Source organism: Mustela lutreola, chromosome 15 (assembly GCF_030435805.1).
Source record: "Mustela lutreola isolate mMusLut2 chromosome 15, mMusLut2.pri, whole genome shotgun sequence".
Taxonomy (NCBI): domain Eukaryota; kingdom Metazoa; phylum Chordata; class Mammalia; order Carnivora; family Mustelidae; genus Mustela; species Mustela lutreola.
In genome coordinates this window covers 70,687,212-70,756,281 of record NC_081304.1, presented here as the reverse complement: position 1 = coordinate 70,756,281, position 69,070 = coordinate 70,687,212, and positions in this window count along the sequence as shown.

The window sequence follows — 69,070 nt, the reverse complement described above, 5'->3', positions numbered from 1 at the left end:
CACAGTAGGATAAGGGTTAGTGTTACGGTCAGAGTCAGGGTCAGGGTCAGTGTTAGGGTGACGGTTAGGTTTAGGGTCAGGTTCAGGGTCATGGTCAGTTTTAGGGTCAGGTTCAAGTTTTCATTTGGGGGCAAGGTTCATGTCAGGGTCAGGGTTATGTTTGGGCCAGGTTTAGTGTCAGGATTAGGGTCACGGTCAGTGTTAGGTTCATGGTCATGGTAAGGTCAGCTTTATGTTTAGGTTCTGTTTCATGAGTAGGTTCAGGATCGGGGTTAGCTTTAGGTTTACTAATCTGTTCAGGACCACGGATTGGGTCAGAGTTAGGTTTACAGTCAGGGTTAGGGTCAGTATTAAGGTCAAGGCCAGGGTCAGGTTTAAGGTTAAGTTCTGACATAGGCAAAGTTCAGAGTTAGGGTTATGATCAGGGTCAGGGAGAGGGTCAGGATTATTGTTAAAGTGGGGTTAGGTTTAGGGTTAGAGGTAGGTTGCGGGTTAGGGTTCGACCGGGGTAGGGTCAGTGTCAGGGATAATGTTAGGGGTTAGTTTTAGGGTTAGGTTCAGCATTAGGTTTCGGGTCAGGGCCCGTGTTAGTGTCAGGGTCAGGGTTACGTTTAGGGTTACAGATAGGTTCAGGCTCCCATTCAGTGTCAGGGTTAGAGTTAGGTTCAGGGTCAGGGTCACTGTTAGGGTCAGGGTTAGGTTTCTGGTCTTTGCCTGGGTCTGGGTCAGGGTGAAGTCTAGGGCCAGTGTCAGGTTTACGGTCAGGATCAGGTATTGGTTTAAAGTCCACATTCGGGTCAGGGACAAGGTTATGTAGTGGTCATTGTTAGGGTCATGGTTAGGTTTAGGGTCAGGGCCAGGGTCAGGTTTAGGGTCCGGGTCTGGTATAGGCAAAGTTCAGGGTTAGGGTTATGATCATAGTCAGGTATAGGGTCAGGGTTATTGTTAATGTTTAGGGTTAGTTCTACGTTTAGCGTTAGGTTGACGGTTAGGGAGAGAACTTGTTAGGGTCAGGGTCCGTGGTAGGGTTAGGGCTTAGCGTTAGGGTTAGGTTCAGAGATAGGATTCGGGGGAGGGCCCATGTTAGTGTCAGGGTCAGGGTTACATTTAGGGTCAGAGTTAGGTTCAGTCTCAGAGTCAGGGTCAGGTTTAGTGTTCAGTTGATTGTCGGGGTCACTGTAAGGGTCAGGGTTAGGTTATCGTCATGGTCTGGGTCAGGGTCAGGGTGAAGTTTAGCACCAGTGTCCTTTTTAGGGTCAGGTTCAGGTATTGGTTTAAAGTCCACATTCGGGTCAGGGACAGGGCTCTGTACTGGTCAGAGTTCGTGTCAAGGTTAGGATTAGGTTCAGAGTCAGGGTCAGGTTAAGGTCAGGGCCAGGGTCAGGTTCAGGGTCAGGCTTTGGTATAGGGTCAATGTTCGGTTCAGTGTCACAGTTATGTTTTGGCGGTAGGGTTTGGGATTGGGGTTTGGGTTAGAATTAGAAGTAGGGTTATGGTGAGGGTTAGGGTTAGGGTTAGACAGCGTAAGGTCAGGGTTAGGGTTTGGTTTAGGGTCGGGGTTAGTGTTAGGTTCAGGGTCAGCATGAGGTGTAGGTTCAGGGTCCTTATTAGGGTCATGGTTAGAGTTACCATTAGGTTTAGGGTTAGGGTCAAGCACACTGTCACGGTCAGGGGTGGGGTTAGGGTCCGGGTTAGGTTTGAGTCATGGTTACGGTAATGTCAGAGTTAGGTTTAGGTTCAGGGTCCACATCAGGGTCAGTGTCAGGCTTAGGTTTAGGTTTAGGGTTCAGGTCAGGATCACAGTCAGGGTCAGGTTCAGGGTCAGGGTCAGGGCTTGGGTCAGGTTATGGGGCAGGCTCACAGGCAGTGTCAGGGTCAGGGTCAGGGTTAATGGTTTCTGTTAGGGTTAGCCCCGCTCCTGGGTCATAGACCCATCCGTTCAGGGTCTCAGGATAAACCCTGGGCAGAAGGGTGTAGACCCTACACCCGATCCCACTTAAGCAGCCTTAAACTGAGGTGTGAACATGACTTGCCCACCAGATATCTAAACCCTCATCAGCCTGATCCTGCTTGGGGCATCTCCACCCAAGATGGCATGGCAAGGTCCTCTTTACACACAGTCACACAGACACCCAGAGGCACTCGCACACACACACACACACACACACAGAGACAGGGAGGAGACCTAGGGCTACACAATTGGAAAAGATGTGTGGGACTCTCAGACTCTGAGCCCCCTGGCGTCACCTTTTAATTTTATTAGCCAAAGGGCCTGCGGCATTGGGGAAACCTGATATGACCTGCCAGGGAGGGGACGTGTCTGGCGGGCGAGCTCTCATTTCCCTGCATCCTCTCGGCTTTAGTACAGCAGAGAACATGTCGCTTCCTTTGGGATGTGCCTAGAAATGAGCTGGGCACGGCGGTTTTCTCTGTAATGGGGTGCATGGATACGTGGGTTCCCATTCAGTTGGGCTCTGTCGTCAAGGAAGTGAGGTCACCACTGCCTGGGGGCTCCTTACCGAACTTCCTGCTCCACCGGAGCTCCCTGAGCCGCCGGTCCCCAAGCTGCTCAAGGCTCACACTCCACTCAATGCAGAGCCCATCCAGTGACCCCCATACAGCCTCCCCCCAGGCCCTGGGAGGCCTGGGTGCAGCTGTTGTCCCCGCTGGAGGGAACAGAGCTGGGTTTAGACCAGGTTAGTGTTAGGGTTAGGGTTAAGAATAACTTAGGGTCAGGGTTAGGGTTAGACGTCTTTGGGGTCAGGGTTAGCGTAAGGTTTAGGGTGGGGTCAGGGTTAGGGATAGGTTCATGGTTAGGTTTAGGGTCAGGATCACTGTAGGTTCAGGGTTAGCATTACGGTCAGAGTCAGGCTCAGGGTCAGTGTTAGGCTGATGGTTAGGTTTAGGGTCAGGTTCAGGGTCATGGTCAGTTTTAGGGTCAGGTTCAAGTTTTGGTTTGGGGGCAAGGTCATGTCAGGGTCAGGGTTAGGTTTGGGACAGGTTTAATGTCAGGGTTAGGGTCACGGTCAGTGTTAGGTTCATGGTCATGGTAAGGTCAGCTTTATGTTTAGGTTCTGTTTCATGAGTAGGTTCAGGATCGGGGTTAGCTTTAGGTTTACTAATCTGTTCAGGACCACGGATTGGGTCAGAGTTAGGTTTACAGTCAGGGTTAGGGTCAGTATTAAGGTCAAGGCCAGGGTCAGGTTTAAGGTTAAGTTCTGACATAGGCAAAGTTCAGAGTTAGGGTTAAGATCAGGGTCAGGGAGAGGGTCAGGATTATTGTTAAAGTGGGGTTAGGTTTAGGGTTAGAGGTAGGTTGCGGGTTAGGGTTCGACCGGGGTAGGGTCAGTGTCAGGGATAATGTTAGGGGTTAGTTTTAGGGTTAGGTTCAGCGTTAGGTTTCGGGTCAGGGCCCGTGTTAGTGTCAGGGTCAGGGTTACGTTTAGGGTTAGAGATAGGTTCAGGCTCCCATTCAGTGTCAGGGTTAGTGTTAGGTTCAGGGTCAGGGTCACTGTTAGGGTCAGGGTTAGGTTTCTGGTCTTTGCCTGGGCCTGGGTCAGGGTGAAGTCTAGGGCCAGTGTCAGGCTTACGGTCAGGATCAGGTATTGGTTTAAAGTCCACATTCGGGTCAGGGACAAGGTTATGTAGTGGTCATTGTTAGGGTCATGGTTAGGCTTAGGGTCAGGGCCAGGGTCAGGTTTAGGGTCCGGGTCTGGTATAGGCAAAGTTCAGGGTTAGGGTTATGATCATAGTCAGGTATAGGGTCAGGGTTATTGTTAATGTTTAGGGTTAGTTCTACGTTTAGCGTTAGGTTGACGGTTAGGGTGAGAACTTGTTAGGGTCAGGGTCCGTGGTAGGGTTAGGGCTTAGTGTTAGGGTTAGGTTCAGAGATAGGATTCGGGGGAGGGCCCATGTTAGTGTCAGGGTCAGGGTTACATTTAGGGTCAGAGTTAGGTTCAGTCTCAGAGTCAGGGTCAGGTTTAGTGTTCAGTTGATTGTCGGGGTCACTGTAAGGGTCAGGGTTAGGTTATCGTCATGGTCTGGGTCAGGGTCAGGGTGAAGTTTAGCACCAGTGTCCTTTTTAGGGTCAGGTTCAGGTATTGGTTTAAAGTCCACATTCGGGTCAGGGACAGGGCTATGTACTGGTCAGAGTTCGTGTCAAGGTTAGGATTAGGTTCAGAGTCAGGGTCAGGTAAAGGTCAGGGCCAGGGTCAGGTTCAGGGTCAGGCTTTGGTATAGGGTCAATGTTCGGTTCAGTGTCACAGTTATGTTTTGGCGGTAGGGTTTGGGATTGGGGTTTGGGTTAGAGTTAAAAGTAGGGTTATGGTGAGGGTTAGGGTTAGGGTTAGACAGCGTAAGGTCAGGGTTAGGGTTTGGTTTAGGGTCGGGGTTAGTGTTAGGTTCAGGGTCAGCATGAGGTGTAGGTTCAGGGTCCTTATTAGGGTCATGGTTAGAGTTACCATTAGGTTTAGGGTTAGGGTCAAGCACACTGTCACGGTCAGGGGTGGGGTTAGGGTCCGGGTTAGGTTTGAGTCATGGTTACGGTAATGTCAGAGTTAGGTTTAGGTTCAGGGTCCACATCAGGGTCAGTGTCAGGCTTAGGTTTAGGTTTAGGGTTCAGGTCAGGATCACAGTCAGGGTCAGGTTCAGGGTCAGGGTCATGGTCAGGGCTTGGGTCAGGTTTTGGGGCAGGCTCACAGTCAGTGTCAGGGTCAGGGTCAGGGTTAATGGTTTCTGTTAGGGTTAGCCCCGCTCCTGGGTCATAGACCCATCCGTTCAGGGTCTCAGGATAAACCCTGGGCAGAAGGGTGTAGACCCTACACCCGATCCCACTTAAGCAGCCTTAAACTGGGGTGTGAACATGACTTGCCAACCAGATATCTAAACCCTCATCAGCCTGATCCTGCTTGGGGCATCTCCACCCAAGATGGCATGGCAAGGTCCTCTTTACACACAGTCACACAGACACCCAGAGGCACTCGCACACACACACACACACACACACAGAGACAGGGAGGAGACCTAGGGCTACACAATTGGAAAAGATGTGTGGGACTCTCTGACTCTGAGCCCCCTGGCGTCACCTTTTAATTTTATTAGCCAAAGGGCCTGCGGCATTGAGGAAACCTGATATGACCTGCCAGGGAGGGGACGTGTCTGGCGGGCGAGCTCTCATTTCCCTGCATCCTCTCGGCTTTAGTACAGCAGAGAACATGTCGCTTCCTTTGGGATGTGCCTAGAAATGAGCTGGGCACGGCGGTTTTCTCTGTAATGGGGTGCATGGATACGTGGGTTCCCATCATTTGGGCTCTGTCGTCAAGGAAGTGAGGTCACCACTGCCTGGGGGCTCCTTACCGAACTTCCTGCTCCACCGGAGCTCCCTGAGCCGCCGGTCCCCAAGCTGCTCAAGGCTCACACTCCACTCAATGCAGAGCCCATCCAGTGACCCCCATACAGCCTCCCCCCAGGCCCTGGGAGGCCTGGGTGCAGCTGTTGTCCCCGCTGGAGGGAACAGAGCTGGGTTTAGACCAGGTTAGTGTTAGGGTTAGGGTTAAGAATAACTTAGGGTCAGGGTTAGGGTTAGACGTCTTTGGGGTCAGGGTTAGCGTAAGGTTTAGGGTGGGGTCAGGGTTAGGGATAGGTTCATGGTTAGGTTTAGGGTCAGGATCACTGTAGGTTCAGGGTTAGCATTACGGTCAGAGTCAGGCTCAGGGTCAGTGTTAGGCTGATGGTTAGGTTTAGGGTCAGGTTCAGGGTCATGGTCAGTTTTAGGGTCAGGTTCAAGTTTTGGTTTGGGGGCAAGGTCATGTCAGGGTCAGGGTTAGGTTTGGGACAGGTTTAATGTCAGGGTTAGGGTCATGGTCAGTGTTAGGTTCATGGTCATGGTAAGGTCAGCTTTATGTTTAGGTTCTGTTTCATGAGTAGGTTCAGGATCGGGGTTAGCTTTAGGTTTACTAATCTGTTCAGGACCACGGATTGGGTCAGAGTTAGGTTTACAGTCAGGGTTAGGGTCAGTATTAAGGTCAAGGCCAGGGTCAGGTTTAAGGTTAAGTTCTGACATAGGCAAAGTTCAGAGTTAGGGTTATGATCAGGGTCAGGGAGAGGGTCAGGATTATTGTTAAAGTGGGGTTAGGTTTAGGGTTAGAGGTAGGTTGCGGGTTAGGGTTCGACCGGGGTAGGGTCAGTGTCAGGGATAATGTTAGGGGTTAGTTTTAGGGTTAGGTTCAGCGTTAGGTTTCGGGTCAGGGCCCGTGTTAGTGTCAGGGTCAGGGTTACGTTTAGGGTTAGAGATAGGTTCAGGCTCCCATTCAGTGTCAGGGTTAGTGTTAGGTTCAGGGTCAGGGTCACTGTTAGGGTCAGGGTTAGGTTTCTGGTCTTTGCCTGGGCCTGGGTCAGGGTGAAGTCTAGGGCCAGTGTCAGGCTTACGGTCAGGATCAGGTATTGGTTTAAAGTCCACATTCGGGTCAGGGAAAAGGTTATGTAGTGGTCATTGTTAGGGTCATGTTTAGGTTTAGGGTCAGGGCCAGGGTCAGGTTTAGGGTCCGGGTCTGGTATAGGCAAAGTTCAGGGTTAGGGTTATGATCATAGTCAGGTATAGGGTCAGGGTTATTGTTAATGTTTAGGGTTAGTTCTACGTTTAGCGTTAGGTTGACGGTTAGGGTGAGAACTTGTTAGGGTCAGGGTCCGTGGTAGGGTTAGGGCTTAGTGTTAGGGTTAGGTTCAGAGATAGGATTCGGGGGAGGGCCCATGTTAGTGTCAGGGTCAGGGTTACATTTAGGGTCAGAGTTAGGTTCAGTCTGAGTCAGGGTCAGGTTTAGTGTTCAGTTGATTGTCGGGGTCACTGTAAGGGTCAGGGTTAGGTTATCGTCATGGTCTGGGTCAGGGTCAGGGTGAAGTTTAGCACCAGTGTCCTTTTTAGGGTCAGGTTCAGGTATTGGTTTAAAGTCCACATTCGGGTCAGGGACAGGGCTATGTACTGGTCAGAGTTAGTGTCAAGGTTAGGATTAGGTTCAGAGTCAGGGTCAGGTAAAGATCAGGGCCAGCGTCAGGTTCAGGGTCAGGCTTTGGTATAGGGTCAATGTTCGGTTCAGTGTCACAGTTATGTTTTGGCGGTAGGGTTTGGGATTGGGGTTTGGGTTAGAGTTAGAAGTAGGGTTATGGTGAGGGTTAGGGTTAGGGTTAGACAGCGTAAGGTCAGGGTTAGGGTTTGGTTTAGGGTCGGGGTTAGTGTTAGGTTCAGGGTCAGCATGAGGTGTAGGTTCAGGGTCCTTATTAGGGTCATGGTTAGAGTTACCATTAGGTTTAGGGTTAGGGTCAAGCACACTGTCACGGTCAGGGGTGGGGTTAGGGTCCGGGTTAGGTTTGAGTCATGGTTACGGTAATGTCAGAGTTAGGTTTAGGTTCAGGGTCCACATCAGGGTCAGTGTCAGGCTTAGGTTTAGGTTTAGGGTTCAGGTCAGGATCACAGTCAGGGTCAGGTTCAGGGTCAGGGTCAGGGCTTGGGTCAGGTTTTGGGGCAGGCTCACAGTCAGTGTCAGGGTCAGGGTCAGGGTTAATGGTTTCTGTTAGGGTTAGCCCCGCTCCTGGGTCATAGACCCATCCGTTCAGGGTCTCAGGATAAACCCTGGGCAGAAGGGTGTAGACCCTACACCCGATCCCACTTAAGCAGCCTTAAACTGGGGTGTGAACATGACTTGCCCACCAGATATCTAAACCCTCATCAGCCTGATCCTGCTTGGGGCATCTCCACCCAAGATGGCATGGCAAGGTCCTCTTTACACACAGTCACACAGACACCCAGAGGCACTCGCACACACACACACACACACACACAGAGACAGGGAGGAGACCTAGGGCTACACAATTGGAAAAGATGTGTGGGACTCTCTGACTCTGAGCCCCCTGGCGTCACCTTTTAATTTTATTAGCCAAAGGGCCTGCGGCGTTGGGGAAACCTGATAAGACCTGCCAGGGAGGGGACGTGTCTGGCGGGCGAGCTCTCATTTCCCTGCATCCTCTCGGCTTTAGTACAGCAGAGAACATGTCGCTTCCTTTAGGATGTGCCTAGAAATGAGCTGGGCACGGCGGTTTTCTCTGTAATGGGGTGCATGGATACGTGGGTTCCCATTCAGTTGGGCTCTGTCGTCAAGGAAGTGAGGTCACCACTGCCTGGGGGCTCCTTACCGAACTTCCTGCTCCACCGGAGCTCCCTGAGCCGCCGGTCCCCAAGCTGCTCAAGGCTCACACTCCACTCAATGCAGAGCCCATCTAGTGACCCCCATACAGCCTCCCCCCAGGCCCTGGGAGGCCTGGGTGCAGCTGTTGTCCCCGCTGGAGGGAACAGAGCTGGGTTTAGACCAGGTTAGTGTTAGGGTTAGGGTTAAGAATGACTTAGGGTCAGGGTTAGGGTTAGACGTCTTTGGGGTCAGGGTTAGCGTAAGGTTTAGGGTGGGGTCAGGGTTAGGGATAGGTTCATGGTTAGGTTTAGGGTCAGGATCACTGTAGGTTCAGGGTTAGCATTACGGTCAGAGTCAGGCTCAGGGTCAGTGTTAGGCTGATGGTTAGGTTTAGGGTCAGGTTCAGGGTCATGGTCAGTTTTAGGGTCAGGTCAAGTTTTGGTTTGGGGGCAAGGTCATGTCAGGGTCAGGGTTAGGTTTGGGACAGGTTTAGTGTCAGAGTTAGGGTCACGGTCAGTGTTAGGTTCATGGTCATGGTAAGGTCAGCTTTATGTTTAGGTTCTGTTTCATGAGTAGGTTCAGGATCGGGGTTAGCTTTAGGTTTACTAATCTGTTCAGGACCACGGATTGGGTCAGAGTTAGGTTTACAGTCAGGGTTAGGGTCAGTATTAAGGTCAAGGCCAGGGTCAGGTTTAAGGTTAAGTTCTGACATAGGCAAAGTTCAGAGTTAGGGTTATGATCAGGGTCAGGGAGAGGGTCAGGATTATTGTTAAAGTGGGGGTAGGTTTAGGGTTAGAGGTAGGTTGCGGGTTAGGGTTCGACCGGGGTAGGGTCAGTGTCAGGGATAATGTTAGGGGTTAGTTTTAGGGTTAGGCTCAGCGTTAGGTTTCGGGTCAGTGCCCGTGTTAGTGTCAGGGTCAGGGTTACGTTTAGGGTTAGAGATAGGTTCAGGCTCCCATTCAGTGTCAGGGTTAGTGTTAGGTTCAGGGTCAGGGTCACTGTTAGGGTCAGGGTTAGGTTTCTGGTCTTTGCCTGGGTCTGGGTCAGGGTGAAGTCTAGGGCCAGTGTCAGGTTTACGGTCAGGATCAGGTATTGGTTTAAAGTCCACATTCGGGTCAGGGACAAGGTTATGTAGTGGTCATTGTTAGGGTCATGGTTAGGTTTAGGGTCAGGGACAGGGTCAGGTTTAGGGTCCGGGTCTGGTATAGGCAAAGTTCAGGGTTAGGGTTATGATCATAGTCAGGTATAGGGTCAGGGTTATTGTTAATGTTTAGGGTTAGTTCTACGTTTAGCGTTAGGTTGACGGTTAGGGTGAGAACTTGTTAGGGTCAGGGTCCGTGGTAGGGTTAGGGCTTAGCGTTAGGGTTAGGTTCAGAGATAGGATTCGGGGGAGGGCCCATGTTAGTGTCAGGGTCAGGGTTACATTTAGGGTCAGAGTTAGGTTCAGTCTCAGAGTCAGGGTCAGGTTTAGTGTTCAGTTGATTGTCGGGGTCACTGTAAGGGTCAGGGTTAGGTTATCGTCATGGTCTGGGTCAGGGTCAGAGTGAAGTTTAGCACCAGTGTCCTTTTTAGGGTCAGGTTCAGGTATTGGTTTAAAGTCCACATTCGGGTCAGGGACAGGGCTATGTACTGGTCAGAGTTAGTGTCAAGGTTAGGATTAGGTTCAGAGTCAGGGTCAGGTAAAGGTCAGAGCCAGGGTCAGGTTCAGGGTCAGGCTTTGGTATAGGGTCAATGTTCGGTTCAGTGTCACAGTTATGTTTTGGCGGTAGGGTTTGGGATTGGGGTTTGGGTTAGAGTTAGAAGTAGGGTTATGGTGAAGGTTAGGGTTAGGGTTAGACAGCGTAAGGTCAGGGTTAGGGTTTGGTTTAGGGTCGGGGTTAGTGTTAGGTTCAGGGTCAGCATGAGGTGTAGGTTCAGGGTCCTTATTAGGGTCATGGTTAGAGTTACCATTAGGTTTATGGTTAGGGTCAAGCACACTGTCACGGTCAGGGGTGGGGTTAGGGTCCGGATTAGGTTTGAGTCATGGTTACGGTAATGTCAGAGTTAGGTTTAGGTTCAGGGTCCACATCAGGGTCAGTGTCAGGCTTAGGTTTAGGTTTAGGGTTCAGGTCAGGATCACAGTCAGGGTCAGGTTCAGGGTCAGTGTCAGGGCTTGGGTCAGGTTATGGGGCAGGCTCACAGTCAGTGTCAGGGTCAGGGTCAGGGTGAATGGTTTCTGTTAGGGTTAGCCCCGCTCCTGGGTCATAGACCCATCCGTTCAGGGTCTCAGGATAAACCCTGGGCAGAAGGGTGTAGACCCTACACCCGATCCCACTTAAGCAGCCTTAAACTGGGGTGTGAACATGACTTGCCCACCAGATATCTAAACCCTCATCAGCCTGATCCTGCTTGGGGCATCTCCACCCAAGATGGCATGGCAAGGTCCTCTTTAAACACAGTCACACAGACACCCAGAGGCACTCGCACACACACACACACACACACACACAGACAGGGAGGAGACCTAGGGCTACACAGTTGGAAAAGATGTGTGGGACTCTCTGACTCTGAGCCCCCTGGCATCACCTTTTAATTTAATTAGCCAAAGGGCCTGCGGCGTTGGGGAAACCTGATAAGACCTGCCAGGGAGGGGACGTGTCTGGCGGGCGAGTTCTCTTTTCCCTGCATCCTCTCGGCTTTAGTACAGCAGAGAACATGTCGCTTCCTTTAGGATGTGCCTAGAAATGAGCTGGGCACGGCGGTTTTCTCTGTAATGGGGTGCATGGATACGTGGGTTCCCATCATTTGGGCTCTGTCGTCAAGGAAGTGAGGTCACCACTGCCTGGGGGCTCCTTACCGAACTTCCTGCTCCACCGGAGCTCCCTGAGCCGCTGGTCCCCAAGCTGCTCAAGGCTCACACTCCACTCAATGCAGAGCCCATCCAGTGACCCCCATACAGCCTCCCCCCAGGCCCTGGGAGGCCTGGGTGCAGCTGTTTTCCCCGCTGGAGGGAACAGAGCTGGGTTTAGACCAGGTTAGTGTTAGGGTTAGGGTTAAGAATGACTTAGGGTCAGGGTTAGGGTTAGACGTCTTTGGGGTCAGGGTTAGCGTAAGGTTTAGGGTGGGGTCAGGGTTAGGGATAGGTTCATGGTTAGGTTTAGGGTCAGGATCACTGTAGGTTCAGGGTTAGCATTACGGTCAGAGTCAGGCTCAGGGTCAGTGTTAGGCTGATGGTTAGGTTTAGGGTCAGGTTCAGGGTCATGGTCAGTTTTAGGGTCAGGTTCAAGTTTTGGTTTGGGGGCAAGGTCATGTCAGGGTCAGGGTTAGGTTTGGGACAGGTTTAGTGTCAGGGTTAGGGTCACGGTCAGTGTTAGGTTCATGGTCATGGTAAGGTCAGCTTTATGTTTAGGTTCTGTTTCATGAGTAGGTTCAGGATCGGGGTTAGCTTTAGGTTTACTAATCTGTTCAGGACCACGGATTGGGTCAGAGTTAGGTTTACAGTCAGGGTTAGGGTCAGTATTAAGGTCAAGGCCAGGGTCAGGTTTAAGGTTAAGTTCTGACATAGGCAAAGTTCAGAGTTAGGGTTATGATCAGGGTCAGGGAGAGGGTCAGGATTATTGTTAAAGTGGGGTTAGGTTTAGGGTTAGAGGTAGGTTGCGGGTTAGGGTTCGACCGGGGTAGGGTCAGTGTCAGGGATAATGTTAGGGGTTAGTTTTAGGGTTAGGTTCAGCGTTAGGTTTCGGGTCAGGGCCCGTGTTAGTGTCAGGGTCAGGGTTACGTTTAGGGTTAGAGATAGGTTCAGGCTCCCATTCAGTGTCAGGGTTAGTGTTAGGTTCAGGGTCAGGGTCACTGTTAGGGTCAGGGTTAGGTTTCTGGTCTTTGCCTGGGTCTGGGTCAGGGTGAAGTCCAGGGCCAGTGTCAGGTTTACGGTCAGGATCAGGTATTGGTTTAAAGTCCACATTCGGGTCAGGGACAAGGTTATGTAGTGGTCATTGTTAGGGTCATGGTTAGGTTTAGGGTCAGGGACAGGGTCAGGTTTAGGGTCCGGGTCTGGTATAGGCAAAGTTCAGGGTTAGGGTTATGATCATAGTCAGGTATAGGGTCAGGGTTATTGTTAATGTTTAGGGTTAGTTCTACGTTTAGCGTTAGGTTGACGGTTAGGGTGAGAACTTGTTAGGGTCAGGGTCCGTGGTAGGGTTAGGGCTTAGTGTTAGGGTTAGGTTCAGAGATAGAATTCGGGGGAGGGCTCATGTTAGTGTCAGGGTCAGGGTTACATTTAGGGTCAGAGTTAGGTTCAGTCTCAGAGTCAGGGTCAGGTTTAGTGTTCAGTTGATTGTCGGGGTCACTGTAAGGGTCAGGGTTAGGTTATCGTCATGGTCTGGGTCAGGGTCAGGGTGAAGTTTAGCACCAGTGTCCTTTTTAGGGTCAGGTTCAGGTATTGGTTTAAAGTCCACATTCGGGTCAGGGACAGGGCTATGTACTGGTCAGAGTTAGTGTCAAGGTTAGGATTAGGTTCAGAGTCAGGGTCAGGTAAAGGTCAGGGCCAAGGTCAGGTTCAGGGTCAGGCTTTGGTATAGGGTCAATGTTCGGTTCAGTGTCACAGTTATGTTTTGGCGGTAGGGTTTGGGATTGGGGTTTGGGTTAGAGTTAAAAGTAGGGTTATGGTGAGGGTTAGGGTTAGGGTTAGACAGCGTAAGGTCAGGGTTAGGGTTTGGTTTAGGGTCGGGGTTAGTGTTAGGTTCAGGGTCAGCATGAGGTGTAGGTTCAGGGTCCTTATTAGGGTCATGGTTAGAGTTACCATTAGGTTTAGGGTTAGGGTCAAGCACACTGTCACGGTCAGGGGTGGGGTTAGGGTCCGGGTTAGGTTTGAGTCATGGTTACGGTAATGTCAGAGTTAGGTTTAGGTTCAGGGTCCACATCAGGGTCAGTGTCAGGCTTAGGTTTAGGTTTAGGGTTCAGGTCAGGATCACAGTCAGGGTCAGGTTCAGGGTCAGGGTCAGGGCTTGGGTCAGGTTTTGGGGCAGGCTCACAGTCAGTGTCAGGGTCAGGGTCAGGGTTAATGGTTTCTGTTAGGGTTAGCCCCGCTCCTGGGTCATAGACCCATCCGTTCAGGGTCTCAGGATAAACCCTGGGCAGAAGGGTGTAGACCCTACACCCGATCCCACTTAAGCAGCCTTAAACTGGGGTGTGAACATGACTTGCCCACCAGATATCTAAACCCTCATCAGCCTGATCCTGCTTGGGGCATCTCCACCCAAGATGGCATGGCAAGGTCCTCTTTACACACAGTCACACAGACACCCAGAGGCACTCGCACACACACACACACACACACACACACAGACAGGGAGGAGACCTAGGGCTACACAATTGGAAAAGATGTGTGGGACTCTCTGACTCTGAGCCCCCTGGCGTCACCTTTTAATTTTATTAGCCAAAGGGCCTGCGGCGTTGGGGAAACCTGATAAGACCTGCCAGGGAGGGGACGTGTCTGGCGGGCGATCTCTCTTTCCCTGCATCCTCTCGGCTTTAGTACAGCAGAGAACATGTCGCTTCCTTTAGGATGTGCCTAGAAATGAGCTGGGCACGGCGGTTTTCTCTGTAATGGGGTGCATGGATACGTGGGTTCCCATTCAGTTGGGCTCTGTCGTCAAGGAAGTGAGGTCACCACTGCCTGGGGGCTCCTTACCGAAATTCCTGCTCCACCGGAGCTCCCTGAGCCGCCGGTCCCCAAGCTGCTCAAGGCTCACACTCCACTCAATGCAGAGCCCATCCAGTGACCCCCATACAGCCTCCCCCCAGGACCTGGGAGGCCTGGGTGCAGCTGTTGTCCCCGCTGGAGGGAACAGAGCTGGGTTTAGACCAGGTTAGTGTTAGGGTTAGGGTTAAGAATGACTTAGGGTCAGGGTTAGGGTTAGACGTCTTTGGGGTCAGGGTTAGCGTAAGGTTTAGGGTGGGGTCAGGGTTAGGGATAGGTTCATGGTTAGGTTTAGGGTCAGGATCACTGTAGGTTCAGGGTTAGCATTACGGTCAGAGTCAGGCTAGGGTCAGTGTTAGGCTGATGGTTAGGTTTAGGGTCAGGTTCAGGGTCATGGTCAGTTTTAGGGTCAGGTTCAAGTTTTGGTTTGGGGGCCAGGTCATGTCAGGGTCAGGGTTAGGTTTGGGACAGGTTTAGTGTCAGGGTTAGGGTCACGGTCAGTGTTAGGTTCATGGTCATGGTAAGGTCAGCTTTATGTTTAGGTTCTGTTTCATGAGTAGGTTCAGGATCGGGGTTAGCTTTAGGTTTACTAATCTGTTCAGGACCACGGATTGGGTCAGAGTTAGGTTTACAGTCAGGGTTAGGGTGAGTATTATGGTCAAGGCCAGGGTCAGGTTTAAGGTTAAGTTCTGACATAGGCAAAGTTCAGAGTTAGGGTTATGATCAGGGTCAGGGAGAGGGTCAGGATTATTGTTAAAGTGGGGTTAGGTTTAGGGTTAGAGGTAGGTTGCGGGTTAGGGTTCGACCGGGGTAGGGTCAGTGTCAGGGATAATGTTAGGGGTTAGTTTTAGGGTTAGGTTCAGCATTAGGTTTCGGGTCAGGGCCCGTGTTAGTGTCAGGGTCAGGGTTACGTTTAGGGTTAGAGATAGGTTCAGGCTCCCATTCAGTGTCAGGGTTAGTGTTAGGTTCAGGGTCAGGGTCACTGTTAGGGTCAGGGTTAGGTTTCTGGTCTTTGCCTGGGCCTGGGTCAGGGTGAAGTCTAGGGCCAGTGTCAGGCTTACGGTCAGGATCAGGTATTGGTTTAAAGTCCACATTCGGGTCAGGGACAAGGTTATGTAGTGGTCATTGTTAGGGTCATGGTTAGGTTTAGGGTCAGGGCCAGGGTCAGGTTTAGGGTCAGGGTCTGGTATAGGCAAAGTTCAGGGTTAGGGTTATGATCATAGTCAGGTATAGGGTCAGGGTTATTGTTAATGTTTAGGGTTAGTTCTACGTTTAGCGTTAGGTTGACGGTTAGGGTGAGAACTTGTTAGGGTCAGGGTCCGTGGTAGGGTTAGGGCTTAGTGTTAGGGTTAGGTTCAGAGATAGGATTCGGGGGAGGGCCCATGTTAGTGTCAGGGTCAGGGTTACATTTAGGGTCAGAGTTAGGTTCAGTCTCAGAGTCAGGGTCAGGTTTAGTGTTCAGTTGATTGTCGGGGTCACTGTAAGGGTCAGGGTTAGGTTATCGTCAATGTCTGGGTCAGGGTCAGGGTGAAGTTTAGCACCAGTGTCCTTTTTAGGGTCAGGTTCAGGTATTGGTTTAAAGTCCACATTCGGGTCAGGGACAGGGCTCTGTACTGGTCAGAGTTAGTGTCAAGGTTAGGATTAGGTTCAGAGTCAGGGTCAGGTAAATGTCAGGGCCAGCGTCAGGTTCAGGGTCAGGCTTTGGTATAGGGTCAATGTTCGGTTCAGTGTCACAGTTATGTTTTGGCGGTAGGGTTTGGGATTGGGGTTTGGGTTAGAGTTAGAAGTAGGGTTATGGTGAGGGTTAGGGTTAGGGTTAGACAGCGTAAGGTCAGGGTTAGGGTTTGGTTTAGGGTCGGGGTTAGTGTTAGGTTCAGGGTCAGCATGAGGTGTAGGTTCAGGGTCCTTATTAGGGTCATGGTTAGAGTTACCATTAGGTTTAGGGTTAGGGTCAAGCACACTGTCACAGTCAGGGGTGGGGTTAGGGTCCGGGTTAGGTTTGAGTCATGGTTACGGTAATGTCAGAGTTAGGTTTAGGTTCAGGGTCCACATCAGGGTCAGTGTCAGGCTTAGGTTTAGGTTTAGGGTTCAGGTCAGGATCACAGTCAGGGTCAGGTTCAGGGTCAGGGTCAGGGCTTGGGTCAGGTTTTGGGGCAGGCTCACAGTCAGTGTCAGGGTCAGGGTCAGGGTTAATGGTTTCTGTTAGGGTTAGCCCCGCTCCTGGGTCATAGACCCATCCGTTCAGGGTCTCAGGATAAACCCTGGGCAGAAGGGTGTAGACCCTACACCCGATCCCACTTAAGCAGCCTTAAACTGGGGTGTGAACATGACTTGCCCACCAGATATCTAAACCCTCATCAGCCTGATCCTGCTTGGGGCATCTCCACCCAAGATGGCATGGCAAGGTCCTCTTTACACACAGTCACACAGACACCCAGAGGCACTCGCACACACACACACACACACACACACACACAGAGACAGGGAGGAGACCTAGGGCTACACAATTGGAAAAGATGTGTGGGACTCTCTGACTCTGAGCCCCCTGGCGTCACCTTTTAATTTTATTAGCCAAAGGGCCTGCGGCGTTGGGGAAACCTGATAAGACCTGCCAGGGAGGGGACGTGTCTGGCGGGCGAGCTCTCTTTTCCCTGCATCCTCTCGGCTTTAGTACAGCAGAGAACATGTCGCTTCCTTTAGGATGTGCCTAGAAATGAGCTGGGCACGGCGGTTTTCTCTGTAATGGGGTGCATGGATACGTGGGTTCCCATTCAGTTGGGCTCTGTCGTCAAGGAAGTGAGGTCACCACTGCCTGGGGGCTCCTTACCGAACTTCCTGCTCCACCGGAGCTCCCTGAGCCGCCGGTCCCCAAGCTGCTCAAGGCTCACACTCCACTCAATGCAGAGCCCATCCAGTGACCCCCATACAGCCTCCCCCCAGGCCCTGGGAGGCCTGGGTGCAGCTGTTGTCCCCGCTGGAGGGAACAGAGCTGGGTTTAGACCAGGTTAGTGTTAGGGTTAGGGTTAAGAATGACTTAGGGTCAGGGTTAGGGTTAGACGTCTTTGGGGTCAGGGTTAGCGTAAGGTTTAGGGTGGGGTCAGGGTTAGGGATAGGTTCATGGTTAGGTTTAGGGTCAGGATCACTGTAGGTTCAGGGTTAGCATTACGGTCAGAGTCAGGCTCAGGGTCAGTGTTAGGCTGATGGTTAGGATTAGGGTCAGGTTCAGGGTCATGGTCAGTTTTAGGGTCAGGTTCAAGTTTTGGTTTGGGGGCAAGGTCATGTCAGGGTCAGGGTTAGGTTTGGGACAGGTTTAGTGTCAGGGTTAGGGTCACGGTCAGTGTTAGGTTCATGGTCATGATAAGGTCAGCTTTATGTTTAGGTTCTGTTTCATGAGTAGGTTCAGGATCGGGGTTAGCTTTAGGTTTACTAATCTGTTCAGGACCACGGATTGGGTCAGAGTTAGGTTTACAGTCAGGGTTAGGGTCAGTATTAAGGTCAAGGCCAGGGTCAGGTTTAAGGTTAAGTTCTGACATAGGCAAAGTTCAGAGTTAGGGTTATGATCAGGGTCAGGGAGTGGGTCAGGATTATTGTTAAAGTGGGGTTAGGTTTAGGGTTAGAGGTAGGTTGCGGGTTAGGGTTCGACCGGGGTAGGGTCAGTGTCAGGGATAATGTTAGGGGTTAGTTTTAGGGTTAGGTTCAGCATTAGGTTTCGGGTCAGGGCCCGTGTTAGTGTCAGGGTCAGGGTTACGTTTAGGGTTAGAGATAGGTTCAGGCTCCCATTCAGTGTCAGGGTTAGTGTTAGGTTCAGGGTCAGGGTCACTGTTAGGGTCAGGGTTAGGTTTCTGGTCTTTGCCTGGGTCTGGGTCAGGGTGAAGTCTAGGGCCAGTGTCAGGTTTACGGTCAGGATCAGGTATTGGTTTAAAGTCCACATTCGGGTCAGGGACAAGGTTATGTAGTGGTCATTGTTAGGGTCATGGTTAGGTTTAGGGTCAGGGCCAGGGTCAGGTTTAGGGTCCGGGTCTGGTATAGGCAAAGTTCAGGGTTAGGGTTATGATCATAGTCAGGTATAGGGTCAGGGTTATTGTTAATGTTTAGGGTTAGTTCGACGTTTAGCGTTAGGTTGACGGTTAGGGTGAGAACTTGTTAGGGTCAGGGTCCGTGGTAGGGTTAGGGCTTAGTGTTAGGGTTAGGTTCAGAGATAGGATTCGGGGGAGGGCCCATGTTAGTGTCAGGGTCAGGGTTACATTTAGGGTCAGAGTTAGGTTCAGTCTCACAGTCAGGGTCAGGTTTAGTGTTCAGTTGATTGTCAGGGTCACTGTAAGGGTCAGGGTTAGGTTATCGTCATGGTCTGGGTCAGGGTCAGGGTGAAGTTTAGCACCAGTGTCCTTTTTAGGGTCAGGTTCAGGTATTGGTTTAAAGTCCACATTCGGGTCAGGGACAGGGCTCTGTACTGGTCAGAGTTCGTGTCAAGGTTAGGATTAGGTTCAGAGTCAGGGTCAGGTAAAGGTCAGGGCCAGGGTCAGGTTCAGGGTCAGGCTTTGGTATAGGGTCAATGTTCGGTTCAGTGTCACAGTTATGTTTTGGCGGTAGGGTTTGGGATTGGGGTTTTTGTTAGAGTTAGAAGTAGGGTTATGGTGAGGGTTAGGGTTAGGGTTAGACAGCGTAAGGTCAGGGTTAGGGTTTGGTTTAGGGTCGGGGTTAGTGTTAGGTTCAGGGTCAGCATGAGGTGTAGGTTCAGGGTCCTTATTAGGGTCATGGTTAGAGTTACCATTAGGTTTAGGGTTAGGGTCAAGCACACTGTCACGGTCAGGGGTGGGGTTAGGGTCCGGGTTAGGTTTGAGTCATGGTTACGGTAATGTCAGAGTTAGGTTTAGGTTCAGGGTCCACATCAGGGTCAGTGTCAGGCTTAGGTTTAGGTTTAGGATTCAGGTCAGGATCACAGTCAGGGTCAGGTTCAGGGTCAGGGTCAGGGCTTGGGTCAGGTTTTGGGGCAGGCTCACAGTCAGTGTCAGGGTCAGGGTCAGGGTTAATGGTTTCTGTTAGGGTTAGCCCCGCTCCTGGGTCATAGACCCATCCGTTCAGGGTCTCAGGATAAACCCTGGGCAGAAGGGTGTAGACCCTACACCCGATCCCACTTAAGCAGCCTTAAACTGGGGTGTGAACATGACTTGCCCACCAGATATCTAAACCCTCATCAGCCTGATCCTGCTTGGGGCATCTCCACCCAAGATGGCATGGCAAGGTCCTCTTTACACACAGTCACACAGACACCCAGAGGCACTCGCACACACACACACACACACACACAGAGACAGGGAGGAGACCTAGGGCTACACAATTGGAAAAGATGTGTGGGACTCTCTGACTCTGAGCCCCCTGGCGTCACCTTTTAATTTTATTAGCCAAAGGGCCTGCGGCGTTGGGGAAACCTGATATGACCTGCCAGGGAGGGGACGTGTCTGGCGGGCGAGCTCTCTTTTCCCTGCATCCTCTCGGCTTTAGTACAGCAGAGAACATGTCGCTTCCTTTAGGATGTGCCTAGAAATGAGCTGGGCACGGCGGTTTTCTCTGTAATGGGGTGCATGGATACGTGGGTTCCCATTCAGTTGGGCTCTGTCGTCAAGGAAGTGAGGTCACCACTGCCTGGGGGCTCCTTACCAAACTTCCTGCTCCACCGGAGCTCCCTGAGCCGCCGGTCCCCAAGCTGCTCAAGGCTCACACTCCACTCAATGCAGAGCCCATCCAGTGACCCCCATACAGCCTCCCCCCAGGCCCTGTTGTTCCCGCTGGAGGGAACAGAGCTGGGTTTAGACCAGGTTAGTGTTAGGGTTAGGGTTAAGAATGACTTATGGTCAGGGATGCCTGGGTGGCTCAGTTGGTTAAGAATGACTTAGGGTCAGGGTTTGGGTAAGACGTCTTTGGGGTCAGGGTTAGCGTAAGGTTTAGGGTGGGGTCAGGGTTAGGGATAGGTTCATGGTTAGGTTTAGGGTCAGGATCACTATAGGTTGAGGGTTAGCATTACGGTCAGAGTCATGCTCAGGGTCAGTGTTAGGCTGATGGTTAGGTTTAGGGTCAGGTTCAGGGTCATGGTCAGTTTTAGGGTCAGGTTCAAGTTTTGGTTTGGGGGCAAGGTCATGTCAGGGTCAGGGTTAGGTTTGGGACAGGTTTAATGTCAGGGTTAGGGTCACGGTCAGTGTTAGGTTCATGGTCATGGTAAGGTCAGCTTTATGTTTAGGTTCTGTTTCATGAGTAGGTTCAGGATCGGGGTTAGCTTTAGGTTTACTAATCTGTTCAGGACCACGGATTGGGTCAGAGTTAGGTTTACAGTCAGGGTTAGGGTCAGTATTAAGGTCAAGGCCAGGGTCAGGTTTAAGGTTAAGTTCTGACATAGGCAAAGTTCAGAGTTAGGGTTATGATCAGGGTCAGGGAGTGGGTCAGGATTATTGTTAAAGTGGGGTTAGGTTTAGGGTTAGAGGTAGGTTGCGGGTTAGGGTTCGACCGGGGTAGGGTCAGTGTCAGGGATAATGTTAGGGGTGAGTTTTAGGGTTAGGTTCAGCATTAGGTTTCGGGTCAGGGCCCGTGTTAGTGTCAGGGTCAGGGTTACGTTTAGGGTTAGAGATAGGTTCAGGCTCCCATTCAGTGTCAGGGTTAATGTTAGGTTCAGGGTCAGGGTCATTGTTAGGGTCAGGGTTAGGTTTCTGGTCTTTGCCTGGGTCTGGGTCAGGGTGAAGTCTAGGGCCAGTGTCAGGTTTACGGTCAGGATCAGGTATTGGTTTAAAGTCCACATTCGGGTCAGGGACAAGGTTATGTAGTGGTCATTGTTAGGGTCATGGTTAGGTTTAGGGTCAGGGCCAGGGTCAGGTTTAGGGTCAGGGTCTGGTATAGGCAAAGTTCAGGGTTAGGGTTATGATCATAGTCAGGTATAGGGTCAGGGTTATTGTTAATGTTTAGGGTTAGTTCTACGTTTAGCGTTAGGTTGACGGTTAGGGTGAGAACTTGTTAGGGTCAGGGTCCGTGGTAGGGTTAGGGCTTAGCGTTAGGGTTAGGTTCAGAGATAGGATTCGAGGGAGGGCCCATGTTAGTGTCAGGGTCAGGGTTACATTTAGGGTCAGAGTTAGGTTCATTCTCACAGTCAGGGTCAGGTTTAGTGTTCAGTTGATTGTCGGGGTCACTGTAAGGGTCAGGGTTAGGTTATCGTCATGGTCTGGGTCAGGGTCAGGGTGAAGTTTAGCACCAGTGTCCTTTTTAGGGTCAGGTTCAGGTATTGGTTTAAAGTCCACATTCGGGTCAGGGACAGGGCTCTGTACTGGTCAGAGTTAGTGTCAAGGTTAGGATTAGGTTCAGAGTCAGGGTCAGGTAAAGGTCAGGGCCAGGGTCAGGTTCAGGGTCAGGCTTTGGTATAGGGTCAATGTTCGGTTCAGTGTCACAGTTATGTTTTGGCGGTAGGGTTTGGGATTGGGGTTTTTGTTAGAGTTAGAAGTAGGGTTATGGTGAGGGTTAGGGTTAGGGTTAGACAGCGTAAGGTCAGGGTTAGGGTTTGGTTTAGGGTCGGGGTTAGTGTTAGGTTCAGGGTCAGCATGAGGTGTAGGTTCAGGGTCCTTATTAGGGTCATGGTTAGAGTTACCATTAGGTTTAGGGTTAGGGTCAAGCACACTGTCACGGTCAGGGGTGGGGTTAGGGTCCGGGTTAGGTTTGAGTCATGGTTACGGTAATGTCAGAGTTAGGTTTAGGTTCAGGGTCCACATCAGGGTCAGTGTCAGGCTTAGGTTTAGGTTTAGGGTTCAGGTCAGGATCACAGTCAGGGTCAGGTTCAGGGTCAGGGTCAGGGCTTGGGTCAGGTTTTGGGGCAGGCTCACAGTCAGTGTCAGGGTCAGGGTCAGGGTTAATGGTTTCTGTTAGGGTTAGCCCCGCTCCTGGGTCATAGACCCATCCGTTCAGGGTCTCAGGATAAACCCTGGGCAGAAGGGTGTAGACCCTACACCCGATCCCACTTAAGCAGCCTTAAACTGGGGTGTGAACATGACTTGCCCACCAGATATCTAAACCCTCATCAGCCTGATCCTGCTTGGGGCATCTCCACCCAAGATGGCATGGCAAGGTCCTCTTTACACACAGTCACACAGACACCCAGAGGCACTCGCACACACACACACACACACACACACACAGAGACAGGGAGGAGACCTAGGGCTACACAATTGGAAAAGATGTGTGGGACTCTCTGACTCTGAGCCCCCTGGCGTCACCTTTTAATTTTATTAGCCAAAGGGCCTGCGGCGTTGGGGAAACCTGATATGACCTGCCAGGGAGGGGACGTGTCTGGCGGGCGAGCTCTCTTTTCCCTGCATCCTCTCGGCTTTAGTACAGCAGAGAACATGTCGCTTCCTTTAGGATGTGCCTAGAAATGAGCTGGGCACGGCGGTTTTCTCTGTAATGGGGTGCATGGATACGTGGGTTCCCATTCAGTTGGGCTCTGTCGTCAAGGAAGTGAGGTCACCACTGCCTGGGGGCTCCTTACCAAACTTCCTGCTCCACCGGAGCTCCCTGAGCCGCCGGTCCCCAAGCTGCTCAAGGCTCACACTCCACTCAATGCAGAGCCCATCCAGTGACCCCCATACAGCCTCCCCCCAGGCCCTGTTGTTCCCGCTGGAGGGAACAGAGCTGGGTTTAGACCAGGTTAGTGTTAGGGTTAGGGTTAAGAATGACTTATGATCAGGGATGCCTGGGTGGCTCAGTTGGTTAAGAATGACTTAGGGTCAGGGTTTGGGTAAGACGTCTTTGGGGTCAGGGTTAGCGTAAGGTTTAGGGTGGGGTCAGGGTTAGGGATAGGTTCATGGTTAGGTTTAGGGTCAGGATCACTATAGGTTGAGGGTTAGCATTACGGTCAGAGTCATGCTCAGGGTCAGTGTTAGGCTGATGGTTAGGTTTAGGGTCAGGTTCAGGGTCATGGTCAGTTTTAGGGTCAGGTTCAAGTTTTGGTTTGGGGGCAAGGTCATGTCAGGGTCAGGGTTAGGTTTGGGACAGGTTTAATGTCAGGGTTAGGGTCACGGTCAGTGTTAGGTTCATGGTCATGGTAAGGTCAGCTTTATGTTTAGGTTCTGTTTCATGAGTAGGTTCAGGATCGGGGTTAGCTTTAGGTTTACTAATCTGTTCAGGACCACGGATTGGGTCAGAGTTAGGTTTACAGTCAGGGTTAGGGTCAGTATTAAGGTCAAGGCCAGGGTCAGGTTTAAGGTTAAGTTCTGACATAGGCAAAGTTCAGAGTTAGGGTTATGATCAGGATCAGGGAGTGGGTCAGGATTATTGTTAAAGTGGGGTTAGGTTTAGGGTTAGAGGTAGGTTGCGGGTTAGGGTTCGACCGGGTTGGGTCAGTGTCAGGGATAATGTTAGGGGTTAGTTTTAGGGTTAGGTTCAGCATTAGGTTTCGGGTCAGGGCCCGTGTTAGTGTCAGGGTCAGGGTTACGTTTAGCGTTAGAGATAGGTTCAGGCTCCCATTCAGTGTCAGGGTTAATGTTAGGTTCAGGGTCAGGGTCATTGTTAGGGTCAGGGTTAGGTTTCTGGTCTTTGCCTGGGTCTGGGTCAGGGTGAAGTCTAGGGCCAGTGTCAGGTTTACGGTCAGGATCAGGTATTGGTTTAAAGTCCACATTCGGGTCAGGGACAAGGTTATGTAGTGGTCATTGTTAGGGTCATGGTTAGGTTTAGGGTCAGGGCCAGGGTCAGGTTTAGGGTCAGGGTCTGGTATAGGCAAAGTTCAGGGTTAGGGTTATGATCATAGTCAGGTATAGGGTCAGGGTTATTGTTAATGTTTAGGGTTAGTTCTACGTTTAGCGTTAGGTTGACGGTTAGGGTGAGAACTTGTTAGGGTCAGGGTCCGTGGTAGGGTTAGGGCTTAGCGTTAGGGTTAGGTTCAGAGATAGGATTCGAGGGAGGGCCCATGTTAGTGTCAGGGTCAGGGTTACATTTAGGGTCAGAGTTAGGTTCAGTCTCACAGTCAGGGTCAGGTTTAGTGTTCAGTTGATTGTCGGGGTCACTGTAAGGGTCAGGGTTAGGTTATCGTCATGGTCTGGGTCAGGGTCAGGGTGAAGTTTAGCACCAGTGTCCTTTTTAGGGTCAGGTTCAGGTATTGGTTTAAAGTCCACATTCGGGTCAGGGACAGGGCTCTGTACTGGTCAGAGTTAGTGTCAAGGTTAGGATTAGGTTCAGAGTCAGGGTCAGGTAAAGGTCAGGGCCAGCGTCAGGTTCAGGGTCAGGCTTTGGTATAGGGTCAATGTTCGGTTCAGTGTCACAGTTATGTTTTGGCGGTAGGGTTTGGGATTGGGGTTTGGGTTAGAGTTAGAAGTAGGGTTATGGTGAGGGTTAGGGTTAGGGTTAGACAGCGTAAGGTCAGGGTTAGGGTTTGGTTTAGGGTCGGGGTTAGTGTTAGGTTCAGGGTCAGCATGAGGTGTAGGTTCAGGGTCCTTATTAGGGTCATGGTTAGAGTTACCATTAGGTTTAGGGTTAGGGTCAAGCACACTGTCACGGTCATGGGTGGGGATAGGGTCCGGGTTAGGTTTGAGTCATGGTTACGGTAATGTCAGAGTTAGGTTTAGGTTCAGGGTCCACATCAGGGTCAGTGTCAGGCTTAGGTTTAGGTTTAGGGTTCAGGTCAGGATCACAGTCAGGGTCAGGTTCAGGGTCAGGGTCAGGGCTTGGGTCAGGTTTTGGGGCAGGCTCACAGTCAGTGTCAGGGTCAGGGTCAGGGTTAATGGTTTCTGTTAGGGTTAGCCCCGCTCCTGGGTCATAGACCCATCCGTTCAGGGTCTCAGGATAAACCCTGGGCAGAAGGGTGTAGACCCTACACCCGATCCCACTTAAGCAGCCTTAAACTGGGGTGTGAACATGACTTGCCCACCAGATATCTAAACCCTCATCAGCCTGATCCTGCTTGGGGCATCTCCACCCAAGATGGCATGGCAAGGTCCTCTTTACACACAGTCACACAGACACCCAGAGGCACTCGCACACACACACACACACACACAGAGACAGGGAGGAGACCTAGGGCTACACAATTGGAAAAGATGTGTGGGACTCTCTGACTCTGAGCCCCCTGGCGTCACCTTTTAATTTTATTAGCCAAAGGGCCTGCGGCGTTGGGGAAACCTGATATGACCTGCCAGGGAGGGGACGTGTCTGGCGGGCGAGCTCTCTTTTCCCTGCATCCTCTCGGCTTTAGTACAGCAGAGAACATGTCGCTTCCTTTAGGATGTGCCTAGAAATGAGCTGGGCACGGCGGTTTTCTCTGTAATGGGGTGCATGGATACGTGGGTTCCCATTCAGTTGGGCTCTGTCGTCAAGGAAGTGAGGTCACCACTGCCTGAGGGCTCCTTACCAAACTTCCTGCTCCACCGGAGCTCCCTGAGCCGCCGGTCCCCAAGCTGCTCAAGGCTCACACTCCACTCAATGCAGAGCCCATCCAGTGACCCCCATACAGCCTCCCCCCAAGCCCTGTTGTTCCCGCTGGAGGGAACAGAGCTGGGTTTAGACCAGGTTAGTGTTAGGGTTAGGGTTAAGAATGACTTATGGTCAGGGATGCCTGGGTGGCTCAGTTGGTTAAGAATGACTTAGGGTCAGGGTTTGGGTAAGACGTCTTTGGGGTCAGGGTTAGCGTAAGGTTTAGGGTGGGGTCAGGGTTAGGGATAGGTTCATGGTTAGGTTTAGGGTCAGGATCACTATAGGTTGAGGGTTAGCATTACGGTCAGAGTCATGCTCAGGGTCAGTGTTAGGCTGATGGTTAGGTTTAGGGTCAGGTTCAGGGTCATGGTCAGTTTTAGGGTCAGGTTCAAGTTTTGGTTTGGGGGCAAGGTCATGTCAGGGTCAGGGTTAGGTTTGGGACAGGTTTAATGTCAGAGTTAGGGTCAAGGTCAGTGTTAGGTTCATGGTCATGGTAAGGTCAGCTTTATGTTTAGGTTCTGTTTCATGAGTAGGTTCAGGATCGGGGTTAGCTTTAGGTTTACTAATCTGTTCAGGACCACGGATTGGGTCAGAGTTAGGTTTACAGTCAGGGTTAGGGTCAGTATTAAGGTCAAGGCCAGGGTCAGGTTTAAGGTTAAGTTCTGACATAGGCAAAGTTCAGAGTTAGGGTTATGATCAGGGTCAGGGAGTGGGTCAGGATTATTGTTAAAGTGGGGTTAGGTTTAGGGTTAGAGGTAGGTTGCGGGTTAGGGTTCGACCGGGGTAGGGTCAGTGTCAGGGATAATGTTAGGGGTGAGTTTTAGGGTTAGGTTCAGCATTAGGTTTCGGGTCAGGGCCCGTGTTAGTGTCAGGGTCAGGGTTACGTTTAGGGTTAGAGATAGGTTCAGGCTCCCATTCAGTGTCAGGGTTAATGTTAGGTTCAGGGTCAGGGTCATTGTTAGGGTCAGGGTTAGGTTTCTGGTCTTTGCCTGGGTCTGGGTCAGGGTGAAGTCTAGGGCCAGTGTCAGGTTTACGGTCAGGATCAGGTATTGGTTTAAAGTCCACATTCGGGTCAGGGACAAGGTTATGTAGTGGTCATTGTTAGGGTCATGGTTAGGTTTAGGGTCAGGGCCAGGGTCAGGTTTAGGGTCAGGGTCTGGTATAGGCAAAGTTCAGGGTTAGGGTTATGATCATAGTCAGGTATAGGGTCAGGGTTATTGTTAATGTTTAGGGTTAGTTCTACGTTTAGCGTTAGGTTGACGGTTAGGGTGAGAACTTGTTAGGGTCAGGGTCCGTGGTAGGGTTAGGGCTTAGCGTTAGGGTTAGGTTCAGAGATAGGATTCGAGGGAGGGCCCATGTTAGTGTCAGGGTCAGGGTTACCTTTAGGGTCAGAGTTAGGTTCATTCTCACAGTCAGGGTCAGGTTTAGTGTTCAGTTGATTGTCGGGGTCACTGTAAGGGTCAGGGTTAGGTTATCGTCATGGTCTGGGTCAGGGTCAGGGTGAAGTTTAGCACCAGTGTCCTTTTTAGGGTCAGGTTCAGGTATTGGTTTAAAGTCCACATTCGGGTCAGGGACAGGGCTCTGTACTGGTCAGAGTTCGTGTCAAGGTTAGGATTAGGTTCAGAGTCAGGGTCAGGTAAAGGTCAGGGCCAGGGTCAGGTTCAGGGTCAGGCTTTGGTATAGGGTCAATGTTCGGTTCAGTGTCACAGTTATGTTTTGGCGGTAGGGTTTGGGATTGGGGTTTTTGTTAGAGTTAGAAGTAGGGTTATGGTGAGGGTTAGGGTTAGGGTTAGACAGCGTAAGGTCAGGGTTAGGGTTTGGTTTAGGGTCGGGGTTAGTGTTAGGTTCAGGGTCAGCATGAGGTGTAGGTTCAGGGTCCTTATTAGGGTCATGGTTAGAGTTACCATTAGGTTTAGGGTTAGGGTCAAGCACACTGTCACGGTCAGGGGTGGGGTTAGGGTCCGGGTTAGGTTTGAGTCATGGTTACGGTAATGTCAGAGTTAGGTTTAGGTTCAGGGTCCACATCAGGGTCAGTGTCAGGCTTAGGTTTAGGTTTAGGGTTCAGGTCAGGATCACAGTCAGGGTCAGGTTCAGGGTCAGGGTCAGGGCTTGGGTCAGGTTTTGGGGCAGGCTCACAGTCAGTGTCAGGGTCAGGGTCAGGGTTAATGGTTTCTGTTAGGGTTAGCCCCGCTCCTGGGTCATAGACCCATCCGTTCAGGGTCTCAGGATAAACCCTGGGCAGAAGGGTGTAGACCCTACACCCGATCCCACTTAAGCAGCCTTAAACTGGGGTGTGAACATGACTTGCCCACCAGATATCTAAACCCTCATCAGCCTGATCCTGCTTGGGGCATCTCCACCCACGATGGCATGGCAAGGTCCTCTTTACACACAGTCACACAGACACCCAGAGGCACTCGCACACACACACACACACACACACACAGAGACAGGGAGGAGACCTAGGGCTACACAATTGGAAAAGGTGTGTGGGACTCTCTGACTCTGAGCCCCCTGGCGTCACCTTTTAATTTTATTAGCCAAAGGGCCTGCGGCGTTGGGGAAACCTGATATGACCTGCCAGGGAGGGGACGTGTCTGGCGGGCGAGCTCTCTTTTCCCTGCATCCTCTCGGCTTTAGTACAGCATAGAACATGTTGCTTCCTTTAGGATGTGCCTAGAAATGAGCTGGGCACGGCGGTTTTCTCTGTAATGGGGTGCATGGATACGTGGGTTCCCATTCAGTTGGGCTCTGTCGTCAAGGAAGTGAGGTCACCACTGCCTGGGGGCTCCTTACCAAACTTCCTGCTCCACCGGAGCTCCCTGAGACGCCGGTCCCCAAGCTGCTCAAGGCTCACACTCCACTCAATGCAGAGCCCATCCAGTGACCCCCATACAGCCTCCCCCCAGGCCCTGTTGTTCCCGCTGGAGGGAACAGAGCTGGGTTTAGACGAGGTTAGTGTTAGGGTTAGGGTTAAGAATGACTTATGGTCAGGGATGCCTGGGTGGCTCAGTTGGTTAAGAATGACTTAGGGTCAGGGTTTGGGTAAGACGTCTTTGGGGTCAGGGTTAGCGTAAGGTTTAGGGTGGGGTCAGGGTTAGGGATAGGTTCATGGTTAGGTTTAGGGTCAGGATCACTGTAGGTTCAGGGTTAGCATTACGGTCAGAGTCAGGCTCAGGGTCAGTGTTAGGCTGATGGTTAGGTTTAGGGTCAGGTTCAGGGTCATGGTCAGTTTTAGGGTCAGGTTCAAGTTTTGGTTTGGGGGCAAGGTCATGTCAGGGTCAGGGTTAGGTTTGGGACAGGTTTAATGTCAGGGTTAGGGTCACGGTCAGTGTTAGGTTCATGGTCATGGTAAGGTCAGCTTTATGTTTAGGTTCTGTTTCATGAGTAGGTTCAGGATCGGGGTTAGCTTTAGGTTTACTAATCTGTTCAGGACCACGGATTGGGTCAGAGTTAGGTTTACAGTCAGGGTTAGGGTCAGTATTAAGGTCAAGGCCAGGGTCAGGTTTAAGGTTAAGTTCTGACATAGGCAAAGTTCAGAGTTAGGGTTATGATCAGGATCAGGGAGTGGGTCAGGATTATTGTTAAAGTGGGGTTAGGTTTAGGGTTAGAGGTAGGTTGCGGGTTAGGGTTCGACCGGGTTGGGTCAGTGTCAGGGATAATGTTAGGGGTTAGTTTTAGGGTTAGGTTCAGCATTAGGTTTCGGGTCAGGGCCCGTGTTAGTGTCAGGGTCAGGGTTACGTTTAGCGTTAGAGATAGGTTCAGGCTCCCATTCAGTGTCAGGGTTAATGTTAGGTTCAGGGTCAGGGTCATTGTTAGGGTCAGGGTTAGGTTTCTGGTCTTTGCCTGGGTCTGGGTCAGGGTGAAGTCTAGGGCCAGTGTCAGGTTTACGGTCAGGATCAGGTATTGGTTTAAAGTCCACATTCGGGTCAGGGACAAGGTTATGTAGTGGTCATTGTTAGGGTCATGGTTAGGTTTAGGGTCAGGGCCAGGGTCAGGTTTAGGGTCAGGGTCTGGTATAGGCAAAGTTCAGGGTTAGGGTTATGATCATAGTCAGGTATAGGGTCAGGGTTATTGTTAATGTTTAGGGTTAGTTCTACGTTTAGCGTTAGGTTGACGGTTAGGGTGAGAACTTGTTAGGGTCAGGGTCCGTGGTAGGGTTAGGGCTTAGCGTTAGGGTTAGGTTCAGAGATAGGATTCGAGGGAGGGCCCATGTTAGTGTCAGGGTCAGGGTTACCTTTAGGGTCAGAGTTAGGTTCATTCTCACAGTCAGGGTCAGGTTTAGTGTTCAGTTGATTGTCGGGGTCACTGTAAGGGTCAGGGTTAGGTTATCGTCATGGTCTGGGTCAGGGTCAGGGTGAAGTTTAGCACCAGTGTCCTTTTTAGGGTCAGGTTCAGGTATTGGTTTAAAGTCCACATTCGGGTCAGGGACAGGGCTCTGTACTGGTCAGAGTTCGTGTCAAGGTTAGGATTAGGTTCAGAGTCAGGGTCAGGTAAAGGTCAGGGCCAGGGTCAGGTTCAGGGTCAGGCTTTGGTATAGGGTCAATGTTCGGTTCAGTGTCACAGTTATGTTTTGGCGGTAGGGTTTGGGATTGGGGTTTTTGTTAGAGTTAGAAGTAGGGTTATGGTGAGGGTTAGGGTTAGGGTTAGACAGCGTAAGGTCAGGGTTAGGGTTTGGTTTAGGGTCGGGGTTAGTGTTAGGTTCAGGGTCAGCATGAGGTGTAGGTTCAGGGTCCTTATTAGGGTCATGGTTAGAGTTACCATTAGGTTTAGGGTTAGGGTCAAGCACACTGTCACGGTCAGGGGTGGGGTTAGGGTCCGGGTTAGGTTTGAGTCATGGTTACGAATGTCAGAGTTAGGTTTAGGTTCAGGGTCCACATCAGGGTCAGTGTCAGGCTTAGGTTTAGGTTTAGGGTTCAGGTCAGGATCACAGTCAGGGTCAGGTTCAGGGTCAGGGTCAGGGCTTGGGTCAGGTTTTGGGGCAGGCTCACAGTCAGTGTCAGGGTCAGGGTCAGGGTTAATGGTTTCTGTTAGGGTTAGCCCCGCTCCTGGGTCATAGACCCATCCGTTCAGGGTCTCAGGATAAACCCTGGGCAGAAGGGTGTAGACCCTACACCCGATCCCACTTAAGCAGCCTTAAACTGGGGTGTGAACATGACTTGCCCACCAGATATCTAAACCCTCATCAGCCTGATCCTGCTTGGGGCATCTCCACCCACGATGGCATGGCAAGGTCCTCTTTACACACAGTCACACAGACACCCAGAGGCACTCGCACACACACACACACACACACACACACAGACAGGGAGGAGACCTAGGGCTACACAATTGGAAAAGGTGTGTGGGACTCTCTGACTCTGAGCCCCCTGGCGTCACCTTTTAATTTTATTAGCCAAAGGGCCTGCGGCGTTGGGGAAACCTGATATGACCTGCCAGGGAGGGGACGTGTCTGGCGGGCGAGCTCTCTTTTCCCTGCATCCTCTCGGCTTTAGTACAGCATAGAACATGTTGCTTCCTTTAGGATGTGCCTAGAAATGAGCTGGGCACGGCGGTTTTCTCTGTAATGGGGTGCATGGATACGTGGGTTCCCATTCAGTTGGGCTCTGTCGTCAAGGAAGTGAGGTCACCACTGCCTGGGGGCTCCTTACCGAACTTCCTGCTCCACCGGAGCTCCCTGAGCCGCCGGTCCCCAAGCTGCTCAAGGCTCACACTCCACTCAATGCAGAGCCCATCCAGTGACCCCCATACAGCCTCCCCCCAGGCCCTGTTGTTCCCGCTGGAGGGAACAGAGCTGGGTTTAGACCAGGTTAGTGTTAGGGTTAGGGTTAAGAATGACTTATGGTCAGGGATGCCTGGGTGGCTCAGTTGGTTAAGAATGACTTAGGGTCAGGGTTTGGGTAAGACGTCTTTGGGGTCAGGGTTAGCGTAAGGTTTAGGGTGGGGTCAGGGTTAGGGATAGGTTCATGGTTAGGTTTAGGGTCAGGATCACTGTAGGTTCAGGGTTAGCATTACGGTCAGAGTCAGGCTCAGGGTCAGTGTTAGGCTGATGGTTAGGTTTAGGGTCAGGTTCAGGGTCATGGTCAGTTTTAGGGTCAGGTTCAAGTTTTGGTTTGGGGGCAAGGTCATGTCAGGGTCAGGGTTAGGTTTGGGACAGGTTTAATGTCAGGGTTAGGGTCACGGTCAGTGTTAGGTTCATGGTCATGGTAAGGTCAGCTTTATGTTTAGGTTCTGTTTCATGAGTAGGTTCAGGATCGGGGTTAGCTTTAGGTTTACTAATCTGTTCAGGACCACGGATTGGGTCAGAGTTAGGTTTACAGTCAGGGTTAGGGTCAGTATTAAGGTCAAGGCCAGGGTCAGGTTTAAGGTTAAGTTCTGACATAGGCAAAGTTCAGAGTTAGGGTTATGATCAGGATCAGGGAGAGGGTCAGGATTATTGTTGAAGTGGGGTTAGGTTTAGGGTTAGAGGTAGGTTGCGGGTTAGGGTTCGACCGGGTTGGGTCAGTGTCAGGGATAATGTTAGGGGTTAGTTTTAGGGTTAGGTTCAGCATTAGGTTTCGGGTCAGGGCCCGTGTTAGTGTCAGGGTCAGGGTTACGTTTAGCGTTAGAGATAGGTTCAGGCTCCCATTCAGTGTCAGGGTTAATGTTAGGTTCAGGGTCAGGGTCATTGTTAGGGTCAGGGTTAGGTTTCTGGTCTTTGCCTGGGTCTGGGTCAGGGTGAAGTCTAGGGCCAGTGTCAGGTTTACGGTCAGGATCAGGTATTGGTTTAAAGTCCACATTCGGGTCAGGGACAAGGTTATGTAGTGGTCATTGTTAGGGTCATGGTTAGGTTTAGGGTCAGGGCCAGGGTCAGGTTTAGGGTCAGGGTCTGGTATAGGCAAAGTTCAGGGTTAGGGTTATGATCATAGTCAGGTATAGGGTCAGGGTTATTGTTAATGTTTAGGGTTAGTTCTACGTTTAGCGTTAGGTTGACGGTTAGGGTGAGAACTTGTTAGGGTCAGGGTCCGTGGTAGGGTTAGGGCTTAGCGTTAGGGTTAGGTTCAGAGATAGGATTCGAGGGAGGGCCCATGTTAGTGTCAGGGTCAGGGTTACATTTAGGGTCAGAGTTAGGTTCAGTCTCACAGTCAGGGTCAGGTTTAGTGTTCAGTTGATTGTCGGGGTCACTGTAAGGGTCAGGGTTAGGTTATCGTCATGGTCTGGGTCAGGGTCAGGGTGAAGTTTAGCACCAGTGTCCTTTTTAGGGTCAGGTTCAGGTATTGGTTTAAAGTCCACATTCGGGTCAGGGACAGGGCTCTGTACTGGTCAGAGTTAGTGTCAAGGTTAGGATTAGGTTCAGAGTCAGGGTCAGGTAAAGGTCAGGGCCAGCGTCAGGTTCAGGGTCAGGCTTTGGTATAGGGTCAATGTTCGGTTCAGTGTCACAGTTATGTTTTGGCGGTAGGGTTTGGGATTGGGGTTTGGGTTAGAGTTAGAAGTAGGGTTATGGTGAGGGTTAGGGTTAGGGTTAGACAGCGTAAGTTCAGGGTTAGGGTTTGGTTTAGGGTCGGGGTTAGTGTTAGGTTCAGGGTCAGCATGAGGTGTAGGTTCAGGGTCCTTATTAGGGTCATGGTTAGAGTTACCATTAGGTTTAGGGTTAGGGTCAAGCACACTGTCACGGTCAGGGGTGGGGTTAGGGTCCGGGTTAGGTTTGAGTCATGGTTACGGTAATGTCAGAGTTAGGTTTAGGTTCAGGGTCCACATCAGGGTCAGTGTCAGGCTTAGGTTTAGGTTTAGGGTTCAGGTCAGGATCACAGTCAGGGTCAGGTTCAGGGTCAGGGTCAGGGCTTGGGTCAGGTTTTGGGGCAGGCTCACAGTCAGTGTCAGGGTCAGGGTCAGGGTTAATGGTTTCTGTTAGGGTTAGCCCCGCTCCTGGGTCATAGACCCATCCGTTCAGGGTCTCAGGATAAACCCTGGGCAGAAGGGTGTAGACCCTACACCCGATCCCACTTAAGCAGCCTTAAACTGGGGTGTGAACATGACTTGCCCACCAGATATCTAAACCCTCATCAGCCTGATCCTGCTTGGGGCATCTCCACCCAAGATGGCATGGCAAGGTCCTCTTTACACACAGTCACACAGACACCCAGAGGCACTCGCACACACACACACACACACACAGAGACAGGGAGGAGACCTAGGGATACACAATTGGAAAAGATGTGTGGGACTCTCTGACTCTGAGCCCCCTGGCGTCACCTTTTAATTTTATTAGCCAAAGGGCCTGCGGCGTTGGGGAAACCTGATATGACCTGCCAGGGAGGGGACGTGTCTGGCGGGCGAGCTCTCTTTTCCCTGCATCCTCTCGGCTTTAGTACAGCATAGAACATGTCGCTTCCTTTAGGATGTGCCTAGAAATGAGCTGGGCACGGCGGTTTTCTCTGTAATGGGGTGCATGGATACGTGGGTTCCCATTCAGTTGGGCTCTGTCGTCAAGGAAGTGAGGTCACCACTGCCTGGGGGCTCCTTACCAAACTTCCTGCTCCACCGGAGCTCCCTGAGCCGCCGGTCCCCAAGCTGCTCAAGGCTCACACTCCACTCAATGCAGAGCCCATCCAGTGACCACCATACAGCCTCCCCCCAGGCCCTGTTGTTCCCGCTGGAGGGAACAGGCTGGGTTTAGACCAGGTTAGTGTTAGGGTTAGGGTTAAGAATGACTTAGGGTCAGGGATGCCTGGGTGGCTCAGTTGGTTAAGAATGACTTAGGGTCAGGGTTTGGGTAAGACGTCTTTGGGGTCAGGGTTAGCGTAAGGTTTAGGGTGGGGTCAGGGTTAGGGATAGGTTCATGGTTAGGTTTAGGGTCAGGATCACTATAGGTTGAGGGTTAGCATTACGGTCAGAGTCATGCTCAGGGTCAGTGTTAGGCTGATGGTTAGGTTTAGGGTCAGGTTCAGGGTCATGGTCAGTTTTAGGGTCAGGTTCAAGTTTTGGTTTGGGGGCAAGGTCATGTCAGGGTCAGGGTTAGGTTTGGGACAGGATTAATGTCAGGGTTAGGGTCACGGTCAGTGTTAGGTTCATGGTCATGGTAAGGTCAGCTTTATGTTTAGGTTCTGTTTCATGAGTAGGTTCAGGATCGGGGTTAGCTTTAGGTTTACTAATCTGTTCAGGACCACGGATTGGGTCAGAGTTAGGTTTACAGTCAGGGTTAGGGTCAGTATTAAGGTCAAGGCCAGGGTCAGGTTTAAGGTTAAGTTCTGACATAGGCAAAGTTCAGAGTTAGGGTTATGATCAGGATCAGGGAGAGGGTCAGGATTATTGTTGAAGTGGGGTTAGGTTTAGGGTTAGAGGTAGGTTGCGGGTTAGGGTTCGACCGGGTTGGGTCAGTGTCAGGGATAATGTTAGGGGTTAGTTTTAGGGTTAGGTTCAGCATTAGGTTTCGGGTCAGGGCCCGTGTTAGTGTCAGGGTCAGGGTTACGTTTAGCGTTAGAGATAGGTTCAGGCTCCCATTCAGTGTCAGGGTTAATGTTAGGTTCAGGGTCAGGGTCATTGTTAGGGTCAGAGTTAGGTTTCTGGTCTTTGCCTGGGTCTGGGTCAGGGTGAAGTCTAGGGCCAGTGTCAGGTTTACGGTCAGGATCAGGTATTGGTTTAAAGTCCACATTCGGGTCAGGGACAAGGTTATGTAGTGGTCATTGTTAGGGTCATGGTTAGGTTTAGGGTCAGGGCCAGGGTCAGGTTTAGGGTCAGGGTCTGGTATAGGCAAAGTTCAGGGTTAGGGTTATGATCATAGTCAGGTATAGGGTCAGGGTTATTGTTAATGTTTAGGGTTAGTTCTACGTTTAGCGTTAGGTTGACGGTTAGGGTGAGAACTTGTTAGGGTCAGGGTCCGTGGTAGGGTTAGGGCTTAGCGTTAGGGTTAGGTTCAGAGATAGGATTCGAGGGAGGGCCCATGTTAGTGTCAGGGTCAGGGTTACCTTTAGGGTCAGAGTTAGGTTCAGTCTCACAGTCAGGGTCAGGTTTAGTGTTCAGTTGATTGTCGGGGTCACTGTAAGGGTCAGGGTTAGGTTATCGTCATGGTCTGGGTCAGGGTCAGGGTGAAGTTTAGCACCAGTGTCCTTTTTAGGGTCAGGTTCAGGTATTGGTTTAAAGTCCACATTCGGGTCAGGGACAGGGCTCTGTACTGGTCAGAGTTCGTGTCAAGGTTAGGATTAGGTTCAGAGTCAGGGTCAGGTAAAGGTCAGGGCCAGGGTCAGGTTCAGGGTCAGGCTTTGGTATAGGGTCAATGTTCGGTTCAGTGTCACAGTTATGTTTTGGCGGTAGGGTTTGGGATTGGGGTTTGGGTTAGAGTTAGAAGTAGGGTTATGGTGAGGGTTAGGGTTAGGGTTAGACAGCGTAAGGTCAGGGTTAGGGTTTGGTTTAGGGTCGGGGTTAGTGTTAGGTTCAGGGTCAGCATGAGGTGTAGGTTCAGGGTCCTTATTAGGGTCATGGTTAGAGTTACCATTAGGTTTAGGGTTAGGGTCAAGCACACTGTCACGGTCAGGGGTGGGGTTAGGGTCCGGGTTAGGTTTGAGTCATGGTTACGGTAATGTCAGAGTTAGGTTTAGGTTCAGGGTCCACATCAGGGTCAGTGTCAGGCTTAGGTTTAGGTTTAGGGTTCAGGTCAGGATCACAGTCAGGGTCAGGTTCAGGGTCAGGGTCAGGGCTTGGGTCAGGTTTTGGGGCAGGCTCACAGTCAGTGTCAGGGTCAGGGTCAGGGTTAATGGTTTCTGTTAGGGTTAGCCCCGCTCCTGGGTCATAGACCCATCCGTTCAGGGTCTCAGGATAAACCCTGGGCAGAAGGGTGTAGACCCTACACCCGATCCCACTTAAGCAGCCTTAAACTGGGGTGTGAACATGACTTGCCCACCAGATATCTAAACCCTCATCAGCCTGATCCTGCTTGGGGCATCTCCACCCACGATGGCATGGCAAGGTCCTCTTTACACACAGTCACACAGACACCCAGAGGCACTCGCACACACACACGCACACACAGAGACAGGGAGGAGACCTAGGGCTACACAATTGGAAAAGGTGTGTGTGACTCTCTGACTCTGAGCCCCCTGGCGTCACCTTTTAATTTTATTAGCCAAAGGGCCTGCGGCGTTGGGGAAACCTGATATGACCTGCCAGGGAGGGGACGTGTCTGGCGGGCGAGCTCTCTTTTCCCTGCATCCTCTCGGCTTTAGTACAGCAGAGAACATGTCGCTTCCTTTAGGATGTGCCTAGAAATGAGCTGGGCACGGCGGTTTTCTCTGTAATGGGGTGCATGGATACGTGGGTTCCCATTCAGTTGGGCTCTGTCGTCAAGGAAGTGAGGTCACCACTGCCTGGGGGCTCCTTACCAAACTTCCTGCTCCACCGGAGCTCCCTGAGCCGCCGGTCCCCAAGCTGCTCAAGGCTCACACTCCACTCAATGCAGAGCCCATCCAGTGACCCCCATACAGCCTCCCCCCAGGCCCTGTTGTTCCCGCTGGAGGGAACAGAGCTGGGTTTAGACCAGGTTAGTGTTAGGGTTAGGGTTAAGAATGACTTATGGTCAGGGATGCCTGGGTGGCTCAGTTGGTTAAGAATGACTTAGGGTCAGGGTTTGGGTAAGACGTCTTTGGGGTCAGGGTTAGCGTAAGGTTTAGGGTGGGGTCAGGGTTAGGGATAGGTTCATGGTTAGGTTTAGGGTCAGGATCACTGTAGGTTCAGGGTTAGCATTACGGTCAGAGTCAGGCTCAGGGTCAGTGTTAGGCTGATGGTTAGGTTTAGGGTCAGGTTCAGGGTCATGGTCAGTTTTAGGGTCAGGTTCAAGTTTTGGTTTGGGGGCAAGGTCATGTCAGGGTCAGGGTTAGGTTTGGGACAGGTTTAATGTCAGGGTTAGGGTCACGGTCAGTGTTAGGTTCATGGTCATGGTAAGGTCAGCTTTATGTTTAGGTTCTGTTTCATGAGTAGGTTCAGGATCGGGGTTAGCTTTAGGTTTACTAATCTGTTCAGGACCACGGATTGGGTCAGAGTTAGGTTTACAGTCAGGGTTAGGGTCAGTATTAAGGTCAAGGCCAGGGTCAGGTTTAAGGTTAAGTTCTGACATAGGCAAAGTTCAGAGTTAGGGTTATGATCAGGATCAGGGAGTGGGTCAGGATTATTGTTAAAGTGGGGTTAGGTTTAGGGTTAGAGGTAGGTTGCGGGTTAGGGTTCGACCGGGTTGGGTCAGTGTCAGGGATAATGTTAGGGGTTAGTTTTAGGGTTAGGTTCAGCATTAGGTTTCGGGTCAGGGCCCGTGTTAGTGTCAGGGTCAGGGTTACGTTTAGCGTTAGAGATAGGTTCAGGCTCCCATTCAGTGTCAGGGTTAATGTTAGGTTCAGGGTCAGGGTCATTGTTAGGGTCAGGGTTAGGTTTCTGGTCTTTGCCTGGGTCTGGGTCAGGGTGAAGTCTAGGGCCAGTGTCAGGTTTACGGTCAGGATCAGGTATTGGTTTAAAGTCCACATTCGGGTCAGGGACAAGGTTATGTAGTGGTCATTGTTAGGGTCATGGTTAGGTTTAGGGTCAGGGCCAGGGTCAGGTTTAGGGTCAGGGTCTGGTATAGGCAAAGTTCAGGGTTAGGGTTATGATCATAGTCAGGTATAGGGTCAGGGTTATTGTTAATGTTTAGGGTTAGTTCTACGTTTAGCGTTAGGTTGACGGTTAGGGTGAGAACTTGTTAGGGTCAGGGTCCGTGGTAGGGTTAGGGCTTAGCGTTAGGGTTAGGTTCAGAGATAGGATTCGAGGGAGGGCCCATGTTAGTGTCAGGGTCAGGGTTACATTTAGGGTCAGAGTTAGGTTCAGTCTCACAGTCAGGGTCAGGTTTAGTGTTCAGTTGATTGTCGGGGTCACTGTAAGGGTCAGGGTTAGGTTATCGTCATGGTCTGGGTCAGGGTCAGGGTGAAGTTTAGCACCAGTGTCCTTTTTAGGGTCAGGTTCAGGTATTGGTTTAAAGTCCACATTCGGGTCAGGGACAGGGCTCTGTACTGGTCAGAGTTCGTGTCAAGGTTAGGATTAGGTTCAGAGTCAGGGTCAGGTAAAGGTCAGGGCCAGCGTCAGGTTCAGGGTCAGGCTTTGGTATAGGGTCAATGTTCGGTTCAGTGTCACAGTTATGTTTTGGCGGTAGGGTTTGGGATTGGGGTTTGGGTTAGAGTTAGAAGTAGGGTTATGGTGAGGGTTAGGGTTAGGGTTAGACAGCGTAAGTTCAGGGTTAGGGTTTGGTTTAGGGTCGGGGTTAGTGTTAGGTTCAGGGTCAGCATGAGGTGTAGGTTCAGGGTCCTTATTAGGGTCATGGTTAGAGTTACCATTAGGTTTAGGGTTAGGGTCAAGCACACTGTCACGGTCAGGGGTGGGGTTAGGGTCCGGGTTAGGTTTGAGTCATGGTTACGGTAATGTCAGAGTTAGGTTTAGGTTCAGGGTCCACATCAGGGTCAGTGTCAGGCTTAGGTTTAGGTTTAGGGTTCAGGTCAGGATCACAGTCAGGGTCAGGTTCAGGGTCAGGGTCAGGGCTTGGGTCAGGTTTTGGGGCAGGCTCACAGTCAGTGTCAGGGTCAGGGTCAGGGTTAATGGTTTCTGTTAGGGTTAGCCCCGCTCCTGGGTCATAGACCCATCCGTTCAGGGTCTCAGGATAAACCCTGGGCAGAAGGGTGTAGACCCTACACCCGATCCCACTTAAGCAGCCTTAAACTGGGGTGTGAACATGACTTGCCCACCAGATATCTAAACCCTCATCAGCCTGATCCTGCTTGGGGCATCTCCACCCAAAATGGCATGGCAAGGTCCTCTTTACACACAGTCACACAGACACCCAGAGGCACTCGCACACACACACACACACACACAGAGACAGGGAGGAGACCTAGGGATACACAATTGGAAAAGATGTGTGGGACTCTCTGACTCTGAGCCCCCTGGCGTCACCTTTTAATTTTATTAGCCAAAGGGCCTGCGGCGTTGGGGAAACCTGATATGACCTGCCAGGGAGGGGACGTGTCTGGCGGGCGAGCTCTCTTTTCCCCGCATCCTCTCGGCTTTAGTACAGCATAGAACATGTTGCTTCCTTTAGGATGTGCCTAGAAATGAGCTGGGCACGGCGGTTTTCTCTGTAATGGGGTGCATGGATACGTGGGTTCCCATTCAGTTGGGCTCTGTCGTCAAGGAAGTGAGGTCACCACTGCCTGGGGGCTCCTTACCAAACTTCCTGCTCCACCGGAGCTCCCTGAGCCGCCGGTCCCCAAGCTGCTCAAGGCTCACACTCCACTCAATGCAGAGCCCATCCAGTGACCACCATACAGCCTCCCCCCAGGCCCTGTTGTTCCCGCTGGAGGGAACAGGCTGGGTTTAGACCAGGTTAGTGTTAGGGTTAGGGTTAAGAATGACTTAGGGTCAGGGATGCCTGGGTGGCTCAGTTGGTTAAGAATGACTTAGGGTCAGGGTTTGGGTAAGACGTCTTTGGGGTCAGGGTTAGCGTAAGGTTTAGGGTGGGGTCAGGGTTAGGGATAGGTTCATGGTTAGGTTTAGGGTCAGGATCACTATAGGTTGAGGGTTAGCATTACGGTCAGAGTCATGCTCAGGGTCAGTGTTAGGCTGATGGTTAGGTTTAGGGTCAGGTTCAGGGTCATGGTCAGTTTTAGGGTCAGGTTCAAGTTTTGGTTTGGGGGCAAGGTCATGTCAGGGTCAGGGTTAGGTTTGGGACAGGATTAATGTCAGGGTTAGGGTCACGGTCAGTGTTAGGTTCATGGTCATGGTAAGGTCAGCTTTATGTTTAGGTTCTGTTTCATGAGTAGGTTCAGGATCGGGGTTAGCTTTAGGTTTACTAATCTGTTCAGGACCACGGATTGGGTCAGAGTTAGGTTTACAGTCAGGGTTAGGGTCAGTATTAAGGTCAAGGCCAGGGTCAGGTTTAAGGTTAAGTTCTGACATAGGCAAAGTTCAGAGTTAGGGTTATGATCAGGATCAGGGAGAGGGTCAGGATTATTGTTGAAGTGGGGTTAGGTTTAGGGTTAGAGGTAGGTTGCGGGTTAGGGTTCGACCGGGTTGGGTCAGTGTCAGGGATAATGTTAGGGGTTAGTTTTAGGGTTAGGTTCAGCATTAGGTTTCGGGTCAGGGCCCGTGTTAGTGTCAGGGTCAGGGTTACGTTTAGCGTTAGAGATAGGTTCAGGCTCCCATTCAGTGTCAGGGTTAATGTTAGGTTCAGGGTCAGGGTCATTGTTAGGGTCAGGGTTAGGTTTCTGGTCTTTGCCTGGGTCTGGGTCAGGGTGAAGTCTAGGGCCAGTGTCAGGTTTACGGTCAGGATCAGGTATTGGTTTAAAGTCCACATTCGGGTCAGGGACAAGGTTATGTAGTGGTCATTGTTAGGGTCATGGTTAGGTTTAGGGTCAGGGCCAGGGTCAGGTTTAGGGTCAGGGTCTGGTATAGGCAAAGTTCAGGGTTAGGGTTATGATCATAGTCAGGTATAGGGTCAGGGTTATTGTTAATGTTTAGGGTTAGTTCTACGTTTAGCGTTAGGTTGACGGTTAGGGTGAGAACTTGTTAGGGTCAGGGTCCGTGGTAGGGTTAGGGCTTAGCGTTAGGGTTAGGTTCAGAGATAGGATTCGAGGGAGGGCCCATGTTAGTGTCAGGGTCAGGGTTACATTTAGGGTCAGAGTTAGGTTCAGTCTCACAGTCAGGGTCAGGTTTAGTGTTCAGTTGATTGTCGGGGTCACTGTAAGGGTCAGGGTTAGGTTATCGTCATGGTCTGGGTCAGGGTCAGGGTGAAGTTTAGCACCAGTGTCCTTTTTAGGGTCAGGTTCAGGTATTGGTTTAAAGTCCACATTCGGGTCAGGGACAGGGCTCTGTACTGGTCAGAGTTCGTGTCAAGGTTAGGATTAGGTTCAGAGTCAGGGTCAGGTAAAGGTCAGGGCCAGGGTCAGGTTCAGGGTCAGGCTTTGGTATAGGGTCAATGTTCGGTTCAGTGTCACAGTTATGTTTTGGCGGTAGGGTTTGGGATTGGGGTTTGGGTTAGAGTTAGAAGTAGGGTTATGGTGAGGGTTAGGGTTAGGGTTAGACAGCGTAAGGTCAGGGTTAGGGTTTGGTTTAGGGTCGGGGTTAGTGTTAGGTTCAGGGTCAGCATGAGGTGTAGGTTCAGGGTCCTTATTAGGGTCATGGTTAGAGTTACCATTAGGTTTAGGGTTAGGGTCAAGCACACTGTCACGGTCAGGGGTGGGGTTAGGGTCCGGGTTAGGTTTGAGTCATGGTTACTGTAATGTCAGAGTTAGGTTTAGGTTCAGGGTCCACATCAGGGTCAGTGTCAGGCTTAGGTTTAGGTTTAGGGTTCAGGTCAGGATCACAGTCAGGGTCAGGTTCAGGGTCAGGGTCAGGGCTTGGGTCAGGTTTTGGGGCAGGCTCACAGTCAGTGTCAGGGTCAGGGTCAGGGTTAATGGTTTCTGTTAGGGTTAGCCCCGCTCCTGGGTCATAGACCCATCCGTTCAGGGTCTCAGGATAAACCCTGGGCAGAAGGGTGTAGACCCTACACCCGATCCCACTTAAGCAGCCTTAAACTGGGGTGTGAACATGACTTGCCCACCAGATATCTAAACCCTCATCAGCCTGATCCTGCTTGGGGCATCTCCACCCAAGATGGCATGGCAAGGTCCTCTTTACACACAGTCACACAGACACCCAGAGGCACTCGCACACACACACACACACACACACACACAGACAGGGAGGAGACCTAGGGCTACACAATTGGAAAAGATGTGTGGGACTCTCTGACTCTGAGCCCCCTGGCGTCACCTTTTAATTTTATTAGCCAAAGGGCCTGCGGCGTTGGGGAAACCTGATATGACCTGCCAGGGAGGGGACGTGTCTGGCGGGCGAGCTCTCTTTTCCCTGCATCCTCTCGGCTTTAGTACAGCAGAGAACATGTCGCTTCCTTTAGGATGTGCCTAGAAATGAGCTGGGCACGGCGGTTTTCTCTGTAATGGGGTGCATGGATACGTGGGTTCCCATTCAGTTGGGCTCTGTCGTCAAGGAAGTGAGGTCACCACTGCCTGGGGGCACCTTACCGAACTTCCTGCTCCACCAGAGCTCCCTGAGCCGCCGGTCCCCAAGCTGCTCAAGGCTCACACTCCACTCAATGCAGAGCCCATCCAGTGACCCCCATACAGCCTCCCCCCAGGCCCTGGGAGGCCTGGGTGCAGCTGTTGTCCCCGCTGGAGGGAACAGAGCTGGGTTTAGACCAGGTTAGTGTTAGGGTTAGGGTTAAGAATGACTTAGGGTCAGGGTTAGGGTTAGACGTCTTTGGGGTCAGGGTTAGCGTAAGGTTTAGGGTGGGGTCAGGGTTAGGGAGTTAGGTTTAGGGTCAGGATCACTGTAGGTTCAGGGTTAGCATTACGGTCAGAGTCAGGCTCAGGGTCAGTGTTAGGCTGATGCTTAGGTTTAGGGTCAGTTTCAGGGTCATGGTCAGTTTTAGGGTCAGGTTCAAGTTATGGTTTGGGGGCAAGGTCATGTCAGGGTCAGGGTTAGGTTTGGGACAGGTTTAGTGTCAGGGTTAGGGTCACGGTCAGTGTTAGGTTCATGGTCATGGTAAGGTCAGCTTTATGTTTAGGTTCTGTTTCATGAGTAGGTTCAGGATCGGGGTTAGCTTTAGGTTTACTAATCTGTTCAGGACCACGGATTGGGTCAGAGTTAGGTTTACAGTCAGGGTTAGGGTCAGTATTAAGGTCAAGGCCAGGGTCAGGTTTAAGGTTAAGTTCTGACATAGGCAAAGTTCAGAGTTAGGGTTATGATCAGGGTCAGGGAGAGGGTCAGGATTATTGTTAAAGTGGGGTTAGGTTTAGGGTTAGAGGTAGGTTGCGGGTTAGGGTTCGACCGGGGTAGGGTCAGTGTCAGGGATAATGTTAGGGGTTAGTTTTAGGGTTAGGTTCAGCATTAGGTTTCGGGTCAGGGCCCGTGTTAGTGTCAGGGTCAGGGTTACGTTTAGGGTTAGAGATAGGTTCAGGCTCCCATTCAGTGTCAGGGTTAGTGTTAGGTTCAGGGTCAGGGTCACTGTTAGGGTCAGGGTTAGGTTTCTGGTCTTTGCCTGGGTCTGGGTCAGGGTGAAGTCTAGGGCCAGTGTCAGGTTTACGGTCAGGATCAGGTATTGGTTTAAAGTCCACATTCGGGTCAGGGACAAGGTTATGTAGTGGTCATTGTTAGGGTCATGGTTAGTTTTAGGGTCAGGGCCAGGGTCAGGTTTAGGGTCCGGGTCTGGTATAGGCAAAGTTCAGGGTTAGGGTTATGATCATAGTCAGGTATAGGGTCAGGGTTATTGTTAATGTTTAGGGTTAGTTCTACGTTTAGCGTTAGGTTGACGGTTAGGGTGAGAACTTGTTAGGGTCAGGGTCCGTGGTAGGGTTAGGGCTTAGCGTTAGGGTTAGGTTCAGAGATAGGATTCGGGGGAGGGCCCATGTTAGTGTCAGGGTCAGGGTTACCTTTAGGGTCAGAGTTAGGTTCAGTCTCACAGTCAGGGTCAGGTTTAGTGTTCAGTTGATTGTCGGGGTCACTGTAAGGGTCAGGGTTAGGTTATCGTCATGGTCTGGGTCAGGGTCAGGGTGAAGTTTAGCACCAGTGTCCTTTTTAGGGTCAGGTTCAGGTATTGGTTTAAAGTCCACATTCGGGTCAGGGACAGGGCTCTGTACTGGTCAGAGTTCGTGTCAAGGTTAGGATTAGGTTCAGAGTCAGGGTCAGGTAAAGGTCAGGGCCAGGGTCAGGTTCAGGGTCAGGCTTTGATATAGGGTCAATGTTCGGTTCAGTGTCACAGTTATGTTTTGGCGGTAGGGTTTGGGATTGGGGTTTGGGTTAGAGTTAGAAGTAGGGTTATGGTGAGGGTTAGGGTTAGGGTTAGACAGCGTAAGGTCAGGGTTAGGGTTTGGTTTAGGGTCGGGGTTAGTGTTAGGTTCAGGGTCAGCATGAGGTGTAGGTTCAGGGTCCTTATTAGGGTCATGGTTAGAGTTACCATTAGGTTTAGGGTTAGGGTCAAGCACACTGTCACGGTCAGGGGTGGGGTTAGGGTCCGGGTTAGGTTTGAGTCATGGTTACGGTAATGTCAGAGTTAGGTTTAGGTTCAGGGTCCACATCAGGGTCAGTGTCAGGCTTAGGTTTAGGTTTAGGGTTCAGGTCAGGATCACAGTCAGGGTCAGGTTCAGGGTCAGGGTCAGGGCTTGGGGCAGGCTCACAGTCAGTGTCAGGGTCAGGGTCAGGGTTAATGGTTTCTGTTAGGGTTAGCCCCACTCCTGGGTCATAGACCCATCCGTTCAGGGTCTCAGGATAAACCCTGGGCAGAAGGGTGTAGACCCTACACCCGATCCCACTTAAGCAGCCTTAAACTGGGGTGTGAACATGACTTGCCCACCAGATATCTAAACCCTCATCAGCCTGATCCTGCTTGGGGCATCTCCACCCAAGATGGCATGGCAAGGTCCTCTTTACACACAGTCACACAGACACCCAGAGGCACTCGCACACACACACACACACACACACACACAGAGACAGGGAGGAGACCTAGGGCTACACAATTGGAAAAGATGTGTGGGACTCTCTGACTCTGAGCCCCCTGGCGTCACCTTTTAATTTTATTAGCCAAAGGGCCTGCGGCGTTGGGGAAACCTGATAAGACCTGCCAGGGAGGGGACGTGTCTGGCGGGCGAGCTCTCTTTTCCCTGCATCCTCTCGGCTTTAGTACAGCAGAGAACATGTCGCTTCCTTTAGGATGTGCCTAGAAATGAGCTGGGCACGGCGGTTTTCTCTGTAATGGGGTGCATGGATACGTGGGTTCCCATTCAGTTGGGCTCTGTCGTCAAGGAAGTGAGGTCACCACTGCCTGGGGGCTCCTTACCGAACTTCCTGCTCCACCGGAGCTCCCTGAGCCGCCGGTCCCCAAGCTGCTCAAGGCTCACACTCCACTCAATGCAGAGCCCATCCAGTGACCCCCATACAGCCTCCCCCCAGGCCCTGGGAGGCCTGGGTGCAGCTGTTGTCCCCGCTGGAGGGAACAGAGCTGGGTTTAGACCAGGTTAGTGTTAGGGTTAGGGTTAAGAATGACTTAGGGTCAGGGTTAGGGTTAGACGTCTTTGGGGTCAGGGTTAGCGTAAGGTTTAGGGTGAGGTCAGGGTTAGGGAGTTAGGTTTAGGGTCAGGATCACTGTAGGTTCAGGGTTAGCATTACGGTCAGAGTCAGGCTCAGGGTCAGTGTTAGGCTGATGCTTAGGTTTAGGGTCAGGTTCAGGGTCATGGTCAGTTTTAGGGTCAGGTTCAACTTTTGGTTTGGGGGCAAGGTCATGTCAGGGTCAGGGTTAGGTTTGGGACAGGTTTAGTGTCAGGGTTAGGGTCACGGTCAGTGTTAGGTTCATGGTCATGGTAAGGTCAGCTTTATGTTTAGGTTCTGTTTCATGAGTAGGTTCAGGATCGGGGTTAGCTTTAGGTTTACTAATCTGTTCAGGACCACGGATTGGGTCAGAGTTAGGTTTACAGTCAGGGTTAGGGTCAGTATTAAGGTCAAGGCCAGGGTCAGGTTTAAGGTTAAGTTCTGAAATAGGCAAAGTTCAGAGTTAGGGTTATGATCAGGGTCAGGGAGTGGGTCAGGATTATTGTTAAAGTGGGGTTAGGTTTAGGGTTAGAGGTAGGTTGCGGGTTAGGGTTCGACCGGGGTAGGGTCAGTGTCAGGGATAATGTTAGGGGTTAGTTTTAGGGTTAGGTTCAGCATTAGGTTTCGGGTCAGGGCCCGTGTTAGTGTCAGGGTCAGGGTTACGTTTAGGGTTAGAGATAGGTTCAGGCTCCCATTCAGTGTCAGGGTTAGTGTTAGGTTCAGGGTCAGGGTCACTGTTAGGGTCAGGGTTAGGTTTCTGGTCTTTGCCTGGGTCTGGGTCAGGGTGAAGTCTAGGGCCAGTGTCAGGTTTACGGTCAGGATCAGGTATTGGTTTAAAGTCCACATTCGGGTCAGGGACAAGGTTATGTAGTGGTCATTGTTAGGGTCATGGTTAGGTTTAGGGTCAGGGCCAGGGTCAGGTTTAGGGTCCGGGTCTGGTATAGGCAAAGTTCAGGGTTAGGGTTATGATCATAGTCAGGTATAGGGTCAGGGTTATTGTTAATGTTTAGGGTTAGTTCTACGTTTAGCGTTAGGTTGACGGTTAGGGTGAGAACTTGTTAGGGTCAGGGTCCGTGGTAGGGTTAGGGCTTAGCGTTAGGGTTAGGTTCAGAGATAGGATTCGGGGGAGGGCCCATGTTAGTGTCAGGGTCAGGGTTACATTTAGGGTCAGAGTTAGGTTCAGTCTCACAGTCAGGGTCAGGTTTAGTGTTCAGTTGATTGTCGGGGTCACTGTAAGGGTCAGGGTTAGGTTATCGTCATGGTCTGGGTCAGGGTCAGGGTGAAGTTTAGCACCAGTGTCCTTTTTAGGGTCAGGTTCAGGTATTGGTTTAAAGTCCACATTCGGGTCAGGGACAGGGCTCTGTACTGGTCAGAGTTCGTGTCAAGGTTAGGATTAGGTTCAGAGTCAGGGTCAGGTAAAGGTCAGGGCCAGGGTCAGGTTCAGGGTCAGGCTTTGGTATAGGGTCAATGTTCGGTTCAGTGTCACAGTTATGTTTTGGCGGTAGGGTTTGGGATTGGGGTTTGGGTTAGAGTTAGAAGTAGGGTTATGGTGAGGGTTAGGGTTAGGGTTAGACAGCGTAAGGTCAGGGTTAGGGTTTGGTTTAGGGTCGGGGTTAGTGTTAGGTTCAGGGTCAGCATGAGGTGTAGGTTCAGGGTCCTTATTAGGGTCATGGTTAGAGTTACCATTAGGTTTAGGGTTAGGGTCAAGCACACTGTCACGGTCAGGGGTGGGGTTAGGGTCCGGGTTAGGTTTGAGTCATGGTTACGGTAATGTCAGAGTTAGGTTTAGGTTCAGGGTCCACATCAGGGTCAGTGTCAGGCTTAGGTTTAGGTTTAGGGTTCAGGTCAGGATCACAGTCAGGGTCAGGTTCAGGGTCAGGGTCAGGGCTTGGGGCAGGCTCACAGTCAGTGTCAGGGTCAGGGTCAGGGTTAATGGTTTCTGTTAGGGTTAGCCCCGCTCCTGGGTCATAGACCCATCCGTTCAGGGTCTCAGGATAAACCCTGGGCAGAAGGGTGTAGACCCTACACCCGATCCCACTTAAGCAGCCTTAAACTGGGGTGTGAACATGACTTGCCCACCAGATATCTAAACCCTCATCAGCCTGATCCTGCTTGGGGCATCTCCACCCAAGATGGCATGGCAAGGTCCTCTTTACACACAGTCACACAGACACCCAGAGGCACTCGCACACACACACACACACACACACACACAGAGACAGGGAGGAGACCTAGGGCTACACAATTGGAAAAGATGTGTGGGACTCTCTGACTCTGAGCCCCCTGGCGTCACCTTTTAATTTTATTAGCCAAAGGGCCTGCGGCGTTGGGGAAACCTGATAAGACCTGCCAGGGAGGGGACGTGTCTGGCGGGCGAGCTCTCTTTTCCCTGCATCCTCTCGGCTTTAGTACAGCAGAGAACATGTCGCTTCCTTTAGGATGTGCCTAGAAATGAGCTGGGCACGGCGGTTTTCTCTGTAATGGGGTGCATGGATACGTGGGTTCCCATTCAGTTGGGCTCTGTCGTCAAGGAAGTGAGGTCACCACTGCCTGGGGGCTCCTTACCGAACTTCCTGCTCCACCGGAGCTCCCTGAGCCGCCGGTCCCCAAGCTGCTCAAGGCTCACACTCCACTCAATGCAGAGCCCATCCAGTGACCCCCATACAGCCTCCCCCCAGGCCCTGGGAGGCCTGGGTGCAGCTGTTGTCCCCGCTGGAGGGAACAGAGCTGGGTTTAGACCAGGTTAGTGTTAGGGTTAGGGTTAAGAATGACTTAGGGTCAGGGTTAGGGTTAGACGTCTTTGGGGTCAGGGTTAGCGTAAGGTTTAGGGTGAGGTCAGGGTTAGGGAGTTAGGTTTAGGGTCAGGATCACTGTAGGTTCAGGGTTAGCATTACGGTCAGAGTCAGGCTCAGGGTCAGTGTTAGGCTGATGCTTAGGTTTAGGGTCAGGTTCAGGGTCATGGTCAGTTTTAGGGTCAGGTTCAACTTTTGGTTTGGGGGCAAGGTCATGTCAGGGTCAGGGTTAGGTTTGGGACAGGTTTAGTGTCAGGGTTAGGGTCACGGTCAGTGTTAGGTTCATGGTCATGGTAAGGTCAGCTTTATGTTTAGGTTCTGTTTCATGAGTAGGTTCAGGATCGGGGTTAGCTTTAGGTTTACTAATCTGTTCAGGACCACGGATTGGGTCAGAGTTAGGTTTACAGTCAGGGTTAGGGTCAGTATTAAGGTCAAGGCCAGGGTCAGGTTTAAGGTTAAGTTCTGACATAGGCAAAGTTCAGAGTTAGGGTTATGATCAGGGTCAGGGAGTGGGTCAGGATTATTGTTAAAGTGGGGTTAGGTTTAGGGTTAGAGGTAGGTTGCGGGTTAGGGTTCGACCGGGGTAGGGTCAGTGTCAGGGATAATGTTAGGGGTTAGTTTTAGGGTTAGGTTCAGCATTAGGTTTCGGGTCAGGGCCCGTGTTAGTGTCAGGGTCAGGGTTACGTTTAGGGTTAGAGATAGGTTCAGGCTCCCATTCAGTGTCAGGGTTAGTGTTAGGTTCAGGGTCAGGGTCACTGTTAGGGTCAGGGTTAGGTTTCTGGTCTTTGCCTGGGTCTGGGTCAGGGTGAAGTCTAGGGCCAGTGTCAGGTTTACGGTCAGGATCAGGTATTGGTTTAAAGTCCACATTCGGGTCAGGGACAAGGTTATGTAGTGGTCATTGTTAGGGTCATGGTTAGGTTTAGGGTCAGGGCCAGGGTCAGGTTTAGGGTCCGGGTCTGGTATAGGCAAAGTTCAGGGTTAGGGTTATGATCATAGTCAGGTATAGGGTCAGGGTTATTGTTAATGTTTAGGGTTAGTTCTACGTTTAGCGTTAGGTTGACGGTTAGGGTGAGAACTTGTTAGGGTCAGGGTCCGTGGTAGGGTTAGGGCTTAGCGTTAGGGTTAGGTTCAGAGATAGGATTCGGGGGAGGGCCCATGTTAGTGTCAGGGTCAGGGTTACATTTAGGGTCAGAGTTAGGTTCAGTCTCACAGTCAGGGTCAGGTTTAGTGTTCAGTTGATTGTCGGGGTCACTGTAAGGGTCAGGGTTAGGTTATCGTCATGGTCTGGGTCAGGGTCAGGGTGAAGTTTAGCACCAGTGTCCTTTTTAGGGTCAGGTTCAGGTATTGGTTTAAAGTCCACATTCGGGTCAGGGACAGGGCTCTGTACTGGTCAGAGTTCGTGTCAAGGTTAGGATTAGGTTCAGAGTCAGGGTCAGGTAAAGGTCAGGGCCAGGGTCAGGTTCAGGGTCAGGCTTTGGTATAGGGTCAATGTTCGGTTCAGTGTCACAGTTATGTTTTGGCGGTAGGGTTTGGGATTGGGGTTTGGGTTAGAGTTAGAAGTAGGGTTATGGTGAGGGTTAGGGTTAGGGTTAGACAGCGTAAGGTCAGGGTTAGGGTTTGGTTTAGGGTCGGGGTTAGTGTTAGGTTCAGGGTCAGCATGAGGTGTAGGTTCAGGGTCCTTATTAGGGTCATGGTTAGAGTTACCATTAGGTTTAGGGTTAGGGTCAAGCACACTGTCACGGTCAGGGGTGGGGTTAGGGTCCGGGTTAGGTTTGAGTCATGGTTACGGTAATGTCAGAGTTAGGTTTAGGTTCAGGGTCCACATCAGGGTCAGTGTCAGGCTTAGGTTTAGGTTTAGGGTTCAGGTCAGGATCACAGTCAGGGTCAGGTTCAGGGTCAGGGTCAGGGCTTGGGGCAGGCTCACAGTCAGTGTCAGGGTCAGGGTCAGGGTTAATGGTTTCTGTTAGGGTTAGCCCCGCTCCTGGGTCATAGACCCATCCGTTCAGGGTCTCAGGATAAACCCTGGGCAGAAGGGTGTAGACCCTACACCCGATCCCACTTAAGCAGCCTTAAACTGGGGTGTGAACATGACTTGCCCACCAGATATCTAAACCCTCATCAGCCTGATCCTGCTTGGGGCATCTCCACCCAAGATGGCATGGCAAGGTCCTCTTTACACACAGTCACACAGACACCCAGAGGCACTCGCACACACACACACACACACACACACACACAGACAGGGAGGAGACCTAGGGCTACACAATTGGAAAAGATGTGTGGGACTCTCTGACTCTGAGCCCCCTGGCGTCACCTTTTAATTTTATTAGCCAAAGGGCCTGCGGCGTTGGGGAAACCTGATAAGACCTGCCAGGGAGGGGACGTGTCTGGCGGGCGAGCTCTCTTTTCCCTGCATCCTCTCGGCTTTAGTACAGCAGAGAACATGTCGCTTCCTTTAGGATGTGCCTAGAAATGAGCTGGGCACGGCGGTTTTCTCTGTAATGGGGTGCATGGATACGTGGGTTCCCATTCAGTTGGGCTCTGTCGTCAAGGAAGTGAGGTCACCACTGCCTGGGGGCTCCTTACCGAACTTCCTGCTCCACCGGAGCTCCCTGAGCCGCCGGTCCCCAAGCTGCTCAAGGCTCACACTCCACTCAATGCAGAGCCCATCCAGTGACCCCCATACAGCCTCCCCCCAGGCCCTGGGAGGCCTGGGTGCAGCTGTTGTCCCCGCTGGAGGGAACAGAGCTGGGTTTAGACCAGGTTAGTGTTAGGGTTAGGGTTAAGAATGACTTAGGGTCAGGGTTAGGGTTAGACGTCTTTGGGGTCAGGGTTAGCGTAAGGTTTAGGCTGAGGTCAGGGTTAGGGAGTTAGGTTTAGGGTCAGGATCACTGTAGGTTCAGGGTTAGCATTACGGTCAGAGTCAGGCTCAGGGTCAGTGTTAGGCTGATGCTTAGGTTTAGGGTCAGGTTCAGGGTCATGGTCAGTTTTAGGGTCAGGTTCAAGTTTTGGTTTGGGGGCAAGGTCATGTCAGGGTCAGGGTTAGGTTTGGGACAGGTTTAGTGTCAGGGTTAGGGTCACGGTCAGTGTTAGGTTCATGGTCATGGTAAGGTCAGCTTTATGTTTAGGTTCTGTTTCATGAGTAGGTTCAGGATCGGGGTTAGCTTTAGGTTTACTAATCTGTTCAGGACCACGGATTGGGTCAGAGTTAGGTTTACAGTCAGGGTTAGGGTCAGTATTAAGGTCAAGGCCCGGGTCAGGTTTAAGGTTAAGTTCTGACATAGGCAAAGTTCAGAGTTAGGGTTATGATCAGGGTCAGGGAGTGGGTCAGGATTATTGTTAAAGTGGGGTTAGGTTTAGGGTTAGAGGTAGGTTGCGGGTTAGGGTTCGACCGGGGTAGGGTCAGTGTCAGGGATAATGTTAGGGGTTAGTTTTAGGGTTAGGTTCAGCATTAGGTTTCGGGTCAGGGCCCGTGTTAGTGTCAGGGTCAGGGTTACGTTGAGGGTTAGAGATAGGTTCAGGCTCCCATTCAGTGTCAGGGTTAGTGTTAGGTACAGGGTCAGGGTCACTGTTAGGGTCAGGGTTAGGTTTCTGGTCTTTGCCTGGGTCTGGGTCAGGGTGAAGTCTAGGGCCAGTGTCAGGTTTACGGTCAGGATCAGGTATTGGTTTAAAGTCCACATTCGGGTCAGGGACAAGGTTATGTAGTGGTCATTGTTAGGGTCATGGTTAGGTTTAGGGTCAGGGCCAGGGTCAGGTTTAGGGTCCGGGTCTGGTATAGGCAAAGTTCAGGGTTAGGGTTATGATCATAGTCAGGTATAGGGTCAGGGTTATTGTTAATGTTGAGGGTTAGTTCTACGTTTAGCGTTAGGTTGACGGTTAGGGTGAGAACTTGTTAGGGTCAGGGTCCGTGGTAGGGTTAGGGCTTAGCGTTAGGGTTAGGTTCAGAGATAGGATTCGGGGGAGGGCCCATATTAGTGTCAGGGTCAGGGTTACATTTAGGGTCAGAGTTAGGTTCAGTCTCACAGTCAGGGTCAGGTTTAGTGTTCAGTTGATTGTCGGGGTCACTGTAAGGGTCAGGGTTAGGTTATCGTCATGGTCTGGGTCAGGGTCAGGGTGAAGTTTAGCACCAGTGTCCTTTTTAGGGTCAGGTTAAGGTATTGGTTTAAAGTCCACATTCGGGTCAGGGACAGGGCTCTGTACTGGTCAGAGTTCGTGTCAAGGTTAGGATTAGGTTCAGAGTCAGGGTCAGGTAAAGGTCAGGGCCAGGGTCAGGTTCAGGGTCAGGCTTTGGTATAGGGTCAATGTTCGGTTCAGTGTCACAGTTATGTTTTGGCGGTAGGGTTTGGGATTGGGGTTTGGGTTAGAGTTAGAAGTAGGGTTATGGTGAGGGTTAGGGTTAGGGTTAGACAGCGTAAGGTCAGGGTTAGGGTTTGGTTTAGGGTCGGGGTTAGTGTTAGGTTCAGGGTCAGCATGAGGTGTAGGTTCAGGGTCCTTATTAGGGTCATGGTTAGAGTTACCATTAGGTTTAGGGTTAGGGTCAAGCACACTGTCACGGTCAGGGGTGGGGTTAGGGTCCGGGTTAGGTTTGAGTCATGGTTACGGTAATGTCAGAGTTAGGTTTAGGTTCAGGGTCCACATCAGGGTCAGTGTCAGGCTTAGGTTTAGGTTTAGGGTTCAGGTCAGGATCACAGTCAGGGTCAGGTTCAGGGTCAGGGTCAGGGCTTGGGGCAGGCTCACAGTCAGTGTCAGGGTCAGGGTCAGGGTTAATGGTTTCTGTTAGGGTTAGCCCCGCTCCTGGGTCATAGACCCATCCGTTCAGGGTCTCAGGATAAACCCTGGGCAGAAGGGTGTAGACCCTACACCCGATCCCACTTAAGCAGCCTTAAACTGGGGTGTGAACATGACTTGCCCACCAGATATCTAAACCCTCATCAGCCTGATCCTGCTTGGGGCATCTCCACCCAAGATGGCATGGCAAGGTCCTCTTTACACACAGTCACACAGACACCCAGAGGCACTCGCACACACACACACACACACACACACACACACAGACAGGGAGGAGACCTAGGGCTACACAATTGGAAAAGATGTATGGGACTCTCTGACTCTGAGCCCCCTGGCGTCACCTTTTAATTTTATTAGCCAAAGGGCCTGCGGCGTTGGGGAAACCTGATAAGACCTGCCAGGGAGGGGACGTGTCTGGCGGGCGAGCTCTCTTTTCCCTGCATCCTCTCGGCTTTAGTACAGCAGAGAACATGACGCCTCCTTTAGGATGTGCCTAGAAATGAGCTGGGCACGGCGGTTTTCTCTGTAATGGGGTGCATGGATACGTGGGTTCCCATTCAGTTGGGCTCTGTCGTCAAGGAAGTGAGGTCACCACTGCCTGGGGGCTCCTTACCAAACTTCCTGCTCCACCGGAGCTCCCTGAGCCGCCGGTCCCCAAGCTGCTCAAGGCTCACACTCCACTCAATGCAGAGCCCATCCAGTGACCCCCATACAGCCTCCCCCCAGGCCCTGGGAGGCCTGGGTGCAGCTGTTGTCCCCGCTGGAGGGAACAGAGCTGGGTTTAGACCAGGTTAGTGTTAGGGTTAGGGTTAAGAATGACTTAGGGTCAGGGTTAGGGTTAGACGTCTTTGGGGTCAGGGTTAGCGTAAGGTTTAGGGTGAGGTCAGGGTTAGGGAGTTAGGTTTAGGGTCAGGATCACTGTAGGTTCAGGGTTAGCATTACGGTCAGAGTCAGGCTCAGGGTCAGTGTTAGGCTGATGCTTAGGTTTAGGGTCAGGTTCAGGGTCATGGTCAGTTTTAGGGTCAGGTTCAAGTTTTGGTTTGGGGGCAAGGTCATGTCAGGGTCAGGGTTAGGTTTGGGACAGGTTTAGTGTCAGGGTTAGGGTCACGGTCAGTGTTAGGTTCATGGTCATGGTAAGGTCAGCTTTATGTTTAGGTTCTGTTTCATGAGTAGGTTCAGGATCGGGGTTAGCTTTAGGTTTACTAATCTGTTCAGGACCACGGATTGGGTCAGAGTTAGGTTTACAGTCAGGGTTAGGGTCAGTATTAAGGTCAAGGCCAGGGTCAGGTTTAAGGTTAAGTTCTGACATAGGCAAAGTTCAGAGTTAGGGTTATGATCAGGGTCAGGGAGTGGGTCAGGATTATTGTTAAAGTGGGGTTAGGTTTAGGGTTAGAGGTAGGTTGCGGGTTAGGGTTCGACCGGGGTAGGGTCAGTGTCAGGGATAATGTTAGGGGTTAGTTTTAGGGTTAGGTTCAGCATTAGGTTTCGGGTCAGGGCCCGTGTTAGTGTCAGGGTCAGGGTTACGTTTAGGGTTAGAGATAGGTTCAGGCTCCCATTCAGTGTCAGGGTTAGTGTTAGGTTCAGGGTCAGGGTCACTGTTAGGGTCAGGGTTAGGTTTCTGGTCTTTGCCTGGGTCTGGGTCAGGGTGAAGTCCAGGGCCAGTGTCAGGTTTACGGTCAGGATCAGGTATTGGTTTAAAGTCCACATTCGGGTCAGGGACAAGGTTATGTAGTGGTCATTGTTAGGGTCATGGTTAGGTTTAGGGTCAGGGACAGGGTCAGGTTTAGGGTCCGGGTCTGGTATAGGCAAAGTTCAGGGTTAGGGTTATGATCATAGTCAGGTATAGGGTCAGGGTTATTGTTAATGTTGAGGGTTAGTTCTACGTTTAGCGTTAGGTTGACGGTTAGGGTGAGAACTTGTTAGGGTCAGGGTCCGTGGTAGGGTTAGGGCTTAGCGTTAGGGTTAGGTTCAGAGATAGGATTCGGGGGAGGGCCCATATTAGTGTCAGGGTCAGGGTTACATTTAGGGTCAGAGTTAGGTTCAGTCTCACAGTCAGGGTCAGGTTTAGTGTTCAGTTGATTGTCGGGGTCACTGTAAGGGTCAGGGTTAGGTTATCGTCATGGTCTGGGTCAGGGTCAGGGTGAAGTTTAGCACCAGTGTCCTTTTTAGGGTCAGGTTAAGGTATTGGTTTAAAGTCCACATTCGGGTCAGGGACAGGGCTCTGTACTGGTCAGAGTTCGTGTCAAGGTTAGGATTAGGTTCAGAGTCAGGGTCAGGTAAAGGTCAGGGCCAGGGTCAGGTTCAGGGTCAGGCTTTGGTATAGGGTCAATGTTCGGTTCAGTGTCACAGTTATGTTTTGGCGGTAGGGTTTGGGATTGGGGTTTGGGTTAGAGTTAGAAGTAGGGTTATGGTGAGGGTTAGGGTTAGGGTTAGACAGCGTAAGGTCAGGGTTAGGGTTTGGTTTAGGGTCGGGGTTAGTGTTAGGTTCAGGGTCAGCATGAGGTGTAGGTTCAGGGTCCTTATTAGGGTCATGGTTAGAGTTACCATTAGGTTTAGGGTTAGGGTCAAGCACACTGTCACGGTCAGGGGTGGGGTTAGGGTCCGGGTTAGGTTTGAGTCATGGTTACGGTAATGTCAGAGTTAGGTTTAGGTTCAGGGTCCACATCAGGGTCAGTGTCAGGCTTAGGTTTAGGTTTAGGGTTCAGGTCAGGATCACAGTCAGGGTCAGGTTCAGGGTCAGGGTCAGGGCTTGGGGCAGGCTCACAGTCAGTGTCAGGGTCAGGGTCAGGGTTAATGGTTTCTGTTAGGGTTAGCCCCGCTCCTGGGTCATAGACCCATCCGTTCAGGGTCTCAGGATAAACCCTGGGCAGAAGGGTGTAGACCCTACACCCGATCCCACTTAAGCAGCCTTAAACTGGGGTGTGAACATGACTTGCCCACCAGATATCTAAACCCTCATCAGCCTGATCCTGCTTGGGGCATCTCCACCCAAGATGGCATGGCAAGGTCCTCTTTACACACAGTCACACAGACACCCAGAGGCACTCGCACACACACACACACACACACACACACACACAGACAGGGAGGAGACCTAGGGCTACACAATTGGAAAAGATGTATGGGACTCTCTGACTCTGAGCCCCCTGGCGTCACCTTTTAATTTTATTAGCCAAAGGGCCTGCGGCGTTGGGGAAACCTGATAAGACCTGCCAGGGAGGGGACGTGTCTGGCGGGCGAGCTCTCTTTTCCCTGCATCCTCTCGGCTTTAGTACAGCAGAGAACATGACGCCTCCTTTAGGATGTGCCTAGAAATGAGCTGGGCACGGCGGTTTTCTCTGTAATGGGGTGCATGGATACGTGGGTTCCCATTCAGTTGGGCTCTGTCGTCAAGGAAGTGAGGTCACCACTGCCTGGGGGCTCCTTACCAAACTTCCTGCTCCACCGGAGCTCCCTGAGCCGCCGGTCCCCAAGCTGCTCAAGGCTCACACTCCACTCAATGCAGAGCCCATCCAGTGACCCCCATACAGCCTCCCCCCAGGCCCTGGGAGGCCTGGGTGCAGCTGTTGTCCCCGCTGGAGGGAACAGAGCTGGGTTTAGACCAGGTTAGTGTTAGGGTTAGGGTTAAGAATGACTTAGGGTCAGGGTTAGGGTTAGACGTCTTTGGGGTCAGGGTTAGCGTAAGGTTTAGGGTGAGGTCAGGGTTAGGGAGTTAGGTTTAGGGTCAGGATCACTGTAGGTTCAGGGTTAGCATTACGGTCAGAGTCAGGCTCAGGGTCAGTGTTAGGCTGATGCTTAGGTTTAGGGTCAGGTTCAGGGTCATGGTCAGTTTTAGGGTCAGGTTCAAGTTTTGGTTTGGGGGCAAGGTCATGTCAGGGTCAGGGTTAGGTTTGGGACAGGTTTAGTGTCAGGGTTAGGGTCACGGTCAGTGTTAGGTTCATGGTCATGGTAAGGTCAGCTTTATGTTTAGGTTCTGTTTCATGAGTAGGTTCAGGATCGGGGTTAGCTTTAGGTTTACTAATCTGTTCAGGACCACGGATTGGGTCAGAGTTAGGTTTACAGTCAGGGTTAGGGTCAGTATTAAGGTCAAGGCCAGGGTCAGGTTTAAGGTTAAGTTCTGACATAGGCAAAGTTCAGAGTTAGGGTTATGATCAGGGTCAGGGAGTGGGTCAGGATTATTGTTAAAGTGGGGTTAGGTTTAGGGTTAGAGGTAGGTTGCGGGTTAGGGTTCGACCGGGGTAGGGTCAGTGTCAGGGATAATGTTAGGGGTTAGTTTTAGGGTTAGGTTCAGCATTAGGTTTCGGGTCAGGGCCCGTGTTAGTGTCAGGGTCAGGGTTACGTTTAGGGTTAGAGATAGGTTCAGGCTCCCATTCAGTGTCAGGGTTAGTGTTAGGTTCAGGGTCAGGGTCACTGTTAGGGTCAGGGTTAGGTTTCTGGTCTTTGCCTGGGTCTGGGTCAGGGTGAAGTCTAGGGCCAGTGTCAGGTTTACGGTCAGGATCAGGTATTGGTTTAAAGTCCACATTCGGGTCAGGGACAAGGTTATGTAGTGGTCATTGTTAGGGTCATGGTTAGGTTTAGGGTCAGGGCCAGGGTCAGGTTTAGGGTCCGGGTCTGGTATAGGCAAAGTTCAGGGTTAGGGTTATGATCATAGTCAGGTATAGGGTCAGGGTTATTGTTAATGTTTAGGGTTAGTTCTACGTTTAGCGTTAGGTTGACGGTTAGGGTGAGAACTTGTTAGGGTCAGGGTCCGTGGTAGGGTTAGGGCTTAGCGTTAGGGTTAGGTTCAGAGATAGGATTCGGGGGAGGGCCCATGTTAGTGTCAGGGTCAGGGTTACATTTAGGGTCAGAGTTAGGTTCAGTCTCACAGTCAGGGTCAGGTTTAGTGTTCAGTTGATTGTCGGGGTCACTGTAAAGGTCAGGGTTAAGTTATCATCATGGTCTGGGTCAGGGTCAGGGTGAAGTTTAGCACCAGTGTCCTTTTTAGGGTCAGGTTCAGGTATTGGTTTAAAGTCCACATTCGGGTCAGGGACAGGGCTCTGTACTGGTCAGAGTTCGTGTCAAGGTTAGGATTAGGTTCAGAGTCAGGGTCAGGTAAAGGTCAGGGCCAGGGTCAGGTTCAGGGTCAGGCTTTGGTATAGGGTCAATGTTCGGTTCAGTGTCACAGTTATGTTTTGGCGGTAGGGTTTGGGATTGGGGTTTGGGTTAGAGTTAGAAGTAGGGTTATGGTGAGGGTTAGGGTTAGGGTTAGACAGCGTAAGGTCAGGGTTAGGGTTTGGTTTAGGGTCGGGGTTAGTGTTAGGTTCAGGGTCAGCATGAGGTGTAGGTTCAGGGTCCTTATTAGGGTCATGGTTAGAGTTACCATTAGGTTTAGGGTTAGGGTCAAGCACACTGTCACGGTCAGGGGTGGGGTTAGGGTCCGGGTTAGGTTTGAGTCATGGTTACGGTAATGTCAGAGTTAGGTTTAGGTTCAGGGTCCACATCAGGGTCAGTGTCAGGCTTAGGTTTAGGTTTAGGGTTCAGGTCAGGATCACAGTCAGGGTCAGGTTCAGGGTCAGGGTCAGGGCTTGGGTCAGGTTTTGGGGCAGGCTCACAGTCAGTGTCAGGGTCAGGGTCAGGGTTAATGGTTTCTGTTAGGGTTAGCCCCGCTCCTGGGTCATAGACCCATCCGTTCAGGGTCTCAGGATAAACCCTGGGCAGAAGGGTGTAGACCCTACACCCGATCCCACTTAAGCAGCCTTAAACTGGGGTGTGAACATGACTTGCCCACCAGATATCTAAACCCTCATCAGCCTGATCCTGCTTGGGGCATCTCCACCCAAGATGGCATGGCAAGGTCCTCTTTACACACAGTCACACAGACACCCAGAGGCACTCGCACACACACACACACACACACACACACACAGAGACAGGGAGGAGACCTAGGGCTACACAATTGGAAAAGATGTGTGGGACTCTCTGACTCTGAGCCCCCTGGCGTCACCTTTTAATTTTATTAGCCAAAGGGCCTGCGGCGTTGGGGAAACCTGATAAGACCTGCCAGGGAGGGGACGTGTCTGGCGGGCGAGCTCTCTTTTCCCTGCATCCTCTCGGCTTTAGTACAGCAGAGAACATGTCGCTTCCTTTAGGATGTGCCTAGAAATGAGCTGGGCACGGCGGTTTTCTCTGTAATGGGGTGCATGGATACGTGGGTTCCCATTCAGTTGGGCTCTGTCGTCAAGGAAGTGAGGTCACCACTGCCTGGGGGCTCCTTACCGAACTTCCTGCTCCACCGGAGCTCCCTGAGCCGCCGGTCCCCAAGCTGCTCAAGGCTCACACTCCACTCAATGCAGAGCCCATCCAGTGACCCCCATACAGCCTCCCCCCAGGCCCTGGGAGGCCTGGGTGCAGCTGTTGTCCCCGCTGGAGGGAACAGAGCTGGGTTTAGACCAGGTTAGTGTTAGGGTTAGGGTTAAGAATGACTTAGGGTCAGGGTTAGGGTTAGACGTCTTTGGGGTCAGGGTTAGCGTAAGGTTTAGGGTGGGGTCAGGGTTAGGGAGTTAGGTTTAGGGTCAGGATCACTGTAGGTTCAGGGTTAGCATTACGGTCAGAGTCAGGCTCAGGGTCAGTGTTAGGCTGATGCTTAGGTTTAGGGTCAGGTTCAGCGTCATGGTCAGTTTTAGGGTCAGGTTCAAGTTTTGGTTTGGGGGCAAGGTCATGTCAGGGTCAGGGTTAGGTTTGGGACAGGTTTAGTGTCAGGGTTAGGGTCACGGTCAGTGTTAGGTTCATGGTCATGGTAAGGTCAGCTTTATGTTTAGGTTCTGTTTCATGAGTAGGTTCAGGATCGGGGTTAGCTTTAGGTTTACTAATCTGTTCAGGACCACGGATTGGGTCAGAGTTAGGTTTACAGTCAGGGTTAGGGTCAGTATTAAGGTCAAGGCCAGGGTCAGGTTTAAGGTTAAGTTATGACATAGGCAAAGTTCAGAGTTAGGGTTATGATCAGGGTCAGGGAGAGGGTCAGGATTATTGTTAAAGTGGGGTTAGGTTTAGGGTTAGAGGTAGGTTGCGGGTTACGGTTCGACCGGGGTAGGGTCAGTGTCAGGGATAATGTTAGGGGTTAGTTTTAGGGTTAGGTTCAGCATTAGGTTTCGGGTCAGGGCCCGTGTTAGTGTCAGGGTCAGGGTTACGTTTAGGGTTAGAGATAGGTTCAGGCTCCCATTCAGTGTCAGGGTTAGTGTTAGGTTCAGGGTCAGGGTCACTGTTAGGGTCAGGGTTAGGTTTCTGGTCTTTGCCTGGGTCTGGGTCAGGGTGAAGTCTAGGGCCAGTGTCAGGTTTACGGTCAGGATCAGGTATTGGTTTAAAGTCCACATTCGGGTCAGGGACAAGGTTATGTAGTGGTCATTGTTAGGGTCATGGTTAGGTTTAGGGTCAGGGCCAGGGTCAGGTTTAGGGTCCGGGTCTGGTATAGGCAAAGTTCAGGGTTAGGGTTATGATCATAGTCAGGTATAGGGTCAGGGTTATTGTTAATGTTTAGGGTTAGTTCTACGTTTAGCGTTAGGTTGACGGTTAGGGTGAGAACTTGTTAGGGTCAGGGTCCGTGGTAGGGTTAGGGCTTAGCGTTAGGGTTAGGTTCAGAGATAGGATTCGGGGGAGGGCCCATGTTAGTGTCAGGGTCAGGGTTACATTTAGGGTCAGAGTTAGGTTCAGTCTCACAGTCAGGGTCAGGTTTAGTGTTCAGTTGATTGTCGGGGTCACTGTAAGGGTCAGGGTTAGGTTATCGTCATGGTCTGGGTCAGGGTCAGGGTGAAGTTTAGCACCAGTGTCCTTTTTAGGGTCAGGTTCAGGTATTGGTTTAAAGTCCACATTCGGGTCAGGGACAGGGCTCTGTACTGGTCAGAGTTCGTGTCAAGGTTAGGATTAGGTTCAGAGTCAGGGTCAGGTAAAGGTCAGGGCCAGGGTCAGGTTCAGGGTCAGGCTTTGGTATAGGGTCAATGTTCGGTTCAGTGTCACAGTTATGTTTTGGCGGTAGGGTTTGGGATTGGGGTTTGGGTTAGAGTTAGAAGTAGGGTTATGGTGAGGGTTAGGGTTAGGGTTAGACAGCGTAAGGTCAGGGTTAGGGTTTGGTTTAGGGTCGGGGTTAGTGTTAGGTTCAGGGTCAGCATGAGGTGTAGGTTCAGGGTCCTTATTAGGGTCATGGTTAGAGTTACCATTAGGTTTAGGGTTAGGGTCAAGCACAATGTCACGGTCAGGGGTGGGGTTAGGGTCCGGGTTAGGTTTGAGTCATGGTTACGGTAATGTCAGAGTTAGGTTTAGGTTCAGGGTCCACATCAGGGTCAGTGTCAGGCTTAGGTTTAGGTTTAGGGTTCAGGTCAGGATCACAGTCAGGGTCAGGTTCAGGGTCAGGGTCAGGGCTTGGGTCAGGTTTTGGGGCAGGCTCACAGTCAGTGTCAGGGTCAGGGTCAGGGTTAATGGTTTCTGTTAGGGTTAGCCCCGCTCCTGGGTCATAGACCCATCCGTTCAGGGTCTCAGGATAAACCCTGGGCAGAAGGGTGTAGACCCTACACCCGATCCCACTTAAGCAGCCTTAAACTGGGGTGTGAACATGACTTGCCCACCAGATATCTAAACCCTCATCAGCCTGATCCTGCTTGGGGCATCTCCACCCAAGATGGCATGGCAAGGTCCTCTTTACACACAGTCACACAGACACCCAGAGGCACTCGCACACACACACACACACACACACACACAGAGACAGAGAGGAGACCTAGGGCTACACAATTGGAAAAGATGTGTGGGACTCTCTGACTCTGAGCCCCCTGGCGTCACCTTTTAATTTTATTAGCCAAAGGGCCTGCGGCGTTGGGGAAACCTGATAAGACCTGCCAGGGAGGGGACGTGTCTGGCGGGCGAGCTCTCTTTTCCCTGCATCCTCTCGGCTTTAGTACAGCAGAGAACATGTCGCTTCCTTTAGGATGTGCCTAGAAATGAGCTGGGCACGGCGGTTTTCTCTGTAATGGGGTGCATGGATACGTGGGTTCCCATTCAGTTGGGCTCTGTCGTCAAGGAAGTGAGGTCACCACTGCCTGGGGGCTCCTTACCGAACTTCCTGCTCCACCGGAGCTCCCTGAGCCGCCGGTCCCCAAGCTGCTCAAGGCTCACACTCCACTCAATGCAGAGCCCATCCAGTGACCCCCATTCAGCCTCCCCCCAGGCCCTGGGAGGCCTGGGTGCAGCTGTTGTCCCCGCTGGAGGGAACAGAGCTGGGTTTAGACCAGGTTAGTGTTAGGGTTAGGGTTAAGAATGACTTAGGGTCAGGGTTAGGGTTAGACGTCTTTGGGGTCAGGGTTAGCGTAAGGTTTAGGGTGAGGTCAGGGTTAGGGAGTTAGGTTTAGGGTCAGGATCACTGTAGGTTCAGGGTTAGCATTACGGTCAGAGTCAGGCTCAGGGTCAGTGTTAGGCTGATGCTTAGGTTTAGGGTCAGGTTCAGGGTCATGGTCAGTTTTAGGGTCAGGTTCAAGTTTTGGTTTGGGGGCAAGGTCATGTCAGGGTCAGGGTTAGGTTTGGGACAGGTTTAGTGTCAGGGTTAGGGTCACGGTCAGTGTTAGGTTCATGGTCATGGTAAGGTCAGCTTTATGTTTAGGTTCTGTTTCATGAGTAGGTTCAGGATCGGGGTTAGCTTTAGGTTTACTAATCTGTTCAGGACCACGGATTGGGTCAGAGTTAGGTTTACAGTCAGGGTTAGGGTCAGTATTAAGGTCAAGGCCAGGGTCAGGTTTAAGGTTAAGTTCTGACATAGGCAAAGTTCAGAGTTAGGGTTATGATCAGGGTCAGGGAGTGGGTCAGGATTATTGTTAAAGTGGGGTTAGGTTTAGGGTTAGAGGTAGGTTGCGGGTTAGGGTTCGACCGGGGTAGGGTCAGTGTCAGGGATAATGTTAGGGGTTAGTTTTAGGGTTAGGTTCAGCATTAGGTTTCGGGTCAGGGCCCGTGTTAGTGTCAGGGTCAGGGTTACGTTTAGGGTTAGAGATAGGTTCAGGCTCCCATTCAGTGTCAGGGTTAGTGTTAGGTTCAGGGTCAGGGTCACTGTTAGGGTCAGGGTTAGGTTTCTGGTCTTTGCCTGGGTCTGGGTCAGGGTGAAGTCTAGGGCCAGTGTCAGGTTTACGGTCAGGATCAGGTATTGGTTTAAAGTCCACATTCGGGTCAGGGACAAGGTTATGTAGTGGTCATTGTTAGGGTCATGGTTAGGTTTAGGGTCAGGGCCAGGGTCAGGTTTAGGGTCCGGGTCTGGTATAGGCAAAGTTCAGGGTTAGGGTTATGATCATAGTCAGGTATAGGGTCAGGGTTATTGTTAATGTTTAGGGTTAGTTCTACGTTTAGCGTTAGGTTGACGGTTAGGGTGAGAACTTGTTAGGGTCAGGGTCCGTGGTAGGGTTAGGGCTTAGCGTTAGGGTTAGGTTCAGAGATAGGATTCGGGGGAGGGCCCATGTTAGTGTCAGGGTCAGGGTTACATTTAGGGTCAGAGTTAGGTTCAGTCTCACAGTCAGGGTCAGGTTTAGTGTTCAGTTGATTGTCGGGGTCACTGTAAGGGTCAGGGTTAGGTTATCGTCATGGTCTGGGTCAGGGTCAGGGTGAAGTTTAGCACCAGTGTCCTTTTTAGGGTCAGGTTCAGGTATTGGTTTAAAGTCCACATTCGGGTCAGGGACAGGGCTCTGTACTGGTCAGAGTTCGTGTCAAGGTTAGGATTAGGTTCAGAGTCAGGGTCAGGTAAAGGTCAGGGCCAGGGTCAGGTTCAGGGTCAGGCTTTGGTATAGGGTCAATGTTCGGTTCAGTGTCACAGTTATGTTTTGGCGGTAGGGTTTGGGATTGGGGTTTGGGTTAGAGTTAGAAGTAGGGTTATGGTGAGGGTTAGGGTTAGGGTTAGACAGCGTAAGGTCAGGGTTAGGGTTTGGTTTAGGGTCGGGGTTAGTGTTAGGTTCAGGGTCAGCATGATGTGTAGGTTCAGGGTCCTTATTAGGGTCATGGTTAGAGTTACCATTAGGTTTAGGGTTAGGGTCAAGCACAATGTCACGGTGAGGGGTGGGGTTAGGGTCCGGGTTAGGTTTGAGTCATGGTTACGGTAATGTCAGAGTTAGGTTTAGGTTCAGGGTCCACATCAGGGTCAGTGTCAGGCTTAGGTTTAGGTTTAGGGTTCAGGTCAGGATCACAGTCAGGGTCAGGTTCAGGGTCAGGGTCAGGGCTTGGGTCAGGTTTTGGGGCAGGCTCACAGTCAGTGTCAGGGTCAGGGTCAGGGTTAATGGTTTCTGTTAGGGTTAGCCCCGCTCCTGGGTCATAGACCCATCCGTTCAGGGTCTCAGGATAAACCCTGGGCAGAAGGGTGTAGACCCTACACCCGATCCCACTTAAGCAGCCTTAAACTGGGGTGTGAACATGACTTGCCCACCAGATATCTAAACCCTCATCAGCCTGATCCTGCTTGGGGCATCTCCACCCAAGATGGCATGGCAAGGTCCTCTTTACACACAGTCACACAGACACCCAGAGGCACTCGCACACACACACACACACACACACACACACACACACAGAGACAGGGAGGAGACCTAGGGCTACACAATTGGAAAAGATGTGTGGGACTCTCTGACTCTGAGCCCCCTGGCGTCACCTTTTAATTTTATTAGCCAAAGGGCCTGCGGCGTTGGGGAAACCTGATAAGACCTGCCAGGGAGGGGACGTGTCTGGCGGGCGAGCTCTCTTTTCCCTGCATCCTCTCGGCTTTAGTACAGCAGAGAACATGTCGCTTCCTTTAGGATGTGCCTAGAAATGAGCTGGGCACGGCGGTTTTCTCTGTAATGGGGTGCATGGATACGTGGGTTCCCATTCAGTTGGGCTCTGTCGTCAAGGAAGTGAGGTCACCACTGCCTGGGGGCTCCTTACCGAACTTCCTGCTCCACCGGAGCTCCCTGAGCCGCCGGTCCCCAAGCTGCTCAAGGCTCACACTCCACTCAATGCAGAGCCCATCCAGTGACCCCCATACAGCCTCCCCCCAGGCCCTGGGAGGCCTGGGTGCAGCTGTTGTCCCCGCTGGAGGGAACAGAGCTGGGTTTAGACCAGGTTAGTGTTAGGGTTAGGGTTAAGAATGACTTAGGGTCAGGGTTAGGGTTAGACGTCTTTGGGGTCAGGGTTAGCGTAAGGTTTAGGGTGGGGTCAGGGTTAGGGAGTTAGGTTTAGGGTCAGGATCACTGTAGGTTCAGGGTTAGCATTACGGTCAGAGTCAGGCTCAGGGTCAGTGTTAGGCTGATGGTTAGGTTTAGGGTCAGGTTCAGGGTCATGGTCAGTTTTAGGGTCAGGTTCAAGTTTTGGTTTGGGGGCAAGGTCATGTCAGGGTCAGGGTTAGGTTTGGGACAGGTTTAGTGTCAGGGTTAGGGTCACGGTCAGTGTTAGGTTCATGGTCATGGTAAGGTCAGCTTTATGTTTAGGTTCTGTTTCATGAGTAGGTTCAGGATCGGGGTTAGCTTTAGGTTTACTAATCTGTTCAGGACCACGGATTGGGTCAGAGTTAGGTTTACAGTCAGGGTTAGGGTCAGTATTAAGGTCAAGGCCAGGGTCAGGTTTAAGGTTAAGTTCTGACATAGGCAAAGTTCAGAGTTAGGGTTATGATCAGGGTCAGGGAGTGGGTCAGGATTATTGTTAAAGTGGGGTTAGGTTTAGGGTTAGAGGTAGGTTGCGGGTTAGGGTTCGACCGGGGTAGGGTCAGTGTCAGGGATAATGTTAGGGGTTAGTTTTAGGGTTAGGTTCAGCATTAGGTTTCGGGTCAGGGCCCGTGTTAGTGTCAGGGTCAGGGTTACGTTTAGGGTTAGAGATAGGTTCAGGCTCCCATTCAGTGTCAGCGTTAGTGTTAGGTTCAGGGTCAGGGTCACTGTTAGGGTCAGGGTTAGGTTTCTGGTCTTTGCCTGGGTCTGGGTCAGGGTGAAGTCTAGGGCCAGTGTCAGGTTTACGGTCAGGATCAGGTATTGGTTTAAAGTCCACATTCGGGTCAGGGACAAGGTTATGTAGTGGTCATTGTTAGGGTCATGGTTAGGTTTAGGGTCAGGGCCAGGGTCAGGTTTAGGGTCCGGGTCTGGTATAGGGAAAGTTCAGGGTTAGGGTTATGATCATAGTCAGGTATAGGGTCAGGGTTATTGTTAATGTTTAGGGTTAGTTCTACGTTTAGCGTTAGGTTGACGGTTAGGGTGAGAACTTGTTAGGGTCAGGGTCCGTGGTAGGGTTAGGGCTTAGCGTTAGGGTTAGGTTCAGAGATAGGATTCGGGGGAGGGCCCATGTTAGTGTCAGGGTCAGGGTTACATTTAGGGTCAGAGTTAGGTTCAGTCTCACAGTCAGGGTCAGGTTTAGTGTTCAGTTGATTGTCGGGGTCACTGTAAGGGTCAGGGTTAGGTTATCGTCATGGTCTGGGTCAGGGTCAGGGTGAAGTTTAGCACCAGTGTCCTTTTTAGGGTCAGGTTCAGGTATTGGTTTAAAGTCCACATTCGGGTCAGGGACAGGGCTCTGTACTGGTCAGAGTTCGTGTCAAGGTTAGGATTAGGTTCAGAGTCAGGGTCAGGTAAAGGTCAGGGCCAGGGTCAGGTTCAGGGTCAGGCTTTGGTATAGGGTCAATGTTCGGTTCAGTGTCACAGTTATGTTTTGGCGGTAGGGTTTGGGATTGGGGTTTGGGTTAGAGTTAGAAGTAGGGTTATGGTGAGGGTTAGGGTTAGGGTTAGACAGCGTAAGGTCAGGGTTAGGGTTTGGTTTAGGGTCGGGGTTAGTGTTAGGTTCAGGGTCAGCATGAGGTGTAGGTTCAGGGTCCTTATTAGGGTCATGGTTAGAGTTACCATTAGGTTTAGGGTTAGGGTCAAGCACACTGTCACGGTCAGGGGTGGGGTTAGGGTCCGGGTTAGGTTTGAGTCATGGTTACGGTAATGTCAGAGTTAGGTTTAGGTTCAGGGTCCACATCAGGGTCAGTGTCAGGCTTAGGTTTAGGTTTAGGGTTCAGGTCAGGATCACAGTCAGGGTCAGGTTCAGGGTCAGGGTCAGGGCTTGGGTCAGGTTTTGGGGCAGGCTCACAGTCAGTGTCAGGGTCAGGGTCAGGGTTAATGGTTTCTGTTAGGGTTAGCCCCGCTCCTGGGTCATAGACCCATCCGTTCAGGGTCTCAGGATAAACCCTGGGCAGAAGGGTGTAGACCCTACACCCGATCCCACTTAAGCAGCCTTAAACTGGGGTGTGAACATGACTTGCCCACCAGATATCTAAACCCTCATCAGCCTGATCCTGCTTGGGGCATCTCCACCCAAGATGGCATGGCAAGGTCCTCTTTACACACAGTCACACAGACACCCAGAGGCACTCGCACACACACACACAAACACACACACACACAGAGACAGGGAGGAGACCTAGGGCTACACAATTGGAAAAGATGTGTGGGACTCTCTGACTCTGAGCCCCCTGGCGTCACCTTTTAATTTTATTAGCCAAAGGGCCTGCGGCGTTGGGGAAACCTGATAAGACCTGCCAGGGAGGGGACGTGTCTGGCGGGCGAGCTCTCTTTTCCCTGCATCCTCTCGGCTTTAGTACAGCAGAGAACATGTCGCTTCCTTTAGGATGTGCCTAGAAATGAGCTGGGCACGGCGGTTTTCTCTGTAATGGGGTGCATGGATACGTGGGTTCCCATTCAGTTGGGCTCTGTCGTCAAGGAAGTGAGGTCACCACTGCCTGGGGGCTCCTTACCGAACTTCCTGCTCCACCGGAGCTCCCTGAGCCGCCGGTCCCCAAGCTGCTCAAGGCTCACACTCCACTCAATGCAGAGCCCATCCAGTGACCCCCATACAGCCTCCCCCCAGGCCCTGGGAGGCCTGGGTGCAGCTGTTGTCCCCGCTGGAGGGAACAGAGCTGGGTTTAGACCAGGTTAGTGTTAGGGTTAGGGTTAAGAATGACTTAGGGTCAGGGTTAGGGTTAGACGTCTTTGGGGTCAGGGTTAGCGTAAGGTTTAGGGTGGGGTCAGGGTTAGGGAGTTAGGTTTAGGGTCAGGATCACTGTAGGTTCAGGGTTAGCATTACGGTCAGAGTCAGGCTCAGGGTCAGTGTTAGGCTGATGCTTAGGTTTAGGGTCAGGTTCAGGGTCATGGTCAGTTTTAGGGTCAGGTTCAAGTTTTGGTTTGGGGGCAAGGTCATGTCAGGGTCAGGGTTAGGTTTGGGACAGGTTTAGTGTCAGGGTTAGGGTCACGGTCAGTGTTAGGTTCATGGTCATGGTAAGGTCAGCTTTATGTTTAGGTTCTGTTTCATGAGTAGGTTCAGGATCGGGGTTAGCTTTAGGTTTACTAATCTGTTCAGGACCACGGATTGGGTCAGAGTTAGGTTTACAGTCAGGGTTAGGGTCAGTATTAAGGTCAAGGCCCGGGTCAGGTTTAAGGTTAAGTTCTGACATAGGCAAAGTTCAGAGTTAGGGTTATGATCAGGGTCAGGGAGTGGGTCAGGATTATTGTTAAAGTGGGGTTAGGTTTAGGGTTAGAGGTAGGTTGCGGGTTAGGGTTCGACCGGGGTAGGGTCAGTGTCAGGGATAATGTTAGGGGTTAGTTTTAGGGTTAGGTTCAGCATTAGGTTTCGGGTCAGGGCCCGTGTTAGTGTCAGGGTCAGGGTTACGTTTAGGGTTAGAGATAGGTTCAGGCTCCCATTCAGTGTCAGCGTTAGTGTTAGGTTCAGGGTCAGGGTCACTGTTAGGGTCAGGGTTAGGTTTCTGGTCTTTGCCTGGGTCTGGGTCAGGGTGAAGTCTAGGGCCAGTGTCAGGTTTACGGTCAGGATCAGGTATTGGTTTAAAGTCCACATTCGGGTCAGGGACAAGGTTATGTAGTGGTCATTGTTAGGGTCATGGTTAGGTTTAGGGTCAGGGCCAGGGTCAGGTTTAGGGTCCGGGTCTGGTATAGGCAAAGTTCAGGGTTAGGGTTATGATCATAGTCAGGTATAGGGTCAGGGTTATTGTTAATGTTTAGGGTTAGTTCTACGTTTAGCGTTAGGTTGACGGTTAGGGTGAGAACTTGTTAGGGTCAGGGTCCGTGGTAGGGTTAGGGCTT